The 70,534-nt window shown below is 49.7% G+C and overlaps 2 protein-coding genes and 1 long non-coding RNA gene across 3 annotated transcripts; 1 reads left to right on the forward strand and 2 right to left on the reverse strand.

Annotated features, from left to right (window-relative positions):
* Positions 1–20,993: 20,993 nt before the first annotated feature.
* KRT8 (keratin 8) lies at positions 20,994–29,366 on the reverse strand. The gene is made up of 9 exons (XM_012763214.2): positions 28,924–29,366; positions 25,783–25,991; positions 25,090–25,150; positions 24,149–24,244; positions 23,388–23,552; positions 22,960–23,085; positions 22,150–22,370; positions 21,954–22,012; positions 20,994–21,439 (listed from the first exon to the last, which is right to left on the reverse strand). Exons 1-9 carry the CDS (start codon positions 29,260–29,262, stop codon positions 21,240–21,242), a joined length of 1,476 nt encoding a protein of 491 aa, XP_012618668.1. The 5' UTR covers positions 29,263–29,366; the 3' UTR covers positions 20,994–21,239.
* Positions 29,367–36,618: 7,252 nt separating this feature from the next.
* LOC105870566 (uncharacterized) lies at positions 36,619–50,605 on the reverse strand. The gene is made up of 2 exons (XR_001153683.2): positions 50,527–50,605; positions 36,619–36,888 (listed from the first exon to the last, which is right to left on the reverse strand). It is a non-coding gene; the product is annotated as an uncharacterized LOC105870566 (long non-coding RNA).
* A 15,021-nt stretch (positions 50,606–65,626) lies between these two features.
* On the forward strand, positions 65,627–69,484 carry KRT18 (keratin 18). The gene is made up of 7 exons (XM_012763237.2): positions 65,627–66,083; positions 66,879–66,961; positions 67,314–67,470; positions 68,066–68,230; positions 68,318–68,443; positions 68,707–68,930; positions 69,306–69,484. The coding sequence occupies exons 1-7, from the start codon at positions 65,664–65,666 to the stop codon at positions 69,424–69,426; spliced, it is 1,296 nt and encodes a 431-aa protein (XP_012618691.1). The 5' UTR covers positions 65,627–65,663; the 3' UTR covers positions 69,427–69,484.
* The last annotated feature ends 1,050 nt before the right edge of the window (positions 69,485–70,534 follow it).

Below are 70,534 nucleotides of genomic sequence, written 5' to 3' on the forward strand. Positions count from 1 at the left end.
ATAAATGCAGGGGCCTGAGTGTTGCTGTGCAGAGATCATCTATGACCATGAAGGACTGTGTGTGTTACAAGTAAAAAGGTAGGAGCTCTGAAAGTACAGCTCAGGTGTGAATGCGTAACGCAGCTGTGTACGTGGGAGGGCGGGGTGTGAACATACAGCTTCCATGAGAGCGCATGGTGGATGCTCGCACGTATGTCTGTAAAGGTGAGTTATCGAGTGTGTTACGAATGTTTAAGAGTGTGGGTGTATGAGGACTGTGTGTGAATGTCCAGGTTCCCCAGGCACACGTCTCTTGATGAGGGGTTTTCATCAGAGACAAAAGTGCCCCAAGCTCAGGGGACAGTGCCCCTAACTCTGGAACAGACTTGACGCTTTTCTTTCTAAGCTTCCAGGTTTCCTGAGGAAGAACTGCTAGCTCAGCTGAGCCCAGCCTTAAACCCAACATGTTGATTGAAACCCAGGAAGGAAACCAACACCAGCCATCCCCGCCCTGCACCCCCACCCCTGCCCAGAAATGCTCCCTGCCAGCAAGACCCACACCACACCCCCCCTCCCTTCCCTGCTCGGCCACACGCTCCTCCCTGCTCTCCCCAGCCCCTGTGAGGGTGCCTGGGGCAGCGCCAGCCGCTGACAGAAGCTTAAGCCCCTCTCCAGGCTTTGAGAGCACTTTGCTACCTGCCTAGGCAGGCCCTACCCCGGGTCAGCAGGCCAATCCCCGCCAGCAGGGAACTGAGGGCTGGGGGGAGAGGAGGGCAGCAACTTCAGAGCCCACAAAACCCCCCTTCCAGGAGGCAGGCACTCCACCCCATTCCACATCTCTTCAAGAAGGCAAAATCAGGCTGGACATGGTGACTCACACCTGTAATCCTAGCACTTTGGGAGACTGAGGCAGGAAGATCACTTGAGGCCAAGAGTTCAAGACCAGCCTAAGCAAGAGCAAGACCCCATCTCTACAAAAAATGGAAAAATTAGCTGGGCGTGGTGTCACATGCCTGTAGCCCCAGCCAATCAGGAGGCTGAGGCAGGAAGCTTACTCAAGCCCAGGAGTTTGAGGTTGAAGACTGCACTCTAGCCCAGAAGACAGAGAAAGACCCTGTCTCAAAGAAAAAAAGAAGGCAAAATCAGGAAAGAGGGCTGGATGGGGAGGGTATCTCAGGAGGAAAGGACCACTCAGAAGTGGGAGCTAGATATCAAGAGAGGCCTTTCCTTTCATTTAGGGGCTCCCAAAAAATCTCTATTCCAGAAAGTTGTCTCAGTTGTTAATACTATTGTATGCATTAAGGACAATTGTCACATAATGCACAACTACTATGTGACAGGTGCTTTACATATCAGACCTCTAATTAACCCCCTTTTATACATGGGAAAACTGAGGCTCAGTCAGGTTAAATAAGTTGTCCTAGTTCACACAACCAATAGTGGCAGAGCCAGAATTTGAACCCAGGTCTGTCTACAAAGCCACATTAAGGTCTGCGCCTGCGTCTGCTGGTCTGTTCTCCAGCCAGGACGGCACCCCTCCACCAGGGGGAGGGGGGAATCCAAGAGAGAGACATGCGTAGACCAGACAGCGTAACTAAAGGAAATGGGGGGCTGGGTGGCCAGCAAAGACGTCGTTCAGCAAAGGGGAGCATAAGAAGCCTCAGGAAGAAGAGGAGAGAGATTGTTGAGTGGAGGAGAGAGGGATGAGGAGGGGATCTCAGGGCCCTGGGCCACCTGGCTGGAGATGGCAGGCACATGGTGGCATGCAGTGTGGCAGAGAGTGGGGTGCAGAGATGGTGGCCATGGAGGCCTATGACTGAGCCCCTGGAGTACCCCCTGTCCCTGTGCCATCACTGTCCCAAGGAGGCCTGGGCCATCTGCCTCATAACCCTGCTGGGCCAGGGGGCTCAGACCCCAAGGAGTCTAGGTGCTGCGCAGCTTCCTGGGAAACCAAGCACCCCCAAACTCTGAAATGTGCCAGGGCTTCATTCCTCCAGTCACCTCATTCCCAGCAACAGGGAGGAGTGCTTGAGGAGAAGAGAACCTCAGAGGGACTCCAGAGTGACCAGCCAAGGTGCCCAGAGGGACACACCCAGAGAAGAGGGGCCCCTGGCTGGAGATTCAGGAGAGAGGCGATGAGCAGGGACCAGGGAAAGTGTGGAAGGTGGGAGAGAAGGCAGGGCAGGGTAAATGAGAATGGCGGGGGGATTGGAATTTAGGTGCCAGTGGGGGTAGGGCTCCTTGCTGAGGCCAAGCTGGGGCAGAACACTTTGAGGAGGGGTGAGAGCAAACCTCACCGAGGACTGCCTCCCCCAGCCCCATCCCAGCTTCTCCAGGCCCAGCTCAGTGCAAGGAGGAACCAGGGTCAAAAAATGTCTGAGAAGCAAAGCATCAGTTCCACACAGCCCTTTCTTCTCTCTCTGGGACTCTACTCCAGGAAACAGGAAATGACAAATGTCACTTGCAGCTGCCAGGCTTCATGCAAGAGGGTGGCACAAAAAGTCCATCAGACAGTCTTAAAAGTTCCTGGGCAAGCCTGGCTCACCGCCAGGGGGATGAGCTAGTGGTACATCAAAAGGGACTGGAGTTTGCCACTAAAACTATAAAGGACAAAGTAAATACATGAAACGAGGTCCAGGGTCCCAGGGCAGGCAGGGAGAGGTTGTCCCACAGAGGCTGGGGAATAGTCAAGGTGACTTCTTTACTGCCCATCCATTTGACACACCCCATTCTCAGACACCTCCTCCGAGTCATTTTGTGCCAAAGCACAGACCAGAGCTGCCATTCTCGGGGACCTCTAGAAAGGACTCTGCTCTCCAGAGGGTGGGAGTGGGGGTCCTGTTACATTATTTCCAAACTGTTAATTTGCAGGGTGGGGGTGGGGAGCAAGAGACTGGGAAACATTAATCCAACTGCATGAGAGTCATATGTAAAATGAGCCCCCCATCCCCGTGATTATCTAAGCAGTTAGCACATGCCTGGCACAGTTAGTTACTTGTGGGGTGGGAGCAGCAAAGACCGATCCTAGCACCCACAGTTGGGGAAAAGAAGGAGCAGACAACTCTCTCCCACCCCAGGGCTACTGAGGAGGGTGCCGGGGCCCCAACACATACTGGCCCTGGTCTGGGCAGCGCTCATTTGCATGCCGTTTGCATATGCTCCCTCTGGCCACAGACACTTGTCACTGCTGTCGCTTCACACATTGTTTATGACCCTTCCTCATGCCCGTCCCTGGACTCCTGAGGGATGGGAACCGCGGAGGGAGACCAGAACCCCGACTTGGGACCAAGGAGTCTGAGAAGGGACCGGAGTCTGAAGAGCGCCTGTACGGCGGCCGCGCGGGAAGCCTGGCTTAGGGCGACCCCTACAGGGCGATCCCGGAACGAAGGGAGGAGCGGAGGAAGCGCCGGCGCTCCTGCTCCCGACGGCGGCCGCCTGGCACCGAGGCCTCCAACGCGCTCTAGCGCTCGCTGGCACCTGGGAGCCCCGGGCAGTCCCCCACCAGGTCCTGACGGAATCCAGAAGTTCGCATTCCACCCCAATTAGCCACGACAAAGGGGGTCAACACGAGTCCTACCAAGCACCAAAGCGGGAATATTTGGGGGCTCTGGGCGATATGAGCAACACCGTCCAGACACCACTGGATCTGCACCAGTGCCCACCTCGGGCGCCACACCCCCATCCCGCAGCCCAGCAGTGGAAGGGATTGTGGTTTTACTACGAGAAGAATCTAGGGAACGGAGAGGATTGTGAAGAACTGGAGAGAACCTCACGCAACCTGTACTGAAGGTGGACCCGCCAAGGTCCTCCAGCTGCCCCCACTCCCACCAACAGGGTGAAGTGGGAATGGGCTGCAGCTAGTGGGATTGAGGTCAGGCCAGGCCAGGACTTCCCCATGCCAGTAGGCTATTTGGGGCCCACTGGGAGACACGAGCTTCCTTCCCACCCCACCCCGGCTCTGCCTGTCCAGTTCTGCCGAGAGGGGAAGAGCAGGGGAAATGAAGCACTGCGACATTTGACTAGGGGGAAAAAAATGTCAAAAATCCTCTGAGCCTGCAGTTTGCTTGTTGACATACACAAATGCTCATGCTTTTGCCATTGGGCTCCCTCCACCCGCCACCCCTGCCTTGGCTCGCTGTGTGAATGGGGGCAGAGGAGAGGGCAGGGCAGAAGGGTGTGTGTGTGAACAAGTGAAGTCATTCTCTCTGGGTGGCTCCTTTTAATTAGCACCCTGAAAAAACTCCCAGCCAGCAAAATTGAGTCTTGCCAACTGGGAGCCCCACCCTTCTGGCTCATCTAGGCTCTGGGGCCAGGAAGGGGGTAGGCAATCTTAGAGTAAGGAAGGGGCATTTGAGAAGCCTTCCCAGTGCTCTGAGCACCCTTTGGCAGGACGTGGTCGCAAGTGACAGCCACTTGGCCTCTGGGAAGCTCGGACTGAGTTGTTTCAGATTAGGGAGATGGAGGTTAGCAAGGCATTGGGGTAATCGTCCATTTGCCCCTGCTCCCCTGGGAGACCAGCCCCAGTGCCCAGCCCTGGAGGTTACACTACAGCACAATTACATCAAGGTCTAGGCCTAAGCAAGGCATTTGGGCCTCCCTCTGGCCAGAACAGTTGTACCCAACATTCTAAGCAAAGTCACCTGGTCCCTCATGGGCAACCCCCAGAATCCAGTCGCCAGGACTAGAAGCAGCAAGTTGACTCCATGAAAGAGACAGCGCAAGCCTCACTCACCTTCCCTCAAGACCCCTAGCCCCACGGTCCACCCCCTCCTCTCCCTCAAAATTTTTCTGTAGGAAACTGCCCCATAACCCCTTGAGGATCTGTGAGACCCTTCTGGCCTGGTTCCAGCCTTTGCAGGTGCCTCACTGCTCCTGCGTCTATACCCCATTCCCTCATCAGCCTAGGAGTCCCAGAAGACAGGGCCCAAGTCCCTCCTTACTCTGGTGTCCAGTCTGAGCCCCTCGGACTTGACAGCTCACGGGAGGGTGCAGACCTGCTCGCTGTGAAAATGGGCAGTGGGGGAGGTAGGGGAGCACTGAGACTTGGGGCTTCTCTGGATGGGGAGGCAGGAGCCCCAGGTTCAATCCACTACTGCTGCTACAGAATCACTGTGACCTCAGGTGAGGGGCTCTCCATCTCAGGTCTAGAACTAGTGACCTTGAGAGCCCCTTCCAGCTCTGACAGTCTTTGGTACTAGGAGTATCTAGTTTCCTAAAGCATTCATTGGAGGAGAAAAAACTAGGGCAATGGGAAAATGCTAATGGAAGACCAGACTGGTGTGGCCGTGATTTAACAGGAAAGGATTCTCATTCCCAGGACCAGGAGCAGGGATTCCTTCTAGCTTCCCCTGGTCCAGAGAACCATTTTCAAATGTCCCCAGCTCTGGGAATTGGTAAGCATCAGGCAAGAGCTGGGGATGGGGAGCACAAGATAAAATAAAGGGGAGCTGCTTGACACCTGTCCAGAGCCCAGAGGGGTATTCCCAGGGCCTAAGGGTCCCTGTCTGACCACCTCTCGGGCTAAGCAGACAAATCCCCAGAACCAGAAGCCACCAGCCCAGAAGACTGTTGCCCCTGCCAATCCCAAACCCTCCCTGGAAAGCCAGGCCTGGTGCCCTCCCACCAACCACACAGGGTACAAACCCAGGGGGCCCACCCTGGGGTTCAGGCTATTGGAAAAGGATGGGTCTTGATTTCTGGTGACAGTGGAGAAAGGATGGGGTGACTGCTCTTCGGGACAGAGAGGGGTGTGTCACAAGAATGAACGCGTCCTGTCCCTGGGGCTGAGTGGGAGCCTGGGCAGAGCAGGCACCGCCCGACGCGGAGGCCTCCACCCCCCGCCCAGCTGGGCTGCTGTTCCCATCACACCCTGGGCAGTAAAACCTGCTTTTATGATTGTTGCGGGGGTTGGTGTTTTCCTTGGGGGGGGTCTGTTTGTGTCTGTGTATCTTTGTGCAAATACACCTGTGTTGATGTGTACCTGGTCCTGTACATGCATTGATGTCTGAGGTTTTGTGTGTATGTGTAAAGGAGAATGTGTATATCCATGACATGTTTGTGCAGATGTACCCATGTGGGAGATAATCACAGCTACCAGGTGTTATTTCCTTTCATCCTTACACCAATCATATAAGGAAGGTATTCTAGCTATCCCTGTTTTATAGATAGGAAAACAGAGTTGGAGAGATTGGAAAATTAAACCCAAAGTCAGAGACTAGCAAGGGACAGAGAGAGGGTGCTTGCCTCTACTGCTCAAAGTGTCTCTGTGTGTGTGTCCATATAAAATATACAGCTGTGTGTGTGTGACAATCTGGGCACAACATCGGTACATTTGTGTGTCTGTATCTGCTCCATCTAAACCTGCTCAGGTGGGTTTGTGCATATCTCTCTGTGTGTGGAGGCCCAGGGGCAGGTCACTGGGCCAGCAGCTGGGGTCACCAGAGTATTAGGAACAGTGACCCTCCCCAGTATAATGACTGTATTTTCTGAGGCAAAAAACAGAGCCTGTGGTGTGGCTGAGCCTGGACAGGGAATGTTTGCCATCAAGACTGCTACAGGAAATGGCACCGTGGGTCAGCACGTCCCTTAGCCTGGCAAACAAGGCAGTCTGTCCCCTTGAGGAGGGGCCGAGTGCCCCACAGAGACAATCTGGGAAGCTCAGAGGGGGGCAAGAAGGAAGCAGAGCGAGGCAGGCTAACGCTGTCAGCAGCAGGGCCACCCCTGCCCCTAACCAGCAGGTGGGAGTGGCAGGGAGGGGAGAGGAGCTGGGACTTCTCCACTTGGTTCCCCTGAGAGCCCTGTGCTCTGTCTCCTACAGCCTCCCTCCTGAGGCCGAGACCATGGGTCCCAGGTCCCGGGTTAGGGGTCTCTCGGGGTTGCAGGGGGCCTGGGAACCTGGCTGCGCGGGCTGCGGGGGGCGGGGCCAGAGCGGCAAGCCAGGTGGCGGCCGCGGATTGGCTGGCCGAGCGCTCCCACGGCCGGGGGCCCAGGGCGGCGCCCCCTGCGCCCCGCTCGGGTGACTCACCCTCCACCCCACCCCTGAAGCTGGACCGACGCCCGGCCGCTTCCCACCCAAGACCCGCCCGCTAAGCCGGGACAGTCTGACTCAGCAGGGGGAGCCGGGCCTGCCTGCCGCCCCCTTCGCGTCCTCCCCAGGGCGGAGGAGGGCGGCGGAGAATGTGTTTCCAGCCCTCTGGGAGAATCCGTCCCTCTGCGGGGAGGGCAAAATGGTGTCTGCTCTTCTGGAGGATCTGTGTGTCTGTCCATGGGGTGGTAGGGGCTTCTGTCCCTCTGAAATGGGAGGTTGTGTGCCTGTCCTTCTGGGGGGTCTCTGTGTCTCCCCTCTCAGAGATCCTTGTGGGTCCAGCTAATGCACTGCGGTCTTTTGGAGTGTGCATGTTGGTCTCTTTGGGGTGTCACTCCATGGTCACCACTTCAAGATTATCTCTGAACCCCCCCTTCCCCCACACACACACCAGTTTGGTGCCTTTATCTCAGAGAGGCCAGGACAGGCCTGTCAGGGGCTATATTTGGGGAATTCTCCAGCTCTGGTTCTGGCCCCTCCACACCGCCAGGGCCCAGAGGTCAGAGGGCAGATGCTAACCTGCAGGTCAGGCTCAAGGCTTCCCCACTTCAATCCCTATGCCCTGTCCCTGCAAGATCTCAAAGTGATCTCAAAGCAATCCCTTAAAGAGAGAAAAGGATTCACAATTGTCCAGAGACTACTGTGTGCTGAGCCCTAAGCTAGGAGCTTTATGATACGATGAACATCTTATCTACTGCTGCTCATGGCAACACCAAAAATAAACATAATCCCCATTTTACAGAGAAGAAACTGAGGCATAGAGGGGTGGCTTAAGTTCGCACTGGTGCAATATGTGACAGAGTCTGGATTTGAACCCAGGACTGTCTGACTTTAAAATGTATGTTCTTTCCATGGCTCTGGCTGCTCTCCAAACTCCCTAGCCAGTGGTGGCCTCCTCCTGGCCCCATTATACTGCAGCCATGTTGGGGGAAACTCTGCCAACTCCACAGAGAGGCCCAGTTCTCAGCTTCGCCCAGGTGCCCCATCCCAAGGGAGGACCCCTGACAGCTGTGAGGCGGAGTTGGGGGAAGCAAAAAGAAGTCAAGTGTCTGCATGTGTGGGCTTTAGAGGAAGCAACAGGATGTGCCAGATCCCCACTGAGGGAGAGCTGGGGAAGGACACGGCCAGGTCGACCCACACACACTTTGTAGGACACACACACATGCACTCATGCACAATGACTGCTGGACACACACTGAATGCACAGATGCAACTGTGGGAGTCACTGCACAGACTCCCATGCACGCATCTGTCATGTGATGCCCACCTTATTTATAGCATTGTTACAAACACAGGCATAAAGGAATCAGCGGAGTCATTACACACACTTACACACACTCACAATGGTTTGTGGGTTGTTACATGTGCACACACACACACACACTGTCAGAACCACCAAAAAGAAGATGATAGAGGAGTGAGAAGAATGTGTGAAGTTGTTGCAGGAACCAATCAGTCCAGTGGCCTCGCCAAACTCACCCAAGCCCCAACCCAAAAAACCAGGACCCCCTCTCCTCTCCCCACACCCATTCACACTGCACAGGCCATGCCCACTGTTGCCTTCTGCTCTCTGGGCTAACACTGGGACTACTCATGTGCACACAGAGGGACACACACACACACAGGCCTTTGACAAAACACCTATGTGAGCACTGACTCACGTAGATGTCTTCCCCAAACATGACATACAAAAGCCATTGTATGGCCTTTCCAAAAAGCATGCACACATGGCAGTCACCCAGGCATGCAGGCTTCCTGCAAACATACATTTATGCAGGACTCTCACACAAACATGCCTTGTGCCACTCACACACACACACAACCACTGTGCCCTCACACAGCCCCATGGATGCACGCACACAACACAGGAGAAATACAAACGCGTACACAAATCAAATGCACACACGATAAGAGGGATACGTGTGCACAGACCACGAGCATGATACACCTCCCCCTTCACAAAAGGAATTCCCCCTGAACACACCACTGCCCCTCAACCTCCCATCCTGGCACAAACAAGGCCCAGGCCTGCTCAATCAGCTCCATCCCCTCCCTGCCCTACCCGGGCCCTGCACTGCCTGTCCCAGCCTGCCTGGGTGGGGCCCCGCCTGCTCCCAGCGCCAGCTGCCAGCTCAGCACAGGGCAGGCTGCCGGCTGCCGCCCCAGCACGTTGGCCGCACCCATCTTCCTAGCCCTGCCACCTCAGCATCTGGGCCCCAGCCTGGGCCCCACCTAGCCCATTTCTGCAGGCGGGTAGGTGAGCAGGGTGCCTGATCCCCAGAGCTGGGGACCAGGGGGGGTCCAGCTGACAAGACCCAGCTCAGAGCCTCCCACCTCCTGGTCTCTTCTTTTTCTTCAGATGGACCCCTCCTCACCAACACTGGGTCCCCACAGTGACAGGTAACATCCTGGTTACAGTCAGCAAACACACCTAGAACTCTATCGCACACGTGGCGTTCTGTCCACACTGGCCCCTAACCCAAAGACATTTGTCCACACACACACAAGCTTTCAAGCACACACACCATCACTGAAACAAACACCCAACCAGCACTCCCTGTTATGGGCCTCAGCAGGCGGCCCTGCACACAGCCACACCATGCACTCCTGGCGCGCACGCACAATGTCCCTGCGCCACCGGCCACACACAGAGTTTCATGTGCAGTCTCCCTAAAGTACGCATGGCTGGACACAGTGTCTTGTGCACAGCCAGTCACACAGAGACTCCAGTGGTGGCCGTGGAAAGAACATACATTTTACCCACTCTTTTTTTTTTTTTTTTTTTTTTTTTGTGAGACAGTCTCACTCGGTTGCCCAGGCTAGAGTGAGTGCCAGGGAGTCAGCCTGGCTCACAGCAACCTCAAACTCCTGGGCTCAAGCAATCCTGCTGCCTCAGCCTCCCGAGTAGCTGGACTACAGGCATGCGCCACCATGCCCAGCTAATTTTTTCTATATATTTTTAGTTAACCAATTAATTTCCTTCTATTTATAGTAGAGATGAGGTCTTGCTCTTGCTCAGGCTGGTTTCGAACTCCTGACCTTGAGCGATCCACCTACCTCAGCCTCCCAGAGTGCTAGGATTACAGACGAAGAGCATATATTTTAGAGCCAGACAGTCATGGGTTCAAATCAAGATTCTGCCACATACTGTGCCAAAATGACCCCAAGCCAGCCCTCTATGCCTCAGTTTCTTCTCTATAAAATGGGGATTATGTTTATTTTTGGAGTTGCCATGAGAAGCAGTAGATAAGATGAACACAAAGCTCCTAGCTTAGGGCTTAGCACACGGTAGTCTCTGGACAATTGTGATCCTTTTCCCTTGCTTTGAGATCACTTTAAGATCATTTTGAGGCCAGGTGCAGTGGCTGACACCTCTAATCCCAGCACTCTGGGAAGCTGAGGCAGGACTGCTTGAGCTCAGGAGGTTGAGACCAGCCTGAGCAAGAGCAAGACTCTGTCTCTACTAAAAGTAGAAAAATTGGCCTCACCTGGTGGGGCACACCTGTAGTCCCAGCTACTTGAGAGGCTGAGTCAGGAGTATGGCTTGAGCCCAGGAGTTTGAGGCTGTGGTGAGCTATGGTAATGCCACTGCATTCTACACAGGGCAACATAGCAAGACTCTGTCTCAAAAAATAAAAAAGATCATTTTGAGATCTTGGAGGAACAGCCATAGGAAATGAAGTGGAGAGGCCTGGAGCTTGACCTGCAGGGTAGCTAGCTTCTGATCTCTGACCTTCAGGGGCATTGTCAGAAGTTGCTTATAATTGTCCCAAACACACGCATGCAAGCTCTGCCCTGGGATGGCTGGTTCTGGGTGGGCAGGTCTTTGCCCCCACATTGTGTTTGCAGTTCCAGAACATTGGAAGAGGCTTCATTTTATCCCTGCTCTGTCCCTATCCAAGAGCAATAAGCCTGGTTGGGGCAGGGAGCTGGGAAATGTCACCCCAGAAGCTATGGCCTCTCACAGACCAGCCCTCAGGGGATGGGAGAAGATCAGAAATACACCAACAGCCGGGCGTGGTAGCTCACGCCTGTAATCCTAGCACTCTGGGAGGCCGAGACGGGCGGATTGCTTAAGGTCAGGAGTTCGAAACCAGCCTGAGCGAGACCCCGTCTCTACCAAAAATAGAAACAAATTAATTGACCAACTAAAAATATATATATAAAAAATTAGCCGGGCATGGTGGCGCATGCCTGTAGTCCCAGCTACTCGGGAGGCTGAGGCAGTAGGATCGCTGAGCCCCGGAGATTGAGGTTGCTGTGAGCCAGGCTGACGCCACGGCACTCACTCTAGCCTGGGCAACAAAGTGAGACTCTGTCTCAAAAAAAAAAAAAAAAAAAAAAAAAAGAAATTAATTGGCCAACTAATATACATAGAAAAAATTAGCCGGGCATGGTGGTGCATGCCTGTAGTCCCAGCTACTCGGGAGGCTGAGGCAGGAGGATCACTTGAGCCCAGGAGTTTGAGGTTGCTGTGAGCGAGGCTGACGCCACGGCACTCACTCTAGCCTGGGCAACAGAGTGAGACTCTGTCTCAAAAAAAAAAAAAAAAAAAAGAAATACACCAACAGCTGGCTCAAGCTCAAGGCCAAAGGGACCCTATGACACCTGAAGTGGACCTGGGAAGAGGATAGTTCCTGGTGCCTGCTGCCCCATGAGGGATCCTGCAAGGGCCTGGCAGCCCCAGGTGCTAGAGGAAGAGGTGCAGTGATACAGTAGGCGAGGAGGCATTGGGGACAGGGCCTGGCATCAAAAAACAACACTGGAGCAACACTGGCAGGACCCAGACCCTTAGAAGGAACAGGCAGAGGTTTGAGGGCCCCAGACACTCCCCTCCCCGTGCCCCTCTCTCCCGCAGTCTTTCATTAAAGGAGTCAGGTAGTGGGCACTTAAGAAGCCCCCACTATGGGCTCCAGGGGGCTGGCCCTGCTGTTTCTCAATCTGCGTGCTGGTGGCATGATGTGTTCAATTTGTGAAAATTCATCAAGCTATATACTTATGACTTGAGTATTTCTCTCTGTGTGTGTTACACTTCAATGAAAATATTTTTTTAAAAATAAATTTCCCGGCCAGGCACGGTGGCTTATACCTGTAATCCTAGCACTCTGGGAGGCCGAGACCAGCGGATTGCTCAAGGTCAGGAGTTTGAAACCAGCCTGAGCAAGAATGAGACCCCATCTCTACTACAAAAAAAAAAAAAAAGAAAGAAAGAAATTAATTGGCCATCTAAAAATATATAGAAAAAAATTAGCCAGGCATGGTGGCACATGCCTGTAGTCCCAGCTACTCGGGAGGCTGAGGCAGAAGGATCGCTTGAGCCCAGGAGTTTGAGGTAGCTGTGAGCTAGGCTGATGCCACAGCACTGTAGCCCGGGCAACAGAGTGAGACTCTGTCTCAAAAAAATAAAAAAGTAGGCTGGGCACTGTGGCTCACGCCTGTAATCCTAGCACTCTGGGAGGCCGAGGTGGGTGGATTGCTCTAGGTCAGGAGTTCAAAACCAGCCTGAGCAAGAGCGAGACCCCATCTCTACTATAAATAGAAACAAATTAATTGGCCAACTAATATATATAGAAAAAATTAGCCAGGTATGGTGGTGCACGCCTGTAGTCCCAGCTACTCAGGAGACTGAGGCAGAAGGGTTGCTTAAGCGCAGGAGTTTGAGGTTGCTGTGAGCTAGGCTGACGCCACGGCACTCACTCTAGCCTGGGCAACAAAGCAAGACTCTGTCTCAAAATAAATAAATAAATGAATACATACATACATACAAAAATAAATTTCCCAATGTGTATCAAACGCCATGTCTTTCCGGGTTGATGGGAGCCCGTCTGTCTGTGCCTGCCTGTGCCTGTGCACATGCAATCTCCTATATGAATTATTCCTTGTCTCTGGTGCCTGAGGCCTCCACTCTGCATGTGCTCCTACAACACTCGTGCGCACACACACACACGCACACCCAGCTCCCTGCCTGTCTCCCCCTGTGATGGCAAGGCTGCAGCTGGGAATGGGAGGGTGGGAGGGAATGTCATTAGGCCTTTCTTTTGTTTAAACAATAGGCATTTATGACCACTTGCTGTGTGCCAGGCAGACTGGGCCTTGCCAAGCTCGCACTGCCGGGCAGACTGCAGGGCAGTGAAAGGGACATGTGGCAGGGCGTGGAGTAGTGGGAAGCCCAGCCTTGGAGGGGCAGGGGAGGACTTAACAGAGGAGGAAATGCTAAGTTAGGAAGATTAAAGTTCACCAGATAGATGCATCGGACACTGGAAGTGCACTGCGGGCGGGGGCAGAGCATACACAAAGGCCAGGAGGTGTGAAGAAGTGTCACTTCCTCAAGGAACCGCCAGGAGCTCAGGGGGTGGGGTGGGGCAGGGGGCTGTAGAGGCTGTCTTCCAACGGACAGGTGAGGCAGGGCCTTGAGGGCCAAGCTTAAAGGCCTGGTGTCTCCAAGGAAGGGACTTGGGCCAGGGAGTGATATGACTGGAAGGAGTGCTATGGAGGAAGGTGCACTGGACTGGGAGTGAGGACACCTAAGGTATCACCCTTGCTCTGAGCTTCCAAAGCAACAGGGTGCAGGACATCAGAGCTGCTGGCTCACGGTGTCCCCTGCTGATGCCTGCCATGCTGGCTATTCTTCTTGGGTCCTGCCCACTTCCTATCCCCAGCTCCACCTGCCGGCCCTGTGCAGGCATGGACCTCGCACGCGGGCCTCATCTGTCTCTGCCCATGGAGTCTGCCGCCTGCCACCTGCAGGAAAGACGGGAGCCAGCAGGCTAGCGCACGGCAGTGGCAGTGGGGCGCCCTCTAGGGGAGCCCCTGTTGCCTCTCACCTGGTGCGCCATGTAGCAGAGGACACACACCTACAGCCACAGAGCTGCCCTACCCACATCCCTCAGGGCCCTCAGCCCTCAACTCCTTACACCACACCCACCCACAGCAGTGGCCCCAGGGGTTCCAAGAGTGCAGAGCATAGGTCTGTGGGGACTAAAATCCACCCCAAATTCCATTCGTCAAGTTTTGCCCTGGCCCAGGGCTGCATCCCCCAGGGGGATGGGAGCTTCCTCTGATTTGCACAAAGCCGTGAGGGTAGCGGTGCCCTGCAATAGCAGTGGGGACTGCAAGCTCTGCTCCCAGGAGCCCGTAGAGCAGTTTCCTACCTGTTCCTCTGCTGCCACCTAGTGGACACCTGATGTCTCTCCCGTTTGCTCAAATCCAGCCCGCTTCCCTCAACTTTAGCCCACACTTGGGGGCCCATTCTTGGGGCTTCAGACAGCTGAGCAGCAGGGGTTAGGGAACGTTGAAAATCCAGGGCTCCTCACACTGTTACGCTTCTTTGTGCCCCTTGAGTTCCCACCACAGCGCTGTCCTCTAGTGCCGATACTGGATTCTCAATGTCTGGCAAATGAGGGCAGGAGCTGGTGTTGGAGTGTTGGTCGCCCCTTTTTATCTGCTTCCCCTCGACACCCTCCGTGCTGGCTCAGCTGGTACTAGTATCGAGTATCGAGTATGGAGGTAGGCCTTGCCTCTCTGACCTCAGTCTCCCTACTGTGAACCCATGGCTTTTGTGATCTTGGCTAGGACCGTTTTTCTAAACATTTGAATCAGTTTCCAACATTTAAAAATCAGGATATTTCATGTAAAAATCCAGATTTCTGATTTCTGTTGAAAAGTTGAAAATTATGGCCACTCTGGAACCACATTCTAGGGTGGCTCCATGGGCAGGGATTGAGTGAAGAGGATGCCCCAGGCCTGACACCAACATTTGGGGATACCATGACAGGGTGCAGGAGAGCCAGAGCTCCCCACTCTTCTGGCCTCAGCTCCTCCCTGCAGTCAAGGGGCCTCACGCACAAGCCTGTGGACACACGACTGCTCTTCCAAGTGCTATCTCCTAGTAACCACATTTTAAAAGCAAAAAGAAATAGGTGGAATTAATTTAAATAATATAATTTATTTAACCCAATCTATCCCAAATATTATTTTAACATGCAATTGATAAAAATTATTAAGACATTTTATGTTATTTTTTCCTATACTAGGTCTTCAAGATCTGGTGTGTAATTTATACTTTCAGCACATCTCAATTCAGACTATCTGCATTTCAAGTACTGAATAGCCACATGTGACTGGTGGCTGCCTTATTGGACAGTGCAGCTCTAGACACCCCCTGCTCCCATCCCCAGAGGCAGGGCCTAGGGAGAAGGTAAAGCAGTTCCTGGAAGTGGGCTTAGGCCATTAGGGACTTGGGAACACAGGCTCTGTCTGGGTGGGTGCCACTCCCTTGGGCCCTTGGACTCCATCACCATGGGTAGAGGAGCGTGGCCAGAGGGATCAGAGAGCAAGGCTCACTAAAGCAAGGGCCTCGTGGAAAGGGTACCTCTGTCTCAGGTCTCAGAGTGGCACTGACTGCCCTTTATATATTGTAAGCAATTCCAGTTTGCCATAGTCCTTCCCATTCCCCTTTACTGTTCCAACAATGAAGCTCAGTGTCAGATGACTTTTCTCATCATGCTTGGGCCATCTTACCATAGAGATAAAAAGAAAACTAAACTGTCCCCATGCCCACACTTCAATCTATAGTGGGAGAATGAAAAGCCCACATGAATCAAAAAAAAAAAAAAAAAAAAAGGAAAGCAAAGCATAATTCTTTCTGAACACAAAGAATATTTCAAAGTTTTTAATATGCAAATAACATGTGTCTGTCCATATTTTCTTACAGACCCACTTTACTCTTTCACCTTACCTGCCCGTCCCCTGTTGGCATTTGAAATTTTGACCCCCTAAAACCAAAAGTATCTCCAAGGTGACTGTATTCTTACCGTTCCAATAAACACCAAAAAGGCAGACGTAGCCCGAAGGAAAGGTAGTGTCTGGGGACTGTCGGTGAGCCAGGAGCCGGCTCCATGGCGGAGCGCTTGGTGGGGCACTCCCCACAGCGCCCTCCAGGGGGCGCCTGGAGCCTGGGTAAAGAGATCCCTGGGCGCAAAGGTGACTGACGTCTGCTGCCCTCCTGTCCCCCAGCCCACGCGTGCCCACCCAGCGTGGTCCACTCTTGGGTCCTCTGCCCTAATCCCGCAAGTTTCCCCTAGGTTAGAAGAGTCTAGGCAGGTAAGAGAATCCGGAAACAGCTCAGGTGTAGAACCCTTTGTTCTGAGACATCCTGCCGCCATATCGCCAGGCAACCCTGAGGCAGCGATGTCCGTTCCGGGGCCTATAAAGTGGGAACTGAACCTGCCTCACAGAGACCATGTGAGGATCAAATGAGGCAAAGCCTTTCAAAGTGCTTCAAAAACTGAAGCCGGATGCAGGAATGAGAAAGAGAACCTGAATGGGGCAGAGTGGCAGCAAGGAGGCAGACGCCTTCGTGGCCCCTCCGCCTTCTCTGCGGCCCCCACCTGCTTCCCGAGGCACCTGGTCTTAAGGGAAGTGTATGTGGTGCCCCGGGGCGGGGGACACAGAGGGAAGCCAGAGGGAGGATTCATCCCGAAGGGGCTTCTGAGGGAAAGGGCGCTCATCTCCACTCACAGTTCAGAAAGCACCTTCTCAGACCAGTCATCACTGCGGTCACTCCTCACAGCCACCCTGTGATTTGGTTTGTCCCATTTCAATGGCAGCAAACAGAGCTCAGAGAGGGGAGGCAACATGCCCACGGTCACAGACCCTGAGTGCAAAGCCAGGGTGCCAGCCCAGGTCCTCTACCTCCTCACCCAGGGCTCCTGCCTCTGAGCCGACTAAGTCACGTGTCCCCATCAGATGATGCCAGAGTCCATCTTCCTACAATATTTTCTCCATCAACTCACTTCACTTCCTTGCCCCCCACTGAAAAAAAAAAGAGCTTACAGTCTATGGGGTAAGGCTGACATTAATAAAATACCTCTGCAGATGAATGAATGACTCCAATTTACAAGGAGAAAATACAATGTGCCTTAAGAACTTACAATAGAAATATCCCATTCAGACTGTTTTTTAGAAGACTTTCCTGGAAAAGCTGCATTTGAGCCGACTGCTTAGGAATGGCTAGGCAAGTCCTAGGTGTGCGTAGGAAAGTCAACGTGTTCCAGGTAGGGGCCAGCGTGTGCAGTGGCCCTGAGCAGAAGGAAACTCGATGTGAGCTAAGCTGAAAAGCCACCACCACTGCACCCTAGCGTACAGGATAGAGTGGCCAGGATGGGGCCTGGGAGGTGGGTGGCAGCAGAGCAGGCATAGCCTGTGGATGATTCAGGACTTGAACTTTACCCTGGATCTCAACACGAATGGGTTCTAAGTAGTGGAGCAACTGAGTCTGATTTGTATTTCTGAGAGTGCACTTTGATGATCAGGGCAGTGAACCACTCTGCCCTGTGATGGTGGATACGTGTCGTCATACATTTGTCCAAACCCATAGACTGTACAAAACCAATGCTGAATCCTGATGGAAACCGTGGACTTTGGGCGATGATGGCACGCCAGCGTAGGGTCATCGGTGGCAACAAATGCACCCCTCTGGTGGGGGCGCTGGTGATGGGGGAGGCCGTGCGTGTGGGGGGCAGGGTGTAAGGGAACCCCCTGAACCTTCCGCTCAATTCTGCGGTGAACCTAAAACTGCTCTAAAATAAAAAGTGCACTCTTGCAAGGGGCCCAAATGAATCGTCACTTTTACAGGAAATGTTCTATATTACAGATGTGAACAGGAGTAAAAATGTATCAGGTCGTACATTTAACATAAAAGCACTTCCTGCATCTTATTGTATGCATGATATGCCTCAGCAAGGAAAGAACAAAGGGACCTGTGACTGGCCAAGGCTGGCCCAGTGGGGACCCTTGTGGACCCAGACAGAGGTCCTGTGACTGGCAGGTCCCCCAGAATCCCATGGTTGGAGCTGAGGAAGAACAGATCCTGAAAAGAAGGGGACGTAGCAGGAGTGGAAGGTGGGGGGTGTCGTGTCACTAGAAGGGGGAAGGGACACTGGATGGACAAAGCCACTGCGCCAACTATGACATGGAAAGAGGCATCGCAGTGACTGGCCCAGGAGGCCACCAACCATGCTGGTCCCCTTCCCCATGTCCCCTTCCTCATACTCTAGTCTGTCTGGCCCTCGTTCTTAGCCACGTTGGGATCCCCCTACTGCAGGGGAGCTTGCAGACCACCTTGCCCAGATCACCAGGCAGACAGAGCAAAACCTCGGAAAGACAATGTCTGATGGAGTCCACAAATGCTTGGAAGATGCATCATTTCATTCCTTGGGTGGAGGGAAGTAGGGGGTAATGCCTGGTTACTCTGGAACAGTCAAACAGGGACCTTCTAAACTTGTGAAGTTTTTAGACAACTGAAATTCAGAAATTAAGCTGTTTAAAAATGTCTATCAAAATTTAAATGTAGGTACATTTTGACTCAGTGATTTCACTTACAGGAATTATTCAGATATCCTCACAACTGTTACAGCAAAAAGCCCAACAATAGAGGATTAGGTAAGTAAATTGTGGCACATCCTTGAGTGGAACATTATGCAGCTGTAAAAAAGAGCGAGACAGCAACTTATGTGCTGATATGGAATTAACAGTTCTCCAGTGAATGTCAAAGCAAGGTATGTGATAACATGCGCAACACAATATTCTTTGTGATGGATAAATATAAATGTATACATCTATGTCCCTAAGTAATGCTATATAATAAAGTCTACCTAGGATGAATCCCAAGAAACTAATGGTAGCATCAGTTGCCCTCTGGGAGTGAAACTGGGTGACTGGTAAGGAAGTGGGTCATTTTGTACTTTTGAATTGTATATATAGTGCATTGATTACCTATTCAACCCCCCCACACACACACAATTTTTCTTGCTTATAGGTGATACAAATCTAGTATTGTCAAAAGAACACTGGCCCAAGAGTCAGGATACCGCTTATGTAAGCTTAGATGGATTCTGTTACACGCTCATAAAATGGGGGTTGAATACCTGCTGGGCAGGACCACTGGCAGTTGAAACGTGATGAAGCACAAACAGGTGAAGCAGGTATTTAAGAAGTGTTAGCTCCAACCCCTCCTGAGTTTCCTCATCTATGTGGGAATTGGATTTCCAGCTCTTGTATTTGTTTGATTTGTGAAAGGTAAATGGGGTGGTGTCTCCTGAATGTTGTGTGACCCTGTGGAAGGAGCCAGCAGGAAAGGGGGGAGAAGGAATTCCCTCTGGAGCCATCCTGCCATTCCCTGAGCAAATAAACAGGGTGTAGAAGCTCCTGGGAGGCCCCAGGCTGCCCCTAGCATACCCACTGCCTGGGAACAGGCCTGATAAGACAGGTGGCTGGCTCAGGGAGGAGCGGATAGGTGGGGCACAATTGAAAATATTGACTTGGGGCAAGAGGGCCCTCTCACTGGGTGCTGCGACTGCCCTGGGCTCTAACACCACCCACCTGAGTCCTGGGACCCACTGAGAAGGCCGGCTCACACATGATCCCAGAGCAGAAAGTTGGTATTGTTTTATGAAGTTTTTGTTTCCAATATACATATATATATATGTGTGTGTGTATATATATATATATATACATTTGTATGGCATGATAAAAATGAATTTATCACTGTGAGCCACTGCCAAAATAGTTAGAGCCACTTCTCTGGATAATGTTGCTGTTAGATTTGTCACTGAGTGAAGTTCTCTACTATGACAGTGTGCAGAACCCTGGCCCCAGTCCCTGGCTGGGTGGGAAGGGAAGGTGAGGGGAGTGGCTGGGCTCGGTCTGGAAGCCCAGCTCCATAGAGGGGGTGGCTAGGGAAGTAGCTGGGGAGACAGCCAGACAGGCCTTAGAGTGGGAGCCCAGGGGCAGGGAGCAGGAGCCCTAGAGAGGGACCCCACAGCAAAGCCAGACATGAGCCTCCTGCACCAGTCTGTTCCCACCCACAGTCCCCTCCGCCTGTATATGTTTGGGATAATCTGAAAATGCCCCCATCTGGGTCAAGCTAAGAACTCACGCACATTTGTCCAGTGCTAAATGGCCTGCATAGCTGCCTGGAACTCTGAGGTGGTGGCTCTAGGTGTGCTGGGGTGCACTGCCCCATCCAGCTGTGCCCTAACCCCTCCCACCTTGGAGATTGTTTCAACAGGTGGGCAAACCACTTGGCACACTTTGCGGAATCTGTGCACACCCATATACACACAATACACCCTCCGCATGCAAACATAGAATGCACACACACCCTTCTCTGATCATACTCACAGCAGGCAAAGGTAGGACAGAGGTGGAGAGAAGCAATGCAGGGTGGGTGCAAATGTGAGTGGAGCAGGAAGAGCCCACATTATCAGTGCCAAGCCCTGTACTATCTTGACTTCTAGAAATTGTGGGTATGACACACCCAATTACTGAAAATAGGCTCTGGACCTCTGAAGGGGCAGGAAAACCAGGACTACTTGGTCCCTGGCTGCAGAGGAATGACGGTGATAAAAGGTCTGGCCACAAGGAAAAGCCATGTGCCTGGCCAAGGAGTACACACTTGAGAACTGGACAGCCCTGGTTCCAATTCCAGATCTGCCACTTTCAATTACTTGGCTTTTTTGAGCCTGGGTTTCCTTACCTGCAAGTAATCCTGATGCCAAGGTCTACAGGGAAGTACACTAAACTCTCTCCTGATAATGCCATCGAAAACCCGCTCTGCCTACCTCTTGGGATTTGTTGCACAGATCAAATGAACCTGAGTATTGAAAAGCACACTGTAAACCGTAAAGCACTGTACACAGGTCAGGGACTGTTATACAGGTACAGACGTCTTCAGCAATGAGGAGGCAACCAGGTTTCAACAGAGGAGTCTCTTGGGGAACAGCCTGGAGGAGGTGAGACTTTCCTGCTCAGGGCCTGCTGCTTCCTGGGCCCCTCCCAGCTCCTGAGTCCCAGGGAAAGGCCTCGGGACCACCTGCCCCCACCCCCACCTCCCCCCCACGCCCATAGATGTGGGATGCACACACAGCAAGGTGGTTGGTTGGCAGAGCTAGCTGAGGCTTTATTTTGGAAACAGCAATTGAATTGGTTTTTAGTTGGGGGCACAAGTAAGAGGGGTACCCCGGGCAGTAAACTCCCCCCAAGGGTGGGATGAGAGCTGAGGCTGAGCCTTTTAGGTGGGTCTCCTGTCCCCTATATTCCCTGGCATAGCTGCCTCCCCCAACAGGCTTTTTGGCAGCCACTCGAGGGGGTAGGCTGGAGGGGCCGCAGGGGCCGCTCACTTGGGCAGGACATCAGAGGACTCGGACACCAGCTTCCCATCTCGGGTCTCGATCTTCTTCACAACCACAGCCCTGGAGGAGCTGGTGCGGCTGAAGGAGCCGGAGCTCCCACCAGAGCCAAAGCTGGGCGGGAAGGAGCTCAGGCCGTAGCTGAGGCCAGGGCTTGTGAGGCCCCCGTAGGCCGAGCTCAGCCCACCTGGTCAGGGACAGAAGCAGCCACGTGAGCCCGAGAGCCCATCCCCACAGCGGGCCCCCGCAACCCTTGCCCCTGCCCACTCCGCACAAAGCCCCCGGGGAGGGCAGGAATCACTCTCCAGAATTGTCAGGGAAACCAGGAGTGGGGTGGGAAAGGCTGAGCTTCATAAAGCCATGTAACCCTGGGCAAGTCACTGAACTGTGCCTCAGCTTCCTCTGCTGAGGACATTTACGGGCTTGCACAAAACTAAATAAAATAAAGCATGTGAAGCACAGAGCACAGTGCCTGGCACATAGCTACTGTGTATTTGGGTGCTTTCTGTCAGTAACTTTATTATTTGGATCCTGGGTGTGTCCCCATCACCATGGGATCCTCCCAAGAACTGGAGTCCTGTTCCTTGTCTTAGACTCCCTCCTCCCCTGCTCAGTGCTCAGGACGAGGTCACTCTGGCCACTGAGCGCCCCTCCCCCGAGCCTATGCTCCCTCCCTCCCTCCCCAGGGCTAGGATGCTCACCTGAGTAGCCACTGGTGGTCTTCGTGTGGATGCTCATGTTCTGCATCCCAGACTCCAGCCTGTGCCCAGACACATGGGATATCAGGACCAATTCCTGGCCCTTCTTGGCCCAGAGCAACAAGACCCAAGTCCCGAGGGGCTACAGGAAGTGTCCACCCTCCCCACCCCAGGTCCAGTCAGAGATCCCCACACCCACCGGCTCTCCTCGCCCTCCAGCAGCTTGCGGTAGGTGGCGATCTCGATGTCCAGGGCCAGCTTGACGTTCATCAGCTCCTGGTACTCACGCAGCTGCCGCGCCATGTCCTGCTTGGCTCGCTGCAGGGCGGCATTCAGCTCGTCCACCTTGGCCTTGGCATCCTCAACGGCCAGCTTCCCTCGCTGCTCAGCATCCGCAATGGCAGCCTCCAGGGAAGCCCTCTGTGGGGGCAGTGAACAGGTAAGCAGGCAGGGTCTGGTATACCTCCTTCCCTGCACCCACTCTCCCCTTCCCCTCCTTTAGGGCCCCCCCCCCCCCCGTCGTCCTGCCGCCCACCAACCTAGACTGACTTTACCCAGCTCAAAGAAAGTGCTACCAGTGACACTGAGGAAGCAGAATGGGGAAATATGAGCAGCTTCCAGGCCCCTCCCATTTACACACCTCTCACCCCTGACACTGTAAGTCCCCCCTACCCTAACTGGACTACCTCTCTGGGCTCTAGACTTTCCTTAAACCAGTAGAGCCCAATCTTACCTGATATTTAAGACAGGTTTGGGGGACACATCATGGACCCCAACCTACCTGCATCAGCCCCCTTTCACCTCTGTCCCAGCCCCAGGGACCTGGCTCAGCATCCCTCAGCGTCCCGGGAGCAGTCTGAGAAGCTGGACTGTGGCTGCCCTCCAAATCCTGAGCCCTGGTGCAGGTCTCCTTCCCTGACTCCAGACCCCTCGCTCCTTCCTACATTATCTCCTCGTGCAGGCACGTGTCTGAGGCTCCTCTCCCACCAAAGGCCAGCATGGCCCATACCTGGCCTTTGAGACCTTCGATCTCAGCCTGGAGCCGGCTGATATTCCGGTTCATGTCGGAGATCTCCGTCTTCGTGCGGCGCAGGTCATCCCCGTGCTTCCCAGCCAGAACCTCCAGCTCCTCGTACTGCAGGTGCAAGATGAGGAGGCTTGAGGGGACCTGTATGAGCTCCACCTGAGGCAGAGTGCCCTCTCTGCCAGGTCACCAGAGCCCCAGCCCCCTACACACAAGTGTGCACACACACATACACACACTCACACACACATGCACCACTGAAGACCACCTTCCAGATTTCTGGGCACCACTCTCTGCAGGCCCAGCTTGCAGCGGGCAGAGTGCAGCTGAAATCCTGCTGCCTCCTCAAAGACTAGGGAACAGAACTGGACAGAAGGGGACGGCAGCCTGGTGACCCTGCTCTTGCTCTTCACCTTGGTCTGGTACATGCTCTCAGCCTCAGCCCGGCTGCGGTTGGCGATGTCCTCGTACTGGGCGCGGACCTCAGCGATAATGCTATCCATGTCCAGGGAGCGGCTGTTGTCCATGGACAGAACCACAGATGTGTCCGAGATCTGGGACTGCAACTCACGGATCTCCTGTGGGGGGAGTCGGAAGGTGGTGAGGCTCTGTCCTTGCACACAGGCGCCCCCTTTTGCAGAGCAGCCTTCCTTAGGGGATAAGATGGGGCAGAGGAGGAGAGCAGCAGGTAGGAGTTAGGGCTGGGAGAGGGCAAAGTTCCTGAGGAAGGAAGCTGCATCAGAGTCCTGGAACACAGAGGGGAAGGATAAAAGGAAACCTGGCTTTGGGTAACTAACCAAAGGGGAAGGCTCCTTCTATCCTCCCAGCCACCAATACTAAGGCCACAGAGGATGCAATACAGCCCCAAGATTAGGAACAAAGTCCTCGAAGACAGAGTTGCAGCTGGGACACACCACTCTATATGATGACCTTGAACAGGTTATTTTACTTCTCTGAGCCCATTTTCTCATCTGTGAAAGGGGATAATAATAAACCCTCCCTCATGCAGGGGGACAGAACACATAGAACAATATTAGTGTGATGGCTGTAATTATTCAGTGGTGGGCCCTTGTCTGTTGGTGCATTGGAGGCTAGGAAGAGGCTCTGGCGGGGTCCCGGGGATGGGGGCACTGATGGGACTGGGGTCTCTCACTCTACAGCCCCAAGAACATACCTCTTCATGTAGCTGCCTCAGGAAGTTGATCTCATCAGTCAGCCCATCCAGGCGAGACTCCAGCTCTACCTTGTTCATGTAAGCTTCATCCACATCCTGGGGGACCAAGGTGAGGGGGAGCCTGAGCTGAGTGCCCATACCCAGCCCCGACTAGGGGCTCCCCAACATCTACCCAATGGCCTTGACATTCTAACCAATCACCCTCCCCACCCCACTTTGTGGCCTGATCTTCTAGCCCAGCCTCTGTCCGTTGCACCTACCTACCCAGCCCAACACCTTTAACATCTATCAGCTGCCTGCAGCACACCCTCCTCCCTCTAGGAAGCCTTCCATGACCAGACCTCCAATTCTACTGCTCCATTTGCTTAACCATACCCCAACATCCACGTCCAGAGTTCTGTCCAAATGTACCCAAACTACCACTCTTTCCTTGCTATGCCTCTATAAAAGGCACTCAAAGTGTCGACATAAATGAATCTGTCCCATTACTTAGAAACATTTAGAGATAGAACCTAGAAAGCATTAGTCCAAGTCTCCAAGCTCCAACCTCCAGTGTGTGAAATGGAGACAGGGAAACTCCCTCACCTTCTTTTTTTTTTTTTTTTTTTTAAAGACAGTCTCACTCTGTTGCCCAGGCTAGAGTGCCATGGTATCAGCCTAGCTCACAGCAATCTCAAACTCCTGGGCTCAAGCAATCCTTCTGCCTCAGCCTCCTGAGTAGCTGGGACTACAAGCATGCGCCACCATGCCTGGCTAATTTTATATATATATATTTTTTTTTTCTTTTTTTTAGTTGGTCAATTAATTTCTTTCTATTTTTAATAGAGATGGGATCTCATTCTTGCTCAGACTGGTCTCGAACTCCTGAGCTCAAACGATCCACCCACCTCTGCCTCCCAGAGTGCTATACAGGCATGAGCTACCACACCCGGCTACCTCACCTTCTTGATGAGGACAAATTCATTCTCCATCTCTGTACGCTTGTTGATCTCATCCTCATACCTAGGGAGGAAAAGACTTAGAATCAGAGGATGAAGGCAAAGGAGAGGTTGCCCTGGGTCTTTTGAGGGGGACATGAATATCTAGAAAATTCAATTCATAGAAGTGCAAGGTATGAGAGGACTGGTCCCTCTACCCTCACCAGCTACCCTCTCCCATCCCCAGCCCATCCCCAGCTAGTGGGGAGGCCTAGAGCAGGAAATCTCTTTCCAATCCATGAATGCACATGAATTGGGTATATTGGGAGGGTTAGCAGCAGGGCCTGACATGAGACTTCACACAGAACTTTCTGAAGTTTGCTAGAGGTCTGGGGCCAAGAATAAGCAGAGGCCAGAGCTGTAAGTATAAAAGTGAAGCCTTCTCTTCCATCTTAGGTTTACTGTATAAACGTTCATATGCCATTTGCTTTCCTGGAAAGTTCTGAGACTGAAAGGGGGCAGGTGCTATTACCAATTATGCCAGGTCAATGGGCATAAACACAGATTGTCCCAAGCAAACCTGACCATATGGTCACCTTAATTACATGGGACTGCATTGCCCACCAGCAGAGGGCCATGGGCACTCAGGCCTCTGGTGTCAAGGGGTGGAGCAGGACAGGACGACTTCAGTTGGCTGGGCAGGGTGGGGGTGCTCACTTATTCTTGAAGTCCTCTACCAGCCCCTGCATGTTGCCAAGCTCTGCCTCCAGCTTCAGCTTATCCTGGCCCAGTGTGTCCAGCTGTCGCCGAAGGTTGCTGATGTAGTTTTCAAACATGCCATCCATGTTGCTCCGAGCCGTCTTCTGCTGCTGCAGGAGGCTCCACTTGGTCTCCAGCATCTTGTTCTGCTGCTCCAGGAACCGCACCTATATAAGGGAAGAGAAAGCAAAAATGTCCACATCCTGGAGGGAAGCAAGCAACACCTTGTCCCCCAAGTTTCTCCCCAATGAGGTCTCCAGAACTCAGGGACCTGCTTAGCTGTTCTGAAAGGATCACCTATGACCAGGGGAAGAAAGCATGCTGAGATGGTGAGATAGTGAGTGGGGTAAGGAGCAATAACCCTCTGGCATTGGAAGGTAAAAGGGGACATGTTTGGAAGGGGACAGCTAGGGAAGTTATGTTGAAGCTGCCTTTGCAGAACAAAGAGGTCTTATTTACATAGATTGTACATTATACAGCAATAAAAATAGCCAAGCTTTGTAAAGATGCTTTGCTTTTTATTTATTTATTTATTTTTAGATAGGGTCTCACTCTGTCACCCAGGCTGGAGTGCAGTGGCACAAATATAGCTCACTGCAGCCTCCAACTCCTGGGCTCAAGTGATCCTCCTGCCTCAGTCTCCCAAAATGCTGGCACTACAGGTGTGAGCCACCATATCCAGCTTGCTTTTTACTTTATGCAGGATTGAAAAAGAAAATGTAGATTGTTCATATCAAATATGATCATCATTATCATTATGTGGAGCGACTTTAAAGGACTCATGCAAATGATGGGGAAACTTTAGCCCTGCTACTAACCTGTGCTGTACAACCTCAAGTTGGTTGTTTTCCCTCTAAGAGCCTGGGTCTCCTCAACCCTGCAATGGCCTAGAGGAACTCAGGCAAGCAGCAACTCTGTACAGAAGTCACTTTCAGCAGAGGAAAAGGCAAGAGACTAGGTAGATCTGTCTATAAACTGAAGAATCCTCTCTCCCTTCCCTTTTAGATTCTGGAATTCTTCTCGCCCCACTCTTGCCCCTAAATCCACAATCTCCCCTTCCTGCCCCAAACACAAAGGCCCTGGGTTCTTTGGGTTTGTGGAATCCTGAACCTTAGAATGAAATTAAGGCATGTTACAGAGGGGAATTTTTATAAAATAAAGAATAATGGGGGGAAAGGGCATTTATTGAAACCTTAAAATCTGTACCCCCATAATATGCCGAAATAAAAAAATTTAAAAAAAGTATAGTAAGGCTGGGCGTGGTGGCTCATGCCTGTAATCCTAGCTCTGTGGAAGGTGGAGGTAGGCAGATCACTCAAGGTCAGGAGTTTGAAACCAGCTTAAGCAAGAGCGAGACCCTGTCTCTACTAAAAATAGAAATAAATTAATTGGCCAACTAAAAATATATAGAAAAAAGTAGCTGGGCATGGTGCCACATGCTTGTAGTCTTAGCTACTCAGGAGGCTGAGGCAGGAGGATCGCTTGAGCCCAGGAGTTTGAGGTTGCTGTGAGCTAGGCTGACACCATGGCACTCTAGCCCAGATAACAAAGTGAGATTCTGTCTCAAAAAAAAAAAAAGAATAATAGACTTGTTTCAAGAAGAGGAATTTTCTTAATCAACCCAAAGTTTAACTCGTTTTTAAACTGGGGAGAATTGGAAGAGAAAGGTGTGTTAACGGTATAGACTAGTTCCCACAACCCCTCTCTGTAAATTCCTTTCTTCTCCAGGTCACTGTGCCCCAAAATTATAAGAAATAAAATTATTATAACATTTTACCCTAATGGAATGCATAATGGAGGCCAAGCACTGCTAAGCTCTTGACATGCATCATATGTTTGACTAGGCAAAAACTCTTTGATTTAAGAATTCTTGTGACCCTTTCATAGATGAGGAAATGAGACTTAGCAAGGCAGTCCAACACAGTAAAAGGCAGAGCAGTGCAACTAGGAATTTGAACCCCAACGCCTGTGAGCTAGCAAAAGTCTGGGCTAGCAAAACTCAGGCAAGCGCCTCGCCCCCATAGGAACAGGGCAGCGCCCGATTCCTGGGGAACTCCAGTTCATGCAGGTGACACTCTGCTCCTGGACTTCCCTCCTGCCGTCCCCACAATGGCTCCCGGAGCCCGTCTGCAGGCGAGGGCCCCCACGGCTGCAGAGCCCCATGGCTGCGACACCCGGCCTGGGCCTCCTCTGCGAACGTGGAGCCAGGCCGCTGGGGCGGGGCCAGGGCAGGACGAGTGGAAAGGGACAAGGGCCGAATGGGGAGAGAGGCGTGGGCAGGCGGACGCGTTATCTGAAGCCATAAACTCTGGGGTTAAACAGGACGTGAAACCGGGGCGGGGTGCCCAACGCCCGCAGACTTTGAATCTTGGATGGGCTTCAGGCCTGACTGTCCCTTCCACCCCCGACGCTGAAAGCCCGGCCAGGCAGCGCAGCAAGCCCCGAGACGGCGACAGCAGCGCCGCACCCCGCCGGGGGGCCTGTCCCCGCCCTGCCCGGCCCCGCCCACACTGCGGACGCCCGGGGCAGGGGCCAAGTTATGACTCACCCGGGTGCCCCCCACACTCGGGCCTCCGGGCGCCAGAGGCCTCAATCAATATTTACCGGTTTGAATCAAGACATCTACTTCCTCCTCCTAGAATCCTATCAAACCCCCATTAAAAAAAACAAGGAATAAAGAAAAAAACCACAGGGCACCATTGGGCACTAGGGCGCCCTTGGGGCATGCTGGGGAGAGGGCTGAACCTGGAGGAGGGGATCCTCTCCCCCCACACCCCACAGCTGAACAGCTGGGACTTCTCCGGCTGAAAGCTTAGGGACAGATCAGAACACGGGTTGGGGGTGACACGGGTGAGGGAAGGGGGAAGTCCCAGGATTTAGTGACAAGCAGTTTAGACCCTCTCCCCATCCCTGTCCCAGCCCAAATCAAAGTGCATGGGAGGAGTGAATCCTAGGGTGGGAGAGTGTTGCTAGGGTGGGCAGGGCCCAGCTGGAGGGCAGAGGGGAGCTGGAGATGTGACCACCAACAGGGACGACCAAGAGAAAGAAAGGACCGTCACTGGGCCTCCAGTGCAGTCAGCCTCGCAGGGGGACCCTCACCTTGTCGATGAAGGAGGCAAACTTGTTGTTGAGGGTTTTGATCTCCTCCTTCTCCTGGTTGCGCACGGCCTGGATGTTGGGGTCCACCTCCAGATTGAGGGGGCTCAGCAGGCTCTGGTTCACCGTGACGGCTGTGATGCCCCCGACACCACCGGCCCCGGCATAGCCCCCACCCAGGCCCAGGCCCAGGCCGCTCCGGAAGCCGCTGCTGCTGCCCACTCGGGAGAAGCCCGAGGAGCTGATGCGGGCACTGGGCCCGCTGGTGTACGAGCGGCTGCTGAAGGCCCGGGGGCCAGAGGTGGACATCTTGTAGGACTTCTGGGTCACCCTGATGGACATGATGGAGGCTGGAGTGGAGGCAGGCGGGCCGAACCAGGAAGAGACTAGAGAAGGAGCGAGAAGCTGCTTCTAGGTGGGAGGACAGCTCCCAGGGATGGCCCTTTATAGAAAAAAGTCCAGCCCAAGGGGAGGGGGAAAGGCCTTGTACCTGAGTGGCTAGGCCCAGAGGGGGCTGGGCCTAATAACACCTGCCACCTCCAGGCAGGACTCAGGTGGGGGCAGCAGAGAGCTGCTCCCACCCAGGAGCCCGCTCCAATCCGGGAGCCCACTGCAACACTACCTCAGGAACCCAGGAAAGAGCAATTCCGCGCATGTGAAACTGGAAAGAAAGAATCCACCCGTCCTTGGGAGAGCTCCCCCGCCTCCGTAGCAAGGAGACGTGCCTGGGGTCACCCAGCCACTGGAACTGACTTCTAGATCTTGTCTCCTTCCCTCCTGTGGGAAATAAACTAGAAGATTGGGAAGCATGGCAAGAAAGTGTCCCCTGGAATTTGGGCCTCTCTGAGCAACTGACACCCTAAAGACACCCTCCAGTGTTCTCCCTGGCTTAAATGATTATGAGGGTCTGCCCAGTCTGGGTAACAGGGCCCCTGGAATCCAAAGCCTTGAATCTGAGGTCAGCCATTCGCCTCATCTCCCCAGGTTTCTCTAGTATCCTTCTTGCACTGCGAAGAGGGTCTGGGCAAATATTTATGGAATGAATGCATTAATTAATGAACATACATGCGCGCACACACACACACACACACTGGCTGTCTTCTGTCTGGGTTTGCAGGTACAAGATAAAGAGAGGTCTAACACAGCACTTTTCCTGGACATAACCCGCGCCCTCCTCTCCTCCCAAGATCCCAGGATTCCCGTGCCAGGTCAAACACTGTGTAGGCCTTGCTCTCGGGCACAGAGAATGAACAGGGGCTAAGGGGCAGAGGAGGCTGGGGGAGTCCAGGAGAGAGCAGAGCTGCACTGGGGATCGTCATTGTTCTCGTCGTGCCGGGGGAGTGAATCGCGGGAAATAAGACAGGAAAGTGGGGGTGGAATCGAGTGGGGTGGCATTGGTGGTGCCACGTGGATCCTACTTCTCTTCCAGGCCCCCAGCTAGCCAGAGGAGAGGGAGGAAGAGTCCCTGCACCTGTCTCTTTGATCCCATTACCAGAGTGAGTCAGGAGAGCAGGTTGGGACATAGCACGCACCTCCCTAAACATAGGAGAACGGGGAGCTGAACAAGGCACCCCAGGCCTGGGTGGGGCCGGGCAGGGCAGGCTGTGGGCGGAAGGCAGGAGGTTTGAGTCCCCAAGGCAGAGATTCCACCTGCAATTACCTGATGGCTGGGGCTGGATTCCCTGGAAGATATTGCAGGGTGTGACCTGAGGACTGGATGGATCTTAACTAGGATGCCCAAAAGATGACAGACTGCTAGATCCCCTAGAGGAGAGTGACAAATGGCACACAGGCCCCAACCCAGGGAAGAGGTGACCACATAGTAGGAGGACAGATATACAGATTCCTCCCCACCCTCTAGAGATATCCAGGCTTCCAAGAGAGGCACATAAGAATGCTACCCAGAGGGAGAGAGAAACCAAGACCCTCCACCTTGGTGGACAGACATAAATCCAAAAACACAGACACACATACAAGCTCTCATTGCAGTCCCTTCCAGAAGCAAAATCCAGAGATCCCTAGAGGGAGGATCCACGATGGCCACATCTTTCCTTCCTTCCACTCCCCCCTTCTCTCCTCCCCACGCCAGCCTAGGCCCTGGTCTCCGGAAGTGCTGAAACTGGCAAAGAGAAATCCAGTTAGTACCTGTTTACACCCAGCCCTCTCCCAGCCCCTTTAAACAATGGTTGATTTTCCTAAGAGAGATTTGAATGCATGCCACCCCCTCCCCAACAAACACCCACACCCAGCAGGGAAGAGAGACTTCTCCCAAAGACCAAAGGAAAGGGGGATGGGCCCGATGCCAAAGCCAGGATGGAGAAGGCGGAAGGAGGGAGGGAGGGGCTGGTCAGACAGGTATGGCAGCCCTGGGAAGGGAGGACAATGTGCTCTCTTTCTTCCCCTCCCCCACGCTGTTGTTGGAGGGACCTGGGGGAGCTCAGAGGGGAGACACTGCACCTGAGGTCCTGATTTACAGCAACTGAGAGCCCTTCCTGAAATCTCAGCCCCCCTCCACCCCACCTACCTGGCTCCCTGGTTCTAGCAGTGTCTCTTGTTTAAGGTGAGGACAAAGGGGCTGCAAGGGACCCTATGGCGTGCAGGCTCAAGGACTGACTCAGTCTCACCCAGGGGGAGCAGCTCTGCTGGGCAGCCCAGAACATTCATTTGCACCTCATTTGTCAGCTCCCCATTGCCCAGAGACCCCACCAACCCCTCCCCAAATGCCCCCGCCCTCACCCTCCCTGCGGGAGAAGAGGCCAGAGCTGCCCCTCGGATGGCCCCTGCCTGGGACTTCAGGGCTGGAGGCAGAAGGAGAAGGCCCCTGGGGCTAGGGCCAAGTGGTGTGGGAAGACAGAAGCAGACTGGGGCAGACTCACAGGTACAACTCTTTGTGAAGCTATCTCTGGCCACTGCAGTCTGCTGCCCGCCCAACAAAAGAGAACATGCTTGCGGTGACTGTGCCTGACCTGGACAACTCTGCCCCAAACCGCCTTTCCTGGAGAGCAGAAAGGGAAGGAGGAGGCACTTCCCTGTGGCCAGCCCCCCTACTTCTCATGGCAGGATGATCTGAGGAGGCCCTGAGACCCCGGGCAGCTGTGTCAAGGCTGGGGCCAGGTAGCTGTTATCATCCCTCATGATCATGGGAAAATATGTCCCAGCAAGTTTTTCTCAATGACCAGGACTGACAACACAATGATGTCAATCACAGCAGGAAATAGTGAGAACAACCCAAATGTCCACCAACCAATGGACAAATAAATAAAATGCAGTCCATCTGCACAATGGAACATTACTCACAATAGAATGGAATGAAGTACTGCGTGTTACAGTGCACATGAGCCTGGAAAACTTTATCTGAAGCAAAGGGAGCCAGTCACAAGGCCACATACTGTATGATTCCGTTTATATGAAATGTCCACGGTACGCAAATCCAGAGGCAGAGATAGCTTCATGGCTGCCTAAGGAGAGGGAGAATGGAGGTGAACGCCAAAGGGCACAGTTTCTTTCTGGAGTGATAAGGATGTCCTGAATTTGATGGTGTGAAGTTGCACAAGTCTGTGAACATACTAAAAACCATTGAACTACATGCTTTAAAAATGGTTGAGGCCAGGCACGGTGGCTCACACCTGTAATCCTAGCATTCTGGGAGGTTGAGGTGGGAGGATTGCTTGAGCTCAAGAGTTAGAGACCAACCTGAGCAAAAGTGAGACCCCATCTCTACTAAAATAGAAAAACTAGCGGGGCGTCTTGGCTCATGCCTGTTGTCTCAGCCACTCAGGAGGCTGAGGCAGGAGGATTGCTTGAGCCCAGGAGTTTGAGGTTGTTGTGAGCTAGGCTGATGCCACAGCATTCTAGCCCAGGCAACAGAGTAAGACTCTGTCTCAAAAATAAATAAATAAATAAAAATGGTTGAATTACATGGTATATGAATTATAGCTCAACAAAGCTGTTACAAAGAAAAATATACCACAAAAGCATACCTTAGCTGCATTTAGAAAGCAGGGGCTTTTTAGGCCAGAATAGATGTCAGGGGAAAGGAGGGAAGAGTTTGCTTAGATACTGAAGGTCAAGAGGCGTCCTGACTCTGGCTTAGGGCAATGCTGCAAAAGTACCGAAATCTCTAAAAGACGGGGCAATTTTGTACCCCTGCCAACGTGGCACTGCGGGCGGTGGGGAGCAATGGAGTGCGGGCTGTGGCCTGTAGCCCAGGCTTGGCCTTGTGCCCACTCCAGCCCTGGTGGCTGGGAGTGCACACCAACCCCACTCTGCTCTCGGTGCATAAATTCACTGAGAAATATGAATGGATAACAACAGAAAATGGTATTGGAATGGTGGGAATCAGCAATTTTGCACAGGAAGTTTTGGGGGATGTTGTTTACTGTCATCTGCCTGAAATTGGAACAAAATGAAATAAACAAGACAAGCTTGTTGGGAAGCTTGGGACAAAATGAAACAAACAAGGCAAGCAAGCGCCTCTTGATGCTTTGGAAAGTGCAAAAGCTGCTAGTGAACTCCGTTCTCTTTTATCAGGAGAAGTAGCTGCAATGAATGAAGCTCTGGCAAAAAACCCAGGACTTGCCAACAAATCTTGTTACGATGGCTGGCTGATGGAGAGGACTCTGACACTTCAGAACTAGATGGACTAATGAGTGAAGAAGCATATGAGAAATGCATAAAATTTATTGAGGAGTGAAAATGGAACCCGCAAATAAACCAGTGTGAAATAACTGAATCCAGCATAGTTGTCTTAAATTAGCTATGAATAGACAACTTCATAGCAACTACTCCCAACACTGCTAGTGAAAGAAAATACTCCCTAACTTTCTAAGGATTGCAGATAAACAAAATATGCATCTTTTTCACAATACCCTATGATTTTTAGACTAGGCTCTAGTATTCAGAGTTCATGAAATTATCCATGATAAAAACTAGTTATAAAAATTTTGTAATTCAAGGATAGCATTGTTATCTTAAGCCTTATATAATACCAAAATTTGCTTACATCCATACCAGGATTTGGGTTGAAATACTCAATGATCTTTCCAATGGAAATAACTGGGAGTGGAGAAGTCATACAGTTGTCAAATGAAGAACAATATTATCTTTATTTTGCAATACTAAAAAAAAAGGTTAATTTAAAATGTTATTGTTGGCATGGAAATAGATTGGTTTAGCATTGAGGCAGAACAATTAGCTTAAATAGGAAGCCACAGCTGGTGGGTATAGCCCTCCATAAGCCACATCATGAATAATAAAGTTGATTTTATTGCTGATCTTGTGTGCCTCAAGGCCAAAATTGTTCATAGTCAAAGCTCAACAAACGGTGACTATTTTCCTCATGATCAGTAGTGGCCCTGATGCTCAGAGCCAGCCAGGATGGGAGTGGACTGCCCGAAGAGGCAGCAAGCTCCTTTCCCTCGAGTGTTGGGCCCAGGCTTGCTCACCGCCTGTCCAGGCTTCATGGGAGGAGGGTTCCTATGGCAGGTAGGGTTTGGACGAGAACTTCCAAGTCCTGCCAGCTCTGAGAGCCTCTGATGCACATCCCACCCCCACAGAGCTTTACACACAGCATATGAGACAGCTACCAATGTTCTCTGACTTAAAATTTTGATTGTGATAAGAGACATGATTAGAAATGATTAGAACAAGAACAGGAGAGGACAGCAAGGTAAGCTTGCTGCAGTGGAAGGAGGCACAGCCCAAGAGCCCGGAGACGATGAGGTCTCTGCGCCTTCAACATGTTCTGACCCTACTCTCCACTCAGACCAAACAGGGAGAGGTCGTCCACTGGGGGCCGTGAGGCCTAGGTGGAGGGACTGCTTTTGGTTCAGTCCATGGAGTCCTTCCCCTTAAGTCTGGATGTCCATCACATCAGCATCACCCGTGGGAGACTTAGAATGCACGTGCCCAGGCCACACTCTGCAGATAGAAAGCTTCCTCGGTGCAGCCAGGGCCATGCACTAGGCTTTAGCTCTGGTCCCACCACAGCTCTGGCCATGGGTAATTCTCAGGGCTGGAGGGTGAGGGTTGGGGCAGGGTGGCTGTAGCTAATACCCAGGTATCAAAGGAAGTACAGCCCCAAGGTTAATTACGCACCATAAAAGCAACTAGAGCCCATGGGGAGGTGGGGGCAGGGTTTGGGGGAATCTTCTCAAAAGTGAGCTGCCCCGGGGCTGGGCGTGGTGGCTCACGCCTGTAATCCTAGCACTCTGGGAGGCCCAGGCAGGCCAATTGCTCAAGGTCAGGAGTTTGAAACCAGCTTGAGCAAGAGTGAGACCCTGTCTCCACTAAAAATAGAAAGAAATTAATTGGCCAACTACAAATATATAGAAAAAATGAGCCGGGCATGGTGACACATGCCTGTAGTCCCAGCTACTGGGGAGGCTGAGGCAGGAGGATCACTTGAGCCCAGGAGTTTGAGGTTGCTGTGAGTTAGGCTGACGCCACGGCACTCTAGTCTGGGCAACAGAGTGAGACTCTGTCTCAAAAAAAAAAAAGTGAGCTGCCCCAAGACCAGCTTTGCCCTCCCCTGTCCCCAACTGCAGGATTGGAAGGAGCAATGAGTGCAATCTGCCTGAAATTGGGCTGTGTCCCAACCAATCACACCTGTTTCCTCCACTGGTGTTAAAAATTGGCTCTAAATGGCCTCTGGTATTTCCCACTTCACCACCAACATCAAGGAAAGTTTTATGATTCTGAATTCGAGGATTGTGAGGAATTGGGATTTACTCTAAAATAATGAGAATTTTTGGAAGGCAGAGGTGGATGATCATAGCATGAGTCTCTGGAGCGGGTGTTTTATATGTGTGTACTGTAAAAAGAAAATCAAAGACTCAGGCACCTGTGCAGAGCTGGCCCCATAGATCATTCATTAAGGAAATTTCTTGCTATCCTCCCATAAGCAGGGACATGCAAATTGTACCTATGTCTAGCATGTAAAACTAAAGCCTGTTGGAGTCCACCCTAACGATGATTGACAAGTATATCTTACAGGCAACAGAACTAGCGACAAGACAGAATCAGACATTCTTCCACCTACCCAGAGACATCTACATAATCGATGCTTCCTTCATTCCCTTATTTTATGTAAAATGTGGATTTCTTATGTAACCACTACCTCATCATCCCCCACCCTTGCCTTTTGCCTTCTCTCTGCATGTCTTTAAAATGCTGAAGGTTCCAGCTTCCCCTTCAGAAAAACAGCTACAGCTTGTCTGCAGTTAGTGTTTGCCCGGGGATGTCCTCAAAATCTTAGCTTAATAAACCTTCATTGATTGAGATTTTTGCCTCAGTCATTTATCTGGGTCGACAGTATACAAAGGACACACAGGAGACAGGTTCTCTCCCAGAACAAACAAACAAACAAGCCCTCACACGCCCCCCGCTGCACACACAACCCCAGGCCCAGGCACACATCCCCTCTGACCCCCTCACGTTCACACTCAGGTTCACACGCGCCCCCACCTGCCTGCTCAAGGTGTCACCCACACACATACTCTAAGGCACACAACCACCTCACATGGCAAGACACACGTGAGTGTGAGTGCGCGCCACCCACCACGGCCACATGCTCACCGCTCTCCTGTGCACAACACACACATACCTGTGCACACACGGCCATATATAACACGCATATCCAAGCCCAAATACACGGTACACGTTCTTGATTGCAAGTGACTGAACCCAACTCAAGTAGGCTTAAGCATAAAAGATCATTTATTTGCTCTCACAATTGGGAAGTTCAGGGGCACATTTGGCTTCCGGCCTACCCAAATGAGGGGCTCGGTGATGTCATCAGGACCTGTCTTTCTCCACCTCTGTTGGCTCCATTTTCCTCCACGTTAGTGTCATTCTTGGCCAGGCCATCTCCACACAAGGATGACCCCCAAGGGAGCACCTCTTTCCTCATACATCAGGCTGGAGTTCCAGGCTGACTCTTACTGGGCTGATGTAGGCCACATGCTATCCCTGTGGCCAGGAGGATAGAATACTGTAATTTTTTTTTGAGACAGAGTCTTGCTTTGTTGCCCAGGCTAGAGTGAGTACCATGGTGTCAGGCTAGTTCACAGCAACCTCAAACTCCTGGGCTCAAGCGATCCTACTGCCTCAGCCTCCTGAGCAGCGGGGACTACAGGCATGCACCACCACGCCCGGCTGATTTTTTCTATATATATTAGTTGGCCAATTAATTAATTTCTATTTATAGTAGAGACAGGGTCTCGCTCTTGCTCAGGCTGGTTTCGAACTCCTGACCTCGAGCAATCCACCCTCCTCGGCCTCCCAGAGTGCTAGAATTACAGGCGTGAGCCACCACGCCCAACCAGAATACTGTCATTTTCATGGGACTAGATCCTGTGCCCAAGCCCCTGGGGATGAGCAATCAGCCCCCACCAACCTGTATAGAAGGGAGGCAAAAAGAGGTGAGTCGCCGAAAGACAGGGGTGAGATGCTGAACAGGCAAAAACAGCAGGTGTTCACTGTGTACACTCACCCAAATGTACACAAATAAAGATGTGGAAACCCAGAGAGACAGGGTATAAAGATATAAGTGTATACATTGAGCCCTTATATAAATAATGTCTACCTTCTGTGCCTTATCAACAAAATATTGATTTCAGATAAGTAACTGATTCAGACATGTGCTATAGGGCTTCAGAGGAAGAGGAGAGCCCTTGAGTGAGCTGAACTTAGAAAAGTAAGCTACAGATGGAAAAGACCTGGAAATGTGATGAACCATTGCACAAAATCAGGATTGCTATGGAAGAGTGGAAGGGCTGGGTGGTGGGGAGGAGGATGGGATTGAGGGCTTCGAAGGCCAGACAGAGTCTATTCCGTTGGCCAGAGGGGCCGATGCAGGTGGGGGCAGAAGGGTGGAAAGGTTAAAGCTGCGTGTTAGGGAAATTAAGCTGGCAGAGGTGCGTGGGTTGTATAGTAGGGGCAAAGGCTGGAGGCTGGACACTGGAAAGGAGGCTATTGCAGACAGCAGGTACGGAGGCCTCTGGTGCAGTAGGAGTAGGGGCAGGAAGACAGGGGTGGAATCAAGCTAGAACCAGCTTCAAGGATCTGGCAGTTGACTGCATGACCGTGAGTCAAAGGTGGCTCGGGTGCATTTCTGGAAGCTCCAGGCTGAACCCTAGCAGCTTCTGTTCCAGCCATGCTGGTACGTTCACTTGCCACGAGCCACTGGGCTTACTCGCACCATGGCGCCAACCCAGCAGCTTCAGACCACAGCCCCCTGGAGACAGGGCAGTTTCCTCTGGTGCCTGTGCGTGGTCCTATCTCAGTGCCAGCCTCTGCCTGGCAGGGCACCAGTCCACAGTAGACACTGCAGAGTCCATGTGTATGTTGTTGAGATAAACTCAATGTTTATGGTATTACTAATTCAAGGCTACTTGGAGATCTTGCAGCCAGTTCTGGCTAAAATGCAAGCATGGAAAACTCATTTTATTTATTTATTTATTTATTTATTTATTTATTTATTTAATTGAGACAGAGTCTCACTGTGTTGTCTAGGCTAGAGTGCCCTGGCATCAGCCTAGCTCACAGCAACCTCAAACTCCTGGGCTCAAGTGATCCTCCTGCCTCAGCCTCCCGAGTAGCTGGGACTACAGGCATGTGCCACCGTGCCCGGCTAATTTCATATATATATATATACTTAGTTGGCCAATTAATTTCTTTGTAATTATACTAGAGATCAGGTCTAACTCTTGCTCAGGCTGGTTTTGAACTCCTGACCTTGAGCGATCCTCCCGCCTCAGCCTCCCAGAGTGCTGGGATTACAGGCATGAGCCATGGCCCACGGCCAGGAAAACTCATTTTAAACTGAAAAAAGGGGGGGAGGACAAAAGAGGTTTTAAAAATCAAACTGCCATGGAAAATGTTTTATCCAAAACTTTGACCCACAGTCTTTATTAGATTATCTATCGGGGCAACAAAAGTTTAGCCACGTGAACGAGTTCCAATTTGTTAAGAGTAATCTGGATCCAGTTGTTTTGTAAACTGGTGAGTTTGTGTTACTATCTCATAGCTAGAGTTCTGAGATAAAAGCTATTGGAGCTTTGTGTGCATGTGCGTGGTTGTGTATGTATTTGGATGTAGGGGTTTTTTGTATGTATATGCATTATATGTTGTGTCTACATGGTATCAGATTTGCCTATAAATGAGAGAGCACTCATAATTAAATGAATCCAAATGCTTCTCAAGTTCACATGAATTTAGTAATCTTTGGTAAATAAGCGGGGTTAAAAATTATTATTAATAAAGTAAAAATAAAAATGTCTTCGAATTGTCAGCATACATTTTTGCCTGGATTTACTGGTCATTTTTATGTTTTTAAAATGTCAGGATTGAACGCGAAGTTTATAAAATTATAAACCCAGACAAAACCAAAATGATCTATGTTTGTAAGTTTGGTAAGTAAGGATAATTTAATATTGTTGGTCTAATGATAATAGCTAAATCTCCTGAGTTATTGACAAAAATACTCATGTGTTTAACTTTAAGGTCCTTACTTCGGTAAAAATGTAGACATGCCCAAACAAAAATAAAATGTCAGTAAATTAAAATAACTAGCAAGTAATAAGAGCATAAAAATAGAAACTTATGGTCAAAGGTTTATGAAGATATTTGGTTTCTGTTTTTTTTTTGAGACAGAGTCTCACTTTGTTGCCCAGACTAGAGTGAGTGCCTTGGCGTCAGCCTAGCTCACAGCAACCTCAAACTCCTGGGCTCAAGCGATCCTCCTGCCTCAGCCTCCCGAGTAGCTGGGACTACAGGCATGCGCCACCATGCCTGGCTCAATTTTTCTATATATATTAGTTGGCCAATTGATTTCTTTCTATTTATAGTAGAGACATGTCTCACTCTTGCTCAGGCTGGTTTCGAACTCCTGACCTCGAGAAATCTGCCCACCTCGGCCTCCCAGAGTGCTAGGATTACAGGCATGAGCCACCGCACCCGGCCAAGATATTTGGTTTTGGTCTTTTAATCCTAGTTGTAGATCCCAGCTTCTTATACCAATTTCAGTGTCTATCTATAGAAAGGTACACGTAATATCTGTTTCTAACTCACTCTATTATCTGATATAAACAATACTGTTGGGGATATAAAAGCTGCCCTAGGAACTGTAATTACAAGAGCCTAAACCAAATCAGAGGCCTCAGTTTTTCCCCATTCTTTATTTGTTCTACTCTTTGCTTGCTAGCCTGTGATTAAATTATATGTGCATTGTTTTTCCATAGCAAAATCCTATGCATAGGAAAATTTTTTTAAAAAATCCCTAAACTGTTAATTTTTGTATAAAAATTTATTTTAAAATGGACAAGTTGGTTGTTTTGGGAATCCAAGGAAAATCTCAAAACAATCTCACTTTTTGGAAGTATCACATCTACTCAAGTTTATACTCAAGTTGGAAAATGTTTTGAGACTATTTAGATTGTTCTTAAAATAGCTTGATCTTAATCCTCACCTGAAAAAAAACACGTTACAATTCTGTGTTGTTGCTTGAGATGCTAAGGATTGACATTGAAGGTTTGTTTGGCTTATAGTCAGGTGGTATCATGTTGATGGGGCTCAAAATACAGTACCCTAAAACGAAGGCTTCAGAAGCCACAGTTCTCTGACCTTGCCTAGTCCTCTTGCCCCTCCGTCCCATTAGTCCCTGGGGCTAGCCGTAGAAACCAGAATACCTATTCCCCAAGGTGTGTCAAAAAAGCCAGAACTTTTTCCAGAAAACCAGCCATAAAACCTAAAATTATTCCATATAAAAGCTGGCCATAAAGTAATTATATGACCTACTTTGTTTGACTGTAAACCCCCATTTCAGAAAGGGCGCTGCCCCATACCCAGAAAGAAGGAACACACACTCAGAGAGGCCAAACAGAAGCTAGACCAGAAAGGCCTTGGTGGGTTCCCCATCAGCCTGTTAGCATTAGATCCCCTGTATCTTTGAGTTTTCATTCTGAATTCTCCCATGTAGACATGTTAAAATAGGTTTGTAATTTTTCCTTCTGTTAATCAATCTGCCTCATGTCAGTGATTTTTTCAGCGAACCTTAATGGGCACAGGGGCCTTTGATCACTACAATATGGCTAAATTTTGAGGAGGCCAGAGACCTTAGATCCCTACAATGTCAATAGATTTTGTTTCGGGATGTTGGTATTTTGGAAGGAAATATAATTAGTCACACCTTTAAACAAGATGTGTACTAAAATTTCTACTATATTTATAAAACTTAGAAAAGATGTTTCATTGTTCAAAATAGCAAGTCTTACTAGAATACATTTGTTTGTTTTCTTGATACGATATTTTGAGTTTAAAAGGAGTAATTAAAACTATATTTTGGGCCAGGCGCGGTGGCTCACGCCTGTAATCCTAGCACTCTGGGATGCCGAGGCGGGCGGATTGCTCGAGGTCGGGAGTTCGAAACCAGCCTGAGCGAGACCCCGTCTCTACTAAAAATAGAAAGAAATTAATTGACCAACTAAAAGTATATATACAAAAAATTAGCCGGGCATGGTGGCACATGCCTGTAGTCCCAGCTACTCGGGAGGCTAAGGCAGTAGATTCGCTTGAGCCCAGGAATTTGAGGTTGCTGTGAGCGAGGCTGACGCCACGGCACTCACTCTAGCCTGGGCAACAAAAGTGAGATTCTGTCTCAAAAAAAAAAAAAAAAAAACAACTATATTTTGATTCCTGCTCTGTGTTATATATCTAATTCACAGAATATAAAAATAGTTAACAGAAAATAACTTAAAATGAGAACTGAGATCTAAGTAAACTGTTAAGATAAATAAATTAATTAGGTAAATGTAAATGGGATAAAATGCTTACAAATAAACTTTTCATATAATTTAGAATCTTAGTTTTATTAAATAGGCCGGGTGCGGTGGCTCATGCTTGTAATCCTAGCACTCTGGGAGGCTGAGGCGGGCAGATTGCTCGAGGTCAGGAGTTCGAAACCAGCCTGAGCAAGAGCAAGACCCATCTCTACTATAAATAGAAAGAAATTAATTGGCCAGCTAATATATATAGAAAAAATTAGCTGAGCATGGTGGCACATGCCTGTAGTCCCAGCTACTAGGGAGGCTTGAGGCAGTAGGATTGCTTGAGCCCAGGAGTTTGAGGTTGCTTTGAGCCAGGCTGACACCACAGCACTCACTCTAGCCTGGGCAACAAAGCAAGACTTTGTCTCAAAAAAAAAAAAAAAAACAGTTTTATTAAATAAAAGACACTTGTTAAATGACTAGGTCATTTTCAATTAATAAAAAATTATAGGAAAGCACATGTCTAACAATTATAAAATGGCTCTCATTTATAAGATACTGATATGTAACAGTGAAAAAAATTAGAAATATTTTACCCAAAATATTGCATTTTGACAGGCTGAACTGACTAAAGAAGCCTCAAGGTTTCTCTGCCCTTCCTCAGCATAACTTATTTTACGAAAAGGAAGCAAGAAAAATAAAAGCGGAACTAATAAGTAGGAAACAGAGTGATATAAAGAAAGCTATGGGCCAGGTGCGTGGTGGCTCATGCCTGTAATCCTAGCTCTCTGGGAGGCCAAGAGAGACAGGAGGATCACTCAAGGTCAGGAGTTGGAAACCAGCCTGAGCAAGAGCAAGACCCTGTCTCTACTAAAAATAGAAAGAAATTAATCGACCAACTAAAAATACATATACAAAAAATTAGCCAGACATGGTGGCGCATGCCTGTAGTCCCAGCTACTCAGGAGGCTGAGGCAGAAGGATTACTTGAGGTTGCTGTGAGCTAGGCTGATGCCATGGCACTCTAGCCCAGGCAACAGAGTAAGAGTCTATAAAAAAAAAAAAAAAAAAGAAAGCTATGAATATAAAAATATATTTTTGGTTAGAAAGCCGTCAAATAGAAAGGAGAATATTGTATAAGAAAGCATCTCGAGGCTGGTGGCTCACACCTGTAATCCAAGCACTCTGGGAGGCCGAGGCGGGTGGATTGCTCAAGGTCAGGATTTGGAAACCAGCCTGAACAAGAGCGAGACCCCGTCTCTACTATAAATAGAAAGAAATTAATTGGCCAACTAATATATATACAAAAAATTAGCCAAGCATGGTGGCGCATGCCTGTAGTCCCAGCTACTCGGGAGGCTGAGGCAGTAGGATCGCTTGAGCCCAGGAGTCTGAGGTTGCTGTGAGCTAGGCTGACGCCAAGGCACTCACTCTAGTCTGGGCAACAAAGTGAGACTCTGTCTCAAAAAAAAAAAAAAAAGAAAGAAAGAAAGAAAAAAAGAAAGCATTTTGAATGGTAAATTTTTGTCCTAAAATAAAATAACTGGTTCTTTAAGAAAAGGGGAATTTAAGACAAAACAGAAAGCTTAAGCATATTGTAGATGGTCTGTGCAAGTCAGCATAAGGCTCATAGAAGGGAATTTATGAAGGAATTTTGTATGTGATCAAGTTGGCTATAATTAAAAAGGAAAATTTTTAGCTAAAACAACAAAGTTTCTTAAAAGATTAATTTGTACTTAATGAAATTACATGAATAAATTTTAATTATATAAACTCTTTCACTTTTTTAATTAAAAAAAAAATCCTCAGACTATATCATAAAAGTTCAACTTTACTATGTCTAACTGATCTCAACTTTTTCTCCCCATAAAAAGGCTGGGATGGTAACTCTTCAACTTTTCATCAGCTCCTATAATTTTTTTTCCCTGCTGTTGTTATGGCCTGATGCTATAATGTTTTATCTTAATGGTTTAGAAAAACAATGTTTTCCTCCAGTATAACTGAATACTATAGTCTTGGCTTTTCTTGACATGTCTTAATTGTTTAATATGGTCAGAAAACTTCTGATGCTGTTGCTAAGAGTCATTTGTTCCCCTACTCAATGTACTACATTTGTCATTCACATTCCTCTATATCATATACCTACGACACACTCTTGCTGTGTTACACCTTGCTGTGTCTGATTAATTCAAGTACACTTTTTATCAGGTTTAACTTCCAAGTTATCTAAATGGGCTTCCCATAAAAAACAAACAAAAATTTTTTTAATCGTCCTACGCAAGGTTTTTTTTTTTGCTTTTTGAGTAACTGGCCTAAAAGAAACAAAGATTTTATACTTTACCAAGATAATCCCTGTGTTATCTTTATTAGGTTTTTAACTAACTAGAAAAACTAAACTTTAGAAGGTTTAAGATTTTTACACCCACGTAACTTCCTGTCAATACAGGAAGTTAAAGTCTTTTGATGACTAACACTCTTGGTTAAATAAATGACCATATTTTACAGTGACTTGTGATTCTATTTTGAACAAATGTTTTAAAACTTTAATATTTGGCCGGGCGCGGTGGCTCACGCCTGTAATCCTAGCTCTCTGGGAGGCCGAGGCGGGCGGATTGCTCGAGGTCAGGAGTTCGAAACCAGCCTGAGCAAGAGTGAGACCCCGTCTCTACTATAAATAGAAAGAAATTAATTGGCCAAATAATATATATAGAAAAAATTAGCCGGGCATGGTGGCGCATGCCTGTAGTCCCAGCCACTTGGGAGGCTGAGGCAGAAGGATCGCTTGAGCCCAGGAGATTGAGGTTGCTGTGAGCCAGGCTGATGCCATGGCACTCATTCTAGCCTGGGCAACAAAGCGAGACTCTGTCTCAAAAAAAAAAAAAAAAAACTTTAATATTTGACAGACTTTACAAAAACAAAATTCTAAATTCATCCTTTTTAACCTCAAACTAGCTTTTTAATAATAGAGCCACTAAAAGTCCAAGAGAGACAATTTAGGCTTATTTGGTATGTTAAAACCATACAGGAAGCATTGTCGAATATGAAATTTTTTTATTTTATTTATTTATTGAGACAGAGTCTCAATCTGTTGCTAGAGTGCCATGGAGTCAGCCTAGCTCAAAGCAACCTCAAACTCCTGGGCTCAAGGAATCCTGCTGCCTCAGCCTCCCGAGTAGCTGGGACTATAGGTATGTACCACCATGCCTGGCTAAGTTTTTCTATATATTTTTAGTTGTCCAGCTAATTTCTTTCTATCTTTTTAGTAGAGATGGGGTCTCACTCTTGCTCAGATCCTTGAGCTCAAATGATCCGCCTACCTCAGCCTCCCAGAGTGCTAGGATTACAGGTGTGAGCCACTTCACCCAGCCATTTTTTATGACTTTTTATTTAAAGCATTATTGATTCTTTTTGCTTTGTTTTCCAGAGTCAAGACAAATATTAAGTAAATAGCAAAGTTTACCTGATATCTCCAGGATTTAAAAACTATTCAGTCCCACTGGCCCCAATCTGCTCTCCATTGCCAACCCCCTGCTGCAAAAACTACAGATATCCTTCCTTTAGGACCACGGACTATCATGGAAGAGGGAGCATGTGAGATTGTAAGGGCCAATTTCGAGGAATGAAATTAATTCAGACAGTCCAGATCATCAACGGACACACAGATGCCTAAAGAGCTGACAAAAGGAGGGACTTTGCCTTTTCGGGCCATGTGATCCCGGCATCCATCCTAACCATAAAGTATATCCTGTCTCCCACAGACTTAAAAGTAAATTACAGAGAGAATATCAAGATACCTGGTGACACAGTTTTCTGGGTTGTTCCCAGTTATGGGGTTTATGCAAACCGATGTATAATAAGAAATTTATTGGCTACTTTAGGACAAATTACTAAAATGACTGCAAAAAATGTTGCTGTACAACAAAAGTCTCTAAATTCCTTAGCTTAAATGGTTAACAATGCTTATGTTTTATATAACAAATTGCTATAAGTCCCTAACTAAATCCAAGGTTAAAACAGTTTATAGATAAGTTAATGCTTGTAGATAAGTTCATAACCTTGCTTTTGGATTTTGTTTTTTTGTTTTGAGACAGTCTCACTTTGTTGCCTAGGCTAGAGTGAGTGCCGTGGCATCAGCCTAGCTCACAGCAACCTCAAATTCCTGGGCTCAAGCGAATCTACTGCCTTAGCCTCCCGAGTAGCTGGGACTACAGGCATGCGCCACCATACCTGGCTAATTTTTTGTATATATATTTTTTTAATTGTTCAATTAATCTCTATTATTAGTAGAGTCGGGGTCTCGCTCAGACTGGTTTCAAACTCCTGACCTCGAGCGATCCGCCTGCCTCGGCCTCCCAGAGTGCTAGGATTACAGGTATGAGCTACCATGCTCGGCCTGGATTTTAGATTTTGCTCTTAAATCATCAAAAAGTTTTAGGCCGGGTGCAGTGGCTCATGCCTGGAATCCTAACACTCTGGGAGGCCAAGGTGAGCGGATTGCTCGAGGTCAGGAATTTGAAACCAGCCTTAGCAAGATTGAGACAAAACAAAAAAAACAACAAAAATTTTTTCTACTTTCCATTTTTTTTTTTTTTTGAGACAGAGTCTCGCTTGTTGCCCAGGCTAGAGTGAGTGCCATGGCATCAGCCTAGCTCACAGCAACCTCAATCTTCTGGGCTCAAGCAATCCTCCTGCCTCAGCCTTCCTAGTAGCTGGGACTACAGGCATGCGCCACCATGCCCGGCTAATTTTTTCTATATATTTTTAGATGTCCTGCTAATTTCTTTCTGTTTTTAGTAGAGATGGGATCTCACTCTTGCTCAGGCTGGTTTCGAACTCCTGGCCTCGGCCTCCCAGAGTGCTAGGATTACAGGCGTGAGCCACCTCGCCCGGCCTTCCTCATTTCCTTCTTTTTTTTTCCCTTCCTCCAATGTTAACATTTGCTCACAAATTTCATTTCTTTAACCAATTACAAACCAAAGAATCTTTAAACCTATCCATAATCTGTAATCCCCCACTCGAGATGTCGCACCTTTTCTGGCCAAACCAATGTGTGCCTTCCATGTTCCATTGATTTATGACTTTTCGTTGGATTCCTGTCTCCCTAAAATGTATAAAACCAAACCGTAACCCAACCACGTGAGATTACTCATGCAAGGATTCTTGGATATGGCTCTCTGGGACATGGTTGCACATATTCGACTAATAATAAACCTCTTTAAATTATTTTACAGAGTTTGGGTGCTTTTTATTCCCCAAAATACCAAGGGGGTACAAACATTTTTGTTACATGAACCTGCATAATGCTTAAGTCAGAGCTTTTAGTGTGCCCATCACCAGAATAGTGTTCATTGTACCCAATAAGTAAGTTTTGACCCCTCACCGTTTCTTGGATGCCAATGGCCTTTACATCTCTTTGCACTCATGTGTGCCCATCGTTTAGCTCTCAGTTGAGAGTCATGTGGTGCTTGTTTTTCCATCCCTGAGATACTTCACTTAGAATAATGATCTCCAGTTCTATTCAAGTTACTGCAAAAGACATTATTTTATTCCTTTTTATGACTAAGTAGTACATGTTATGTATATAGACCAAATTTTGTTAGTCCACTCATGGATTGTTGGGCACATAGGTTGATTCCACATCTTTACAATTGTGCTAAGATAAACATTCGAGTGCAGGTGTCTTTTTGTTAAAATGACTTCTTTTCCTTTGGGTAGATACCCAGTAATGGGATTGCTGAATTGAATGGTAAGTCTACTTTTATTTCTTTGCGGAATCTCTACACTCTTTTCCATAGAAGTTGTAATAATTTGCAGTCCCACCAATAGGGCATAAGTGTTCCTTGCTCTCTGCATCCATGCCAGAATCTATTGTTTGTTGACTTTTTAATAATTCTGACAGGGGTAAGGTGCTATCTCATTGTGGTTTTACTTTGCATGTCCTTGAAGATTAGGGATGCTGACCACTTTTTCATATGTTTGTAGGCCATTTCTTTATCTTCCTTCCTTTTTTTTTTTTTTTTTCTTTTTGAGACAGAGTCTCACTCTGTTGCCTGGGCTAGAGTTCAGGGATGTCATCATAGCTCACAGTAACCTCCAACTCCTGGGCCCAAATGATCCTCCTGCCTCAGCCACGTGGGTAGCAGGGACTACAGGCATGCGCTACCATGCCTGGCTAATTTTTCTATTTTGTGTAGAGATAGGAGTGTCATTCTTGCTCAGGCTGGTCTTGATCTCTTGACCTCAAGCAATCCTCTCACCTCAGCCTCCCAGAATGCCAGGATTACAAGCATGAGCCACCAAGCCAGGCGGCCTATCTTCTTTTTAAAATTTTCTATTCATGTTTTCTGCCCACTTTTTAATGGGTTTGTTCATTTTTTTCTTGTTGATTTGTTTGAGTAGTTTGTAGACTCTAGATATTAGCCCTTTATCAAATGCATAGCTTACAAATATTTTCTCCCATTCTGTAGGTTGTCTATTTACTCTGTTGATTATTTCCTTTGCTGTGCAGAAGCTTTTTAATTTAAGGAAGTCCCATTTATTTATTTTTGTTATGGCTGTATTTGCCTTTGGGGTCTTAGTCATAAATTCTTTGCCTAGACTGATGTCTAGAAGGGTTTCTTTTCTTCTTCTTTTTTTTTTTTTGAGACATAGTCTCGCTCTGTTGCCCACGCTAGCATGCCATGGCATCAACCTAATTCACACCAACTTCAAACTCCTGGGCTTTGACTAGGGCAAGGCAAAGGCAATATATGTAACCTAAACATTTGTACCCCCAGTAATATGCTGAAAAAAACAAAAAAAAACTCCTGGGCTCGAGTAATCCTCCTGCCTCAGCCTCCCAGAGTGCTAGAATTATAGGTGTGAGCCACCGCACCCCAGCCTAAAAGAGTTTTTCCTATGTTTTCTTCTAGAATTTTTCTGGTTTCATGCCTTACATTTAAGTCTTTTGTTCATCTTGAAAAAAAGTAGAGAAATAGACCAAAGAACAGAACAGAGGATACAGAAATAAAATTATCTACCTACAACCAACTGATCTTCAACAAAGCTGACAACATACACTGGGAAAGGAGGCCCTAATCAATAAATGGTGCTGGGAAAACTGGACAGCCATATGCAGAAGAATGAAACAGGATCCCTATCTTTCATCATATACAAAAATTAATTCAAGAGTTTGGGTTCTTTTCTGTTGACAGAACATAGGTTTCCAATCCATGTTAGCTTGACTCATCACTCTCTCTGTCCCCTGCCTTTCCTAAAGCCTTTCTCCCTGCAGCGTCTCCACCCTTCAGCGACAAGGACCACCCTTGGGGAACCTGTGTTCACCCACTTTGTTACATTTGCCTTGTGAGAGTTGAAGCCCTTAAGTTTCCATACATGAAATAACCTCTGTGCAGGACAGGACCCTGTCTCATGCATCCTGTGTCCTCTGCAGCAGCTGCCAGCCCACAGGAGATAGGGAAGAGCTCTGGCTCAGAAGGGTTGAGGGTAACCAGAAAGAGGTGGCAGTTAGGCATACAAGGAGGAACCTGCAGGATAGTAATAAGGAGATAGCATGCAAAAACCTGCCAGCATGCAAAACAGAAACTTACAAATGCAATTGCTAGGGAACTAGCCATGCAAAGGGAGCCCTGCCTGCTGACCCCATTTCCTTATCCCAACTCTCAATCCAGTCTCCTGTTCCCTGCCAGTGACGGTGGTCGTGGTAGTGACAGTGGGAATGAATGATAGTGGTAATGATGGCTTTCATTTACTGGGTTCCTACTGAGTGTCAAAGTGTCAGATTCTTATATATACTATTTATAGTCCTAAAATAATCCATGCAGAAGATAACATTATCCCCATTTTACAGATTAGGAAGCTAAAGTTGAAGGTCCTTTAGTTTATGTGACAGTCAGGAATTGAACCCAAGTCTAGGATAATTCCAAAGCCTGAGCATTCTCTTTTCAATTACTCTGTTTTAAGAGTCTGTGTCCAACTATTTCCATTAAGAGAGGCAATAATATCAATAAATCAAAAGAAATTATCCAAAACATTTTTCTTATTTTATTTAGCAATCCAAAAGATGTATATTACTTTATTCATTCAATTAATATCTGTTGAGTATCTAAATAACCTTTCTTAAGGACTTCTCTCTACCATAATGGAAAAAGCCCCACGAGGGCAGGGACATTTGCTACCTTGTTGACTGCCAGATCTATCCACAGCATTAGAAAAGCACCTCGCAGGCACTCCGCCAACATGTGGTGAACGAATTCACAAATGACTGACCCAGCCTGCCCCGTCATGTGTGTGTATGTCTGTAAGAGTGAAAATGAGGCTGGGCGAGGTGGCTCACACCTGTACTCCTAGCACTCTGGGAGGCCGAGGCGGGCAGATTGCTCGAGGTCAGAAGTTCGAAACCAGCCTGAGCAAGAGCGAGACCCTGTCTCTACTATAAATAGAAAGAAATTAATTGGCCAACTAATATATATATAGAAAAAATTAGCCGGGCATGGTGGCACATGTCTGTAGTCCCAGCTACTCAGGAGGCTGAGGCAGGAGGATTGCCTGAGCCCAGGAGTTTGAGGTTGCTGTGAGCTAGGCTGATACCACGGCACTCACTCTAGCCTGGACAACAAAGCGAGACTCTGTCTCAAAAAAAAAAACAGTGAAAATGAGACTGAGAGAGAGAGAGAAACAGGGACAGGACAGACAGACAGAGCACCATTCAGCAAAAGGAAAGACCTGCTAGCTATTACCCACAAATCGACACCCCTCTTCATTCCCTGGTCTCTAAGGGCTAAGATAACCTCAGACAGGGTCACAATGACCCATTCATAGGTCTTAGGGAAAACCTGCTGACCTGGATGGTGGCAATGGGCTGGACCAGAGCCAATGTAGGGCACTTTAGCCTCAGGGATTTGTTAGCCAAGCTCCATGGCAACAGGATTCATTGTGTGTTCATACATTCCCAACAGATCTCCAGGCAGAGGAGAGTATTCCCCAAGGCCACACTGCACCCTCTCTCTCCTTCCTTGCCTCCTCTCGAGTCTCCTCCTGGGTGACCATCCAGGGAACACTAAGAGAAGCTTGAGCAACCAAAACAGCTGCAGAATATGGAAAGCAGAGGACAGAAAGCCCCACCCAGGGAGAGGGCTGCTCCCTCCCAGATCAGTCCTTCTTGCTCACAAGTGTGCAGCTGCAGAAATCAAACTCCCTAGACTCCTGGGCCCATGGGCTTCCACATCCAGCTACATGAACCCTCCAACCTCAGGCCCCTGTGGCCTGACCCTGTCCCACTTAGCTGCCAGCTCCGGCACAAACTCTCCCCACCTATGCAGTTCATGGGGCCAGGAACCTTCTTCCTCTCTCTTGGTCTTTCCAGCCTGGCTCTACCTTAAGTACCTCCGTCAGGAAGCCCTTCCAAACAGACTTTTCCTCCCGGGCTTCTCCCTCCAGCACCCAAGCCTGGAGCCTGCAGTTGTGCTTCCCAGCCCTGATCTGCTCTCCTGGAGCTGGGCATGGGTCCAGGTACCCTCAATGGCCTAGGAGGTCCCTTAAGGAGGTAACTACAGCTTTTAATCCTTAGGGAAACTATGAAGTAAGTGTTGTTTTCATTTAAGAGCTGAGGAAACTGAGCCTTAGGGTTAAAAGCTTGTGCTACAGTAAGTAGTTGCAAATGGGAGAGCCAGAACTGGACCCTGTCTGCCTCCAAAGCCAGGTCTGCCCTCCCAATCTTACACCTCCTTGTCTCCCAGTCACTTGGCAACAGCACCATATGCCAGGCACTCCCTGCACCATAGGTTTTTATTACCCCATTTAATCCTTACAATTAAACCTGTAACGAAAGTACAAATAGCCTCATTTTACAGAGGAGGACATGAAAGCTCAGAAACTTTCTGTACATTTCCTAAGGTCATATAGTGCATAAGTGCCAGGGTCAGAATTCAACCCAGCTTTTCTGGCTCCAAAATCCAGAATTAAGTTTCTCACTCCCCTGGGTCTAGCTAGAAACAGGCTGAGAAATGCAGGAGACAGGAAGGCAGATTCTCTAGCCAGTATGCAAGCTTTGACTCCTTTTAAAGGCCGATGCCTTCCAGGAGGCCTGTGGAAGCTTCCCCACTGATCTGGGGAGGCTCAGGAGGCCAGGACAGTTTGGCTCAGGAGCCAGGCTGCAGCTCTGCACCCTTCCCGCTCTGTCTGTGAGCTGGCACACCCTCCGTCCTCACGCTCCTGCAAACGCCTTCCACCACTTTCAAAGTGCTCCAGGATTTGTGATTAAAATCAAAATATTCTAAGATTCAAGACTAAAATTAAATGAAATTAAGGTGCATTTTCATTTTGAGAATTGTTTTAAACAATTCCTAGAACAATGTGGGAGTAGCAGGAAAACCTAAATTTGGTAATCAAATAACCTGTGTTCTAGTCTCAATTCAGTCTCTAAATTGCTGTGTGACAACAGACAAGTCACTTCTCTCTGAGCTACAGTTGCCTCTTCCGTATAGTGAAGAGGCAGGACCATTTATGCCTAAAATTATTTTTCATTATTAATTTTGGGGGGAAATTATGGAAATCATTTTTGTTAATCACATTTAAATTAATTTTGTTTTTAGAACTTTGGATTGCCCAAAGTGATTGCAACATAGTGGGGAAAGCTTTAAACTCAAGCTCATACTCAATTTGGGGTCTCAGGCTTTGTTCTATTATATGTAAAACAGATTATATGATGATAAAGTTTGTGAAAGACCTCTGTTTGGACAAGACTCTGCTGTGATGGAAGACGATGCACTCTTCTCCAAGAATCACCCTTCCTTCTGTCTTTAGTCTCCTCTCCTCCGTGAAAGGCCTCGGGGGTGAAGCAGGTGCCCAGCTCTCCTCTGGAGTCTGCATAACAGCTTCTTCTCCTCTACTAAGCACTGAAAGGGAGCAAAAGGATAGACTAAAGGAAGGACTCACAAATCCAAAGAGTAGTAGGAGTAGAAATGAGTGGCCAAGGACGGGAAGGGTGCTCCTCTGAAAAAGGAACTTGTGCTGGTTCTTCTCTCACTGAGACTTAGATGGGTCAGCCCTGCCCTGAAGCCTCAATGCGGCAAGGCAGGGATGACCTCCAGGGGGAGGAAGGGACGAACAGGTTTCTGAAAATTCAGACAGTCTGCCATTCCTGCAGATGACTAAGACAGGGTCAGGCCAGGGATGTATGTATGCATAGTCTCATGGAGTGAGCCTGTCCAGGGCCATAATCCTTATCTCCCACCTCTACAGAGCCAGAAGCTATCTCTGCGTTCCCAGGAACTCAGGCTGAGTCAGAGCTGGGGGCTGGGGGGGACTGTGGTCCTGGCAGCATACCTGAGTCACTCCAGGGTGTGTGATCCATCCAGAAATGAGGTGGGGGCAAAGGGCGTCTCCACGGATGTGGGGGCTGATGGACTAAGATGATTGATCTGCACAAAGGCTAAAAGGCCTCAAATTCCTACCAGCCAGCCTCAGGCCAGAAATTCCCCCTCCCAGGAAAGTTAGGCCCCAGGGCTGGGCAATACTGTCACCATAACTACCCCACTATTATGAGCTCTCCAGTTTACGCTCAGTTCTTAATGGGGCCTAATAGTTTCTTTCTCTCCCTCTTCCACCAGTAAATACCTCTTTAGCTTTAACAACTGCAGTTGAATCAGCCTCAGTCTTGGGGGACAGGACCTGCAGCCATCAAACAAAGGGCCTCACATGCTAGTTCCGGTGCTGTCTTGGCTCCCCCTCACGCCATCACCCTGAACTGTGCCCCGGGTGGGGAGGAAGGAGGGGAAAGGAGGCAGTGTCCTGTCCTTCTCTGTGTCCCTGAGAAATTCTCCACCTCCCAGTGAAGCTCCCTCCACCTCTTTGCAGGCAGATGAGACCTGTCCTGGAGACGTGCTGCAGAGTGCAGAGGGGTGACATCACTGCCTGCCCTGAGCCTCCCGGGCACGTACACACTCTCCCTCTGCGCCCCCCACTGTCCCCCAAGCTCCAAGATCTCCTGTGCCCAGCCAGATTGATCTTCTACAAACACTGCTTTGATCCTGTCACTCCCCAGCTCAGAGCTTCCCCTTCATTGCAGAATAAAGGTCAAATTCCTCATCGGGTGGTGAAAGTTTAGCCTTTCCCACCTGGCACTAGCTGCCCTCCCCACCCCACCCCCAGGGATGTGCCCTCCCCTCCTGAAGCACCTCCTTGCCACTTGCACCTGCTGAAACTTTACCCTGCCTGCAGGCCTGGCTTCAGCACACCCCATTCATTCCGCAAACATTTACTGAATGAAATCACGCACCAGGCACCTCTCCACAAAGCCTGTCCTAGTCACCTCTGCCGGAAGTGGCCGCTCCCACAGAGACCCCAAGAACAGGCCTTTGTTACACCCTAGGGCTGGGTTCCACTTGCCTGTGGGCATGTCCTATCTCCCCCTCCCTTATTGTAAACCTGATCCACAGTCATTTTACATGCAATGAACATCAACTATTAATGAGGCCTTCTTCCGTATTTGTCCCATTTAATCTTCACAATGACCTTGGGAATTCAGTATTACTATCCTTATTTACAGATGAGGAAGTAACTTGCCCAGCACGTGGTAGTCAGGCTCACAACAGGGGCCTGGATTCTAAGTCTAGGGCCCTCAAGCCAGCACCCAGGCACCTCCTTCAAAAGCAGGCCCATGTCTTACACGCATTTCCCTCCCTCGGCACCCAGCACAGGAACCTGTTGGACTCACTAAATGAATGAATGATTCTATGATTCGATTCTATCCAGATGTGTCCTCTGCTCTGCCCTGACCCCTATGTCCTCTCCCCCACACTCCTTTATTCCTGTCTTCTCTGATCCCTCCCTGGACCCCAGGGAGCCAGAAGACAAGGGAGGAAAGGTGCTGGGATTGTTCTCCTGGGCCTCAGCAGGGGGTCCGCAGACCAGAAACAGTCCAGGGAGGTAAATCAGGACTGGAGGCTCCTTTCCCCTCCCACCACTCAGCCTGATAGACTCAGGGGAGTCCCAGCCCTTCTCCCCACCAGTCCCCAACTCCAGCAGGACACAGCTAGGGGCATGAGGGAGTAGCGGGGCAGGCCAGAGAACAATGAGAGGCAGAAAGAGACCTAAATTCCCAGGCATGGTGGCTCACGCCCCTAATCCTAGCACTCTGGGAGGCTGAGGCGGGCGGATCGCTCAAGGTCAGGAGTTTGAGACCAACCTGAGCAAGAGTGAGACCCAGTCTCTACTAAAAATAGAAAGAAATTAATGGGCCAACTAAAAATATATAGAAAAAAATTAGCCAGGCTTGGTGGCACATGCCTGTAGTCCCAGCTACTCAGGAGGCTGAGGCAGGAGGATCGCTTGAGCCCAGGAGTTTGAGGTTGCTGTGAGCTAGGCTGTCACCATGGCACTCTAGCTGGGGCAACAAGAGTGAGACTCTGTCTCAAAAAAAAAAAAAAAAAAAAGAAAGGGGCCTAAATTCAGTGATTCACCACCATTAGGCCTCCCTGGGGGGTGAAGTGGGGGCCTGGAGGCTTCAAATTCCAGCCTATCCCTAGGGAGACACTCAGGTGTCAGGAAGCTAGCTGGGAGGAGGAAGAGGAGGAAGAGCACTGTTTATCGCCAAATAAGAGGTGGCCATGGCAACAAGGAGGCCAGAGCCGGCAATGCTGGGAGTAAAGGTCCTGGTCAGGGGTGGAGTCATGAGTGCCTGACTGGAGGGCCCTGCTGCCAGCCTGCCAACTGGGCCACCTGCCCACACCATGCCAGCCAGGCCTTCTCTGACCGAGCACCCTCTTGTGGGCAGAGCCGGACCTGAGAGCTGGGAAGGGGTAGTCCTGAGGGAGCAGCCACCCATTTTACAGATATACAGGTTCTCAGCCCCTCCCAACCCCTTCCATGTGGCTTCTCAGCTGAGACCAGAGACAGACAGACAATAAACAAGGGAAGCGCCCTGTGCTGGGGGAAAGAAGGCATGGAGAACTGAACCAGCTACTAGGAAGAGGGTAGATTGGGGGAGTCATTCGGGGAGGGCTTCCTGGAGGAGGGTGTCCCAGGCTAGTGAAGGTTTCAAAGCAGAAGAGCATGTCTCCTCAGCTGGTGTGAGACACCAGAGCAATAGGGGTACAGGCATAGATGACACTGTCACTCCTTCCCTTCTGCTGGTCACCAGAATCATAAACTCTTGGGGGGCCAGGCACAATGGCTCACGCCTGTAATCCTAGCACTCTGGGAGGCCGAGGCAGGAGGATCGCTTGAGCTCAGGAGTTCGAGACAAGCCTGAGCAAGAGCAAGACCCATCTCTACTAAAAATACAAAAAAATTACTTGGGCAACTGAAAATAGAAAAAATTAGTTGGGCATGGTGATGCACACCTGTAGTCAGAGCTACTCGGGAGGCAGAGGCAGGAGGATCACCTGAGCCCAGGAGTTTGAGGTTGCTGTGAGCTAGGCTGATGCCATGGCACTCTAGCCCAGGCAACAGAATGAGACTGTCTCAAAAAACATAAAAATAAAAATAAACTCTTGGGGTACGAAGGGGCCCCCGTTGCCACCATTGCCATCTTTAACAATGCCCCCCACCTATTATGCATATCCATTCTCACCCTTACCTCCTTCTTGGAGATGGAAAGGGCACTCCCTCTGCCCAGGGCCAGGCCTACCACCTGTGCTCTGAACTCCACCCCCAGAGCCAAGATGTGTCTTGCCCCTCTCACCCTCATCCCAGCCTGGATTTTTCCCCTCTGCCATGCTCAAGTCACTTCTTCCCTTAAAAAAAGAAAGGAAAGAAGAAAGGAGGGAAGGGAGGGAGGCAATCATTCTTGACCCCTATCCCCCACCCACTACAGCTCTCTCCTGCCTCTGCAGCTAAACTTCCCAAAAGAAGAAATCAAACTTAGTCTCAATTTTCACCCTAACCCTAACCCACCCGACTCTGGCCACCATCCATGGAAATAACTGAACCCACCAATGACCAACTAATAGCCACATTTGGTGGACTCTTTTCAAGTCTTCTCTTCCTTACCTCCCTGCAATATTGGACACCACTGACCGCTCCTTCTTTCTTGAAAGACCACTTCCTTGGTCTCCTGACATCTCTTTCTGCATTTTTTTTGTTTGTTTGTTTGTTTTTTGAGACAGAGTCTCGCTTTGTTGCCCAGGCTAGAGTGAGTGCCATGGCATCAGCCTAGCTCACAGCAACCTCAAACTCCTGGGCTCAAGCAATCCTCCTGCCTCAGCCTCCCGAGTAGCTGGGACTACAGGCATTCGCCACCATGCCCGGCTAATTTTTTCTATATATATTAGTTGGCCAATTAATTTTTCTATTTATAGTAGAGACGGGGTCTCGCTCTTGCTCAGGTTGGTTTCGAACTCCTGAACTCAAACGATCCGCCCGGCTCGGCCTCCCAGAGAGCTAGGATTACAGGCGTGAGCCACCGCGCCCGGCCCTGCATTTCTTACTATCTCTCTCACCACTCCTTTCCCACGTTCTTGCTTGAATCCTCTTTGTCCACTCACCACTTATATCCGTAGTCCTTAATCTTTTTGGTGGGCCTTGCATCCCCTTTGCGACTCTAATGCACAATCCCAGATTGCTAGCATCTCCCATGCAACTCAAGGGTCTTGTGTACTTGGGACACTCATCCACAAAAACCAGATTAAGAGCCTTAATCTTGAATGTCAGGGTCCCAGACTCTGCCCCCACCTCTTTTCTTCTGGCCAATCCCATCTACTCTCAGGAATGATGGCTCCTGGATCAGCACCTCCAGACTCTCGCAGACGCTGCAGATCTGTGTTTCCAGTTGCTGCCTGGATGTCCCACCCAAGGCTCAAACTATAGGTTCTAAACTGAAGTCATTTTCTACCACCACCCTCCAGGCCTCACTTCCTCTCACAATCCCCATCTGGTACACAACAGTGCTACTTCAAAAGCAAGAAGCCTGGAATCACCTGAAGTCCTGAGGATGGTGCTAGAACCTGTTGCATGGGGTTATTATGTTAAATAATGTGATATGTGTAAAGCACATAGAATGGTGCGGGCACATCACAGGTGCCCAGTTAGTGTTAGTTATTAACGTTCTGCTGCTACTGCTTCTTCTTCCTCCTTACATTCAATTAGACACCAAGCCCTGCCAATTCTATCTTTTAAACTTCCCCTGAATCACCGTCTTCCCTATATTTCCACTGATTCTCTCTTACTTTGAGCCCTCCTTACCACCTGCCTAGATGATTACAATAAACTCCACTCTTGTCCTTTCAAATCTTTCCAAGACATAGAGCCAGAACAGTCTTACCAAAATGCGATTCTGATCATGACACTTCCCAATTTCAAGCCTCAGCATCTCCCTAGATCCTGAAACCCTCAGCCTTTGGTGCATTTCTAAGGAAGTTGTAATAAATAGAGGTCCAGACCCCACCCCTAGAGAGTATTATTCTGCAGGTCGGGGTGATTCCTGGGCACCTGCATTCATAACACATCCCCCAGGGCATCTGGTATAAAATAAAGTTGCACACTGAGGCAAAGCAAACTCTTCATGTTCTACAAGGCCCTTATTGACTTGGCCCTCGCCAGCCTTTCCCACTTCATCTTCTGCATTTTTTTCTTTCTCCACTACTCATTGGCTCTCCATATAGTCAACAAATACTTACTGAGCACCTGATAAGCACAGGCACTGAGAACACACTGGTAAGCAAAATAGAAATGACCCTGGAGTTGACAGTATAGGAAAGGAAGTAATTTAATAATCACATGAATGAAAATATAAACACAAACTGCTATAAATTATTTTAATGAGAGAAACATGATCATATGACAGTATATTACAAAGGAACTTTGTCTGAGGAAACTTCCTTGAGGAATCAGTACTTGAACTGAGATGTAAAGGTTGAGTAAGTTAATAAAAAAGTGGGTTCGGGGAAAGAATGATCCAGATATAGGGAATTGCATATGCAAAGGCCCTGGGGAAGCAGAAGTATTAATATATGTTCTAGAAATAGGCTGGCCGTGGTGGCTCATGGCTATAATCCTAGCACTCTGGGAGGCCGAGGTGGGCTGATTGGTCAAGGTCAGGAGTTCGAAACCAGCCTGAGTGAGACCCCATCTCTACTAAAAATAGAAAGAAATGTATTGACCAACCAAAATATATATATACAAAAAAATTAGCTGGGCATGGTGGCACATACATGCCTGTAGTCCCAGCTATTCAGGAGGCTGAGGCAGTAGGATTGCTTGAGCCCAGGAGATTGAGATTGCTGGGAGCTAGGCTGATGCCACGGCACTCACTCTAGCCTGGGCAACAAAGTGAGACTCTGTCTCAAAATAATAATAGTAATAATAATATGTTTCAGAAATAGAAAGAAGGCCAATGCAGCCATATCAGGGGGAGAAAGATACAGAAGGAAACAGGAGAAGGGGGAAGGACCAGACCATGCAGAGCCTTATCCCACCTTGAGGTTTTGGGTTTTCATCCTAAGAATACTAGGGCCTAATTAGATTTGGCAGGGGAGTGACTTGATTTGTGGTTTTTATATTTTTTTGTCTCTTTTAATCCTACCTACTTGCAGTGTGGAGAGCAGATTAGACCAGAGTTCATTCAAGGAGATCAGTTAGGAAACCTACAGAGGAAGCCAACCCAGAGATACTACAATGATAATTCAGACAAGGGTGACAACTGTGGAGACAGATGGAGAGCAGTGGAAAGATTCAAGAGTCATTTAGGAGATAAAATGGGCATGATTTGGTAACAAGTTGAAATGATAGTGGAGAGTGGGGTGTGTTGAGGATGACATCTAAATTTCTGCCCTAGACACCTCATTGGATGGTGGTGCCATTCCCTGAGAAGAGGAAGATTAGAATAAAGTCACATGCTGTAATCCTAGCACTCTGGGAGGCCGAGGCGGGTGGATTGCTCGAGGTCAGGAGTTCAAAACCAGCCTGAGCAAGAGCGAGACCCTGTCTCTACTATAAATAGGAAGAAATTAATTGGCCGACTAACACATATATATAGAAAAAATTAGCCGGGCATGGTGGCGCATGTCTGTAGTCCCAGCTACTTGGGAGGCTGAGGCAGTAGGATCGCTTGAGCCCAGGAGTTTGAGGTTGCTGTGAGCTAGGCTGTGGCACTCTAGCCTGGGCAACAGAGCAAGACTCTGTCTCAGTAAAAAAAGGCATAAACTAACAAAATGCATGCAAAAAAAAATTATATAACCTGAATAGTGCTATACCTATTAAAGAAATTAAATTATTAGTTTAAAGCCTTCCCACAAAGAAAATTCCATACCAGATTGCTATATTGATGAATTCTACCAAACATTTAAGGAAGAAATAATGCCAATCTTACAAAAATTCTTTCAGAAAATAATAGAAGGGAGGAAATGGTTCCCAACTCCTTTTATAAGCCCAGCATTACCCTGACACCAATGCCAGACAAAAACAATACAAGTAATCCATAAAACAATATCCTCCATGAACACTGAAATGAAAATTCTTACCAAAATATTGTTTTTAGAGACAAGGTCTCACTCTGTCTCCCATGCTAGAGTGCAGCAGCACAATCATAACTCACGATAACCTCTGGAACTTCCCGGGCTAGGACTGTAGGCCCATCACTCTTAGCTAATTTTTAATTTTTTTTTTTTTTTTTGAGACAGAGTCTCACTTTGTTGCCAGGCTAGAGTCAGTGCCGTGGCATCAGCGTAGCTCACAGCAACCTCAAACTCCTGGGCTCAAGTGATCCTCCTGCCTCAGCCTCCCGAGTAGCTGGGACTACAGGCATGCACCACCACGCCCGGCTAATTTTTTCTATGTATATTAGTTGGCCAATTAATTTCTTTTTTATTTATAGTAGAGACGAGGTCTCGCTCTTGCTCAGGCTGGTTTCGAACTCCTGACCTTGAGCAATCCGCCCTCCTCGGCCTCCCAGAGTGCGAGGATTACAGGCATGAGCCACCATGCCCGGCCTAAATTTATTTTTAATTTTAATTTTTTTATTTTTTTATGTTGCCCAGGCTAGTCTTGAACTCCTGATCTCAATCGATCCTCCTGCCTAGGCTTCCCAAAGCGCTGAGATTATAGGTTTGAGCCACTGCACCCGGCCCTTACCAAGATATTAACAAATTAAATCTGGCAATAAGTAAGAAAGATAATGCATAATGAGGGTTCTCCCAGGATTGCCAGGTTGGTTCAACATTTTAAAAGAACTGATAAAATTCATTTTATTAATAAACTAAGAAAAATAATTATATATTAATAAATATATATAATATATAATAAATATATATTAATAAACTAAGAAAAATCACATATCTATCTCAATAGATGCAAAAAAACCATTTGACAAAATTCAACATCCATTTATGTTTAAAAACTCTCAGATGAAATGATTATCTATGTAGAAAGTCACAAAGAACTACCTACATAAAAGCTACTAGAATTAATAAGAGAATTTAGCAAGATTGCAGGATAAATGATATACAAAAATAAATTATATTTCTATATACTAGCAATGAATAATTGGAAATTGAAATTGAAAAAGCAGTATTTTTTTTTTGAGACAGGGTCTTGCTCTATCACAATCTCTCCCTGGAGTGCCGTGGTGTCATCACAGTTCACTGTAACTTCCAACTCTTGGGTTCAAGGGATCCTCCTGCCTCAGCCTCTCAAAGTGCTAGGATTACAGGCCTGAGCCACCATGCTCGGCCTATACTTGCTTTTCGAGTTGTTCACAGGATGGTTCCCCCAGACACTGCTGGCAGATCTGCCAAGTCTGGGCCAGGGAGACACAGCCAAGCAAGTGACTGCATGGTCTGGAGGCAGGTTCTTGGCCACTCCACTCTTCCCTTTCACCTTCTTTTCCATAGACTCAGTCCTAGCCACCCTTGCCCTGAGCCCAGGTGAAAACAGAAGAAATCGGCTGGGCATGGTGGGTGAGGCTTTGCCAGAGGAGGCTGGAGAAGGGACCAGGGAGCTGAGGGGGCTCCTAGCAAGGTCAGGTTCCAGAGAATCCTCTGAGCTTCAGCACCTGGAGATTCCTGAGCAGCCATGTGCCCCTTGGCACTGACTCTTCCTCTTCCTTTATCCCTGGGGAATAACCCATTGGGTACAAACCCAACTGAAGCAGTGATACTAAAAGTGTCAGGACACTCTTTGAGCCTCTCGACCCTGGGGAAGAAGGCCTGGCCCAAGCCCTCAGGCCCCTCCCTGACTCCACACTGGACAGGCAGCCAGGGCCTCCACATGGGGCAGGGGTACCTCCTGAGAGATTCCAGAAGATTGGGCCCTGTATCCAAACCAGCTGCAACCTCCCTCAGCCCCCTGCCTCCACAGCTGCCTTTGAAGCCTGAACCTTTGTCCTATCTCCCTTCCCTCCTCAGTCTGCACAACTGCACTTTCTGGTGCCTCAAACCTCTCCTAGCACCCCTTTAATTAATTACTTAAACCTAAATTATTTATGGAGCTCCCCTACATGCCAGATGCAAGGCATTCTGTCCTAGACTCCTTGTCCTTTGAGTTCCACCCAATCCCTCCCTGTGTCTCCACGATTCTGCCACAACTCAGTAGCACTTGGGTTCCTCCTGAGGGAGGCCCCTGGCTTGCAGGTTGGCCCTCCACTGAGAGTAGCCTAGGGGGACCTGGGGAGTCCCCCAGGCATCCCCTCACCCCCTATCTCCCTCCAGCCCTCTCCACCACACGGATCTCTCACTTTCTGCAACACTGATCTCTCACTTTCTGCAACACACGGGAGACACTCTCAAATTTGAGGAGTCAGCCTCTCCCCATTTTGCTGTGGACCCCCCCATCCTCACACATCGTTTGCTCCCTCCTCCGGGCTGGATAAGAAATTTCCAGCCTAAATGTTAAAGCAGAGGCTGGAGGATTCTAGGTTCTCAAAATCCTCTCTAATCCTCTTATCTCCCCAATCTAGTTTCCCCAGAGCCACCAGCCCCAGCCCCCCATGGGAGAGTGCAGAGGGGCGGGCAGAGCTGACCCTCCCCTATCAGGGTCATCTCAGTTTACTCTTTTAGTTAAACCTGCCGCACAGGTTCCCACTGCCCTACTAGCAGGATTCTGGAATGCAAGGCAGATGGGGGAGGAGAACCATTTCCCCTTCTTCCTCCTTCCGACCCTCCAGGGAGGCTCATTACTCTACTTGTCTTTGTTCTGGGAGAGGCTCACCGGGTCCCTCCTGCCCACCCTCCCTGGGGGCTATCCTGACAATCACCCCGTACCCCTTTCCACCTTACCTCCCACCCACCCCAGAGCCCCAGTGCTGGGAATCTGAGGGCTGAAATTCCTCTGCACCCCTCCCCGCTCCTCTCCAAGAGGCTGCAGTCAGAGTGAACAGGCCCTGACCACAGAGGAATCTGGAAGTGGAGGCTAGGGGCAGACTGGTGCTGGAAGCCCGGTTGGTATTTGGCCCAATGCTGCAAGAGGTCAGGAATGCAGCCATCGACTTCGGCTATGAGAGATAAGGCCCAGCTGCTGGCTTCTCTGCCAGCCACTGCCTGACTGCACCTCCACAGGCCCCGGAAGGTTCTGAGCAGTTAGGCTGGGGCAGGAATCAGAGGAAGATCTAGGAAGGAAATTGGATAAGAATCCCAGGATCAGGGTCTGATTGCTTGCAGAATTCAAAGTCCCGTAGGTGTCTTTATAATGACTCCCTATTTCTGCCCTCCTGGGTGTGTTAGAGCCTTAATCTGCATTATTAATTAGTATTCGTTCAATGTATGAGTGAGTGATAGTTCACATTCACAGCCACTGCCACCCAAGGAGAGAGACCGGACAGGCTTTATCATTCCCCCTGTACAAGTGAAGAAACCGAAGTTCATAGTTAAGTGATTTCCCCAAGGGCACACAGCTAGCAAAATGTCCAAGCTGGCTGACCTGAAGCTTAGCAATAACAGCAAAAGGCAGAATGCTGCATGTCAAATCCATATACTTTATTGTACAATTCTGTACAACACGACAATTCTGGAACCCAGTGGGAGACCATGAAGGTGAAAGCAGGAGAAACCCCTTTGTCTGGCTGGCACCCCCAGCCTCCCAAGATCTTTCCATGCAAAACCAGTGGGTGTTTGTGTGTATGTCGTTTTGCCTCCCAGCCTTCAGCAGGCCCTGCTGTCCCCTGGCCAGCTCCCACTGAGTACGTGGGGTTTTCCCCACCTTAAGGTGGTTGGCTCTGAACCATTTAGAGTCAAGCTCTGCATCTGAGCTGTGCCTTTAGCTGGCTGGTCCACTAGCCAGGCTACTCCCAGGGTCCCTCCCCTCCCAGGTCCACCTTTCTATTTGCCCTCTCCTCAGTCCAGCTGGCAGCTTGATATGAATCAATAGGTCTATTCCAGAGCAAAGAGCACAGCCTGGCCTGTAATACCAGGCCCTTCCAGAAAAATGAGCTGCTGGTGCTTGAAGGCCCCACACCTCAGGGCTTCCGCCAGTTCCTTCAGCAAGGGGTGGTCATTCAGCTTGGGGTGGAGGAGGGAGAAGGGGAGCTTCCCTATCTCTATCCTTATCACCCATATTCTTTTTTTTTTTTTTTTGAAACAGAGTCTCACTCTGTTGCCCGGGCTAGAGTGCCATGGCATCAGCCTAGCTCACAGCAATCTCAAACTCCTGGGCTCAAGCAATCCTTCTGCCTCAGACTTCCCAGTAGCTGGGACTACAGGCATGCGCCACCATGTCCGGCTAATTTTTTTCTGTATATTTTTAGCTGGCCAATTAATTTCTTTCTATTTTTAGTAGAGACAGGGTCTCGCTCTTGCTCAGGCTGGTTTCGAACTCCTGACCTTGAGCAATCTTCCCACTTTGGCCTCCCAGAGTGCTAGGATTACAAGTGTGAGCCACCGTGTCCCACCCTCACCCATATTGTGACAAGAGCTTCCAGGAGAGAGAAGCCCCCTAGGAACAGGCTTGAGATCTCAGGCCTGGTGAAGAGGGGCTGGGAAAGGAGGAGCCTGGGGAGACGTCTTAGTAGGGAGGGGTAGAGAGACTGGCAGCCAGGGCTGAGTCTCAGCTAGAAAGCTTCAGAGCAAGCTTGTGTCCTCTCAGGCCCCCTGCTGTGTGGGGCACAGTACCATCTCCAGGAGAAATTTTGGCCTCTTTTGTTCACTGCAGTTCTCCTAGTTCTTAGAACTGAGCCTGGTGCACAGTAGGTGCCCAATTACTATTTGTGGAATTGTAAGTGTTCTGGAAGTTTCTGTTCACCCAAGGACATAGGTAAGGCTTATATACAGGTATGAGGACTGAGGATGTGTCCCCCGTCCAAATCACAGAGTGTGATCCTCTGAGGCCAAGGCTCCTGGGAGTGATTTGTGGGGAGGGGAAAGAGGCAGGAGGGGGTTCAGAGATTGGGTTTGTTTTCAGGAGTCTGAACCTATTTGGTGAGTGAATGTGCCTGTGTGTATTGGAGAATCCCCACCTGTATGACTCATGCGACCTAACAGTAAGTGGGGAGTGTTTGGGAACCAAGTGCAGTGGGGAGGGAATGTGTAAACCAGGAGATTGGAGGCTCAGGGTTAAGGTTCTCTTCTCCAGTTTCCAACTTATTTACCCCAGGACTCCTGGGGTTCCCGCACGCCCCGCCGCCCAAGATCCTCTCTGCAGGTGGGAAACTTGGGCCGAGGTTGGGGACAGCTACAGACACTCACATCCCACTCTACCTGCCCATCACCAGGACCCCCAAACTTCCAACCTGCCAGCACCTCCTCTACCTGGCATAGGGGGTATAATAACGTCATTTCCTGCCCGAAACCACTGCCTCAAGGGCCAAAAACACCTGCTGCCCTTGTCTGCCATGGTTAGTCACCCGCCTCCGGCTGGTGGGGGTGGCCTTGGCAGGGCTGTTGGGAGGGCGCGGGGCAGGCGGGGAAGGCGGGAACCGAGGGCGCGCGCTCGCGCTGCGGTCCACCTCCACCTGCGGCCCGGGAGGCGGGGCCTCCCTTGGCAATATAAAGTAAGTCGCGCACCGCCCCTCTGCCTTACGGACTTTGCATCCTGTTGCTTTCCTGCACGGACAGCATGAGCTTCACCACCCGCTCCACCACCTTCTCCACCAACTACCGGTCCCTGGGCTCCGTCCAGGCGCCCAGCCGTAGCGTCCGTCCCGCCAGCAGTGCAGCCAGCGTCTATGCAGGCGCCGGGGGCTCGGGCTCCCGGATCTCCGTGTCCCGCTCCTCCAGCGTCCGGAGCGGCTGGGGGTCCGGGGGCCTGGCCGCGGGGATGGCCGGGGGTCTGGCAGGAATGGGGGGCATCCAGACCGAGAAGGAGACCATGCAAGAGCTGAACGACCGCCTGGCCTCCTACCTGGACAGAGTGAGGAGCCTGGAGATCGATAATCGGAGGCTGGAAAGCAAAATCCGGGAACACCTGGAGAAGAAGGGGCCCCAGGTCAGAGACTGGGCGCATTACTTCAAAATCATCGAAGACCTGAGGGCTCAGGTAAGGGGCATGGAGGGAGGAGCCCCAACTTCCAGCTATGTTTCACCCTCCAACTGTACACCCTCTTACCTTTTCCCCTCCAGGGATAGGAACTTTATCAGGGCGGGGTGAATTGACTCCTCCCCTCACTTTCTACGCCCACCCCAACCCCCAACTGGTGGGGGAGGGGCGGGATAGGAATACCCTGCATTTCCACCCACACTCCTGGCCACTTGGGCCCCAAGCCTGGGAGGGCTCTTCTCCAAGAGATAGTGGGAAGGGGGACCAGAGGGACCAGAGCTTTGCAGAGGAGGTGGACAGCATGGAGGGAGATGAGAGAAGGCCATTAGGAGGGCCTAGACACTGGCTTCTGGTCTAGTGGGGACAGTTAGAGGGTTAAGCGGATGTGGCTAAGGCTGAGTCATCCAAGAGTAAACAGGAGGCCTACCTGCGGGAGGGGCCAATCCAGGGGGTGGGGGGCCCACAGCAGGGGGTGAGCAGGTGCACTAGGAAAAATTGCCAGGAGAGGGCCAGGGAGAGGACTTGTTAGTAGCGGCTGACTTCCCAGCAGGCCCGCCAGCCAGCCTGCCTAGGCCCTGCGGCAGTGGCAGAGTGCTGGGATTTGGGAATCCAGGAAAGGAAGGAACAGTTGTGGAGTGACAGGGACACAGGTAGAAAGGGATAGGTGTACAAGGAGAGCCTCTGGCTATTCCTGGGACCAGGAAGGTTTCACTGAGACGCATAACCCCTTCCACACTCAGCCCACCTATCATTGCCTTTCCATTCATGGATTAACCTCTCTGACAATCCCCCCAGATCTTTGCAAATTCTGTGGACAATGCCCGCATCGTCCTGCAGATTGACAATGCCCGTCTTGCTGCTGATGACTTTAGAGTCAAGTAAGTCTGGGGGCTGGGGAGTTGGGAGGCCCGGGAGGAGCCAAGAATGGTCTGCTCCCTGGGCTGAGTCAGGCAGGGGCTCAGGAGAATGGGATCTTGTTCAGGCATGGGTAGAGTTGGGTAGATAAGAGTTAGAGTCCATCATTTTATTCATTTAATTATTCACTCTTGTAACCCAGTTTAAGAATACTGCCACCCAAGTGCCAAGAATGGTGCTCAGGGGATTACTATCTGATTGCTGACTCCACTCACTAGTTTACAGTGGGCACAGGGTTGCTTTGAGGAGGTGGCATGGGTTGAGAAGGTTCTGGACCAGAGATAGGGGCTCCTCTGATTTCTTCCACTCCCACAGGTATGAGACAGAGCTGGCCATGCGCCAGTCTGTGGAGAGCGACATCCATGGGCTCCGCAAGGTCATTGATGACACCAATATCACTCGGCTGCAGCTGGAGACAGAGATCGAGGCTCTCAAGGAGGAGCTGGTCTTCATGAAGAAGAACCAGGAGGAGGCAAGCAGGGGCCACTGGCCAGGCACAAGGGGGCCAAGACAAGTCTCGGTGGGGGAATGGATGGGGCAGGCCACTTGCAAATAGCCTTTTGAGGAAGTTTAGAGCTACCGGCCTGGGCTCCTCTTAATCAGACTGTTTTGATGAAGAGCATACGCACTGGGCCACATACACTCTGTGGCTCACCTGAATAATGGTGCAGTGAGGTCAAGGTGATATGGACAGAGAAGGAGGTAAGGACAAAGGTAGAAGCAGCTAGCACTAGGAGCTGGGGGAATGGGAGCAGGTGGAGCTGGCAGAGCTGCCTAGAACAAGATATAAGGAGCAGGTCTGTGGACAAGGCCAGATGGAGGGACAAGGTAAAGTGAAGAGAGAGAAACCACCTGTGAGAGACAGGCACCAGCAGTGAGTGGGTGGCATTTCTATCCATCTGGAGTAGAAAGCCCAGAGCTGCCACTGCCCAGAGTGCAAGCCAAGAATTTCCACTGGTCTCTTCTCCAGCTGATCATGTAGGCCTTCTAGAAGAGGCAAGCACAGATGAAGGGCCTTGTTAGAGCTCTGACCCTGAGCCCTCCTCATTTTTGCCCATCTCTTTTAGGAAGTAAAAGGCCTACAAGCCCAGATTGCCAGCTCTGGGTTGACAGTAGAGGTAGACGCCCCCAAATCCCAGGACCTCAGCAAGATCATGGCGGACATCCGGGCCCAGTATGACGAGCTGGCCCGGAAGAACCGGGAAGAGCTGGACAAGTACTGGTCTCAGCAGGTACATGAGGGGAAGGGATGGTTGCCAGGATGTGGGAGGGAGGCAGGTGGGGAAGGAGGGGCCTGATGGACCATACCCACCCTGCAGATTGAGGAGAGAACCACAGTGGTCACCTCGCAGTCCGCCGAGGTCGGAGCTGCTGAGATGACGCTCACGGAGCTGAGACGTACAGTCCAGTCTTTGGAGATTGAGTTGGACTCCATGAGAAATGTGGTAAGCACCCTCATGGCACCTGCCCCAGCTCCTCTGGACCCCTGACCTCTGTCAGGTGGCCTCAGGCCCAACCCTGTCTCAGCCCAAATCCTAGCCCTTCCATCATGAGTTTCTTTAGCCCAGAAAGAGTCATTTCCCACTGCTCCTACCCTTACCTTAGTACTTAGCACATAGGAGCTGCTCAAAAAAGTCACACAGTGTCAAGAGATGGGCATTCCTGGGACTCTGGACTCTCCCTAACCCTCCTCCCTGTGCCCCTGCAGAAGGCCAACTTAGAGAACAGCCTGAGGGAGGTGGAGGCCCGCTACGCCATGCAGATGGAGCAGCTCAACGGGGTCCTGCTGCACCTGGAGTCAGAGCTGGCACAGACCCGGGCAGAGGGCCAGCGCCAGGCCCAGGAGTACGAGGCCCTGCTGAACATCAAGGTCAAGCTGGAGGCTGAGATTGCCACCTACCGCCGCCTGCTGGAAGACGGGGAAGACTTCAAGTGAGTGGGGCTCACCTGCCCACCTATGTTGGGGTCTAAGATCATTTCTCCTTAAAGCCTGAGCTTGCCAAAGCCCCCATGTGCTGCTGTTCATTGGCATCCCCTGAGCACTGGGCCACCGCTCTGTGGGTGCCCCTATGTCTTCAAGGGGGTAACAGTTCCGGAGGTTCCCTCCCATGAGAAGAGAATGAACTAAGTATTGCCCCTAGCTGTACTTAGGGTACAAATGAAGTTTGGCCTTTTGGGGAGGAAGTGGTTGAGAGGAATTTGGAGGTAAAGGTAGAGGCCATGAGGCTTTTTGCCTCCAATCACCCTTCTTGTCTCCCTTCTGCTCTGTAGGGCTGTTTGTAACTGGGGCTTGGTCTTCTTTTACAGTCTTGGTGATGCCCTGGACAGCAGCAACTCCATGCAAACCATCCAGAAGACCACCACCCGCAGGATAGTGGACGGCAAAGTGGTGTCTGAGACCAACGACACCAAAGTTCTGAGACATTGAGGCAGTAGCAGCAGGGTGCCTTTATACTAATAAAAAATTGACAGGTCATTGAACATCAGTTGCATCTTCTTTGGCTGTTTTCATACTTGTGCGCACATGCCCTGATCCAACAGTCCCATCTCTGATCAGGCAAAAGTCACCTCTGACCTTGGGTTTCATATGGGTCGGGGAGTGGGTTCTTGGAACCACCTCAAAGAAAGAGGAGGGAGCAGTAGATGGGACAGGCCACAGGCAGTGGGGAAAACTACAGTGGAATTATGGAATCCTCACCTTGAAGAGACCTGGTGACCATAAGGCCCCTGCCCAGCCAGGGCTCAGCAGCAGAAATCTGGGCCACAGGAGGAAGTAGGGCCCATCAGATAGGGCAGATCACACAGCTGGCCTCCCTGCCCCACTGCTCTGCATCCTGGCCCTCTGCCCAGGGCTCCCACCCACACTTCCCCCAAACCTATGGTTTCCTATGCTCTGCTCATTCATACAATGGGGATATGATTTTTAGGGTGCTGGAGGTCTGGCTGGATTGGGGTAAATGTGATCACTGATAAGGGAAGAGTCACCTTAGTGGTTCCCATCTAGGAAAGGGGTGCCCCTGAGCAAGCATCTACGTGGGTAAGAATGGGCATCTTTAAGCTAACTGAAAGGGCATCATTCTGTGCTTTGGATTAGAACTGTGTCATCTAGCAGTGCAAACAATGGCTGCCTAATCATATGCTTTGATCATATGATCATATGCTTTTGATCATGTGCTTTGATTAGAGGATAATTTATCTTTTTTAACTTAAAAAAGCATGAAAGTACCATGCACAAAATCCCTCCCCCCAAAAAAAGGATATAAAATTTAAAGTCTTCCTTCTCCACACAGGTAATCATTCTTAAATAATTTTCAAAATTAAATGGGAGGCCGGGCGCGGTGGCTCACGCCTGTAATCCTAGCACTCTGGGAGGCCGAGGCGGGCGGATTGCTCAAGGTCAGGAGTTCGAAACCAGCCTGAGCAAGAGCGAGACCCCGTCTCTACTATAAATAGAAAGAAATTAATTGGCCAACTAATACATATATAGAAAAAATTAGCCGGGCATGGTGGCACATGCCTGTAGTCCCAGCTACTTG

This window comes from Microcebus murinus, chromosome 10 (genome assembly GCF_040939455.1).
Source record: "Microcebus murinus isolate Inina chromosome 10, M.murinus_Inina_mat1.0, whole genome shotgun sequence".
Taxonomy (NCBI): domain Eukaryota; kingdom Metazoa; phylum Chordata; class Mammalia; order Primates; family Cheirogaleidae; genus Microcebus; species Microcebus murinus.

Bases quoted from the DNA above. Each gene is read 5' to 3' on its own strand.
- KRT8 (XM_012763214.2), bottom strand. From the start codon at position 29,262: ATGTCCATCAGGGTGACCCAGAAGTCCTACAAGATGTCCACCTCTGGC. The intron at 23,553-24,148 runs GTATGTTCTTGG...CTCCCCCCACAG, and splicing joins TGAGGCAGCTACATGAAGAG to GAGATCCGTGAGTTGCAGTC. The intron at 22,371-22,959 runs GTATGGGCCATG...CTGCCCCCACAG, and splicing joins TCGAAGGTCTCAAAGGCCAG to AGGGCTTCCCTGGAGGCTGC.
- KRT18 (XM_012763237.2), top strand. From the start codon at position 65,664: ATGAGCTTCACCACCCGCTCCACCACCTTCTCCACCAACTACCGGTCC. The intron at 68,231-68,317 runs GTACATGAGGGG...CCCACCCTGCAG, and splicing joins ACAAGTACTGGTCTCAGCAG to ATTGAGGAGAGAACCACAGT. The intron at 68,931-69,305 runs GTGAGTGGGGCT...CTTCTTTTACAG, and splicing joins GAAGACGGGGAAGACTTCAA to TCTTGGTGATGCCCTGGACA.